General features: G+C 46.3%; 4 protein-coding genes across 7 annotated transcripts in view; 1 reads left to right on the forward strand and 3 right to left on the reverse strand.

The window, feature by feature from the left end:
* Positions 1–20,158: 20,158 nt before the first annotated feature.
* Positions 20,159–30,990, reverse strand: cnot6a (CCR4-NOT transcription complex, subunit 6a). The gene is made up of 12 exons (XM_029164702.3): positions 30,831–30,990; positions 29,655–29,776; positions 29,304–29,490; positions 28,931–29,016; positions 28,723–28,827; positions 28,479–28,547; positions 27,892–28,049; positions 27,242–27,396; positions 25,857–26,011; positions 25,302–25,535; positions 24,790–24,992; positions 20,159–24,685 (listed from the first exon to the last, which is right to left on the reverse strand). Exons 2-12 carry the CDS (start codon positions 29,764–29,766, stop codon positions 24,470–24,472), a joined length of 1,680 nt encoding a protein of 559 aa, XP_029020535.1. The 5' UTR covers positions 29,767–29,776; positions 30,831–30,990; the 3' UTR covers positions 20,159–24,469.
* Positions 30,991–31,212: 222 nt separating this feature from the next.
* Positions 31,213–39,316, reverse strand: simc1 (SUMO interacting motifs containing 1). 4 transcript variants are annotated; one of them, XM_029164698.3, is made up of 11 exons: positions 36,733–39,316; positions 36,430–36,642; positions 34,337–35,557; positions 33,983–34,230; positions 33,791–33,860; positions 33,397–33,557; positions 33,083–33,169; positions 32,811–32,942; positions 32,496–32,652; positions 32,225–32,309; positions 31,213–31,528 (listed from the first exon to the last, which is right to left on the reverse strand). In XM_029164698.3, the coding sequence occupies exons 2-11, from the start codon at positions 36,589–36,591 to the stop codon at positions 31,317–31,319; spliced, it is 2,535 nt and encodes an 844-aa protein (XP_029020531.1). In that variant the 5' UTR covers positions 36,592–36,642; positions 36,733–39,316; the 3' UTR covers positions 31,213–31,316. The 4 variants fall into 4 exon arrangements, with proteins under 4 accessions (XP_029020531.1, XP_029020532.1, XP_029020533.1 ...); XM_029164699.3 differs by lacking the exons at positions 36,430–36,642; positions 36,733–39,316 and adding an exon at positions 35,912–36,175; XM_029164700.3 differs by lacking the exons at positions 36,430–36,642; positions 36,733–39,316 and adding an exon at positions 35,844–35,993.
* Positions 39,317–43,985: 4,669 nt separating this feature from the next.
* Positions 43,986–45,828, forward strand: adra2db (adrenergic, alpha-2D-, receptor b). Its single transcript, XM_029164703.3, has one exon. The coding sequence runs from the start codon at positions 44,399–44,401 to the stop codon at positions 45,659–45,661; it is 1,263 nt and encodes a 420-aa protein (XP_029020536.1). The 5' UTR covers positions 43,986–44,398; the 3' UTR covers positions 45,662–45,828.
* A 19,109-nt stretch (positions 45,829–64,937) lies between these two features.
* Positions 64,938–70,000, reverse strand: part of slc34a1b (solute carrier family 34 member 1b) — a 7,435-nt gene continuing 2,372 nt past the window's right edge. Inside the window, exons 5-13 of the mRNA XM_055512547.1 lie at positions 69,664–69,807; positions 68,450–68,561; positions 67,813–68,008; positions 67,310–67,405; positions 67,055–67,109; positions 66,801–66,968; positions 66,561–66,677; positions 65,912–66,036; positions 64,938–65,729 (exon numbers count right to left, since the gene is read on the reverse strand). Of these exons, the coding sequence (XP_055368522.1) occupies positions 65,151–65,729; positions 65,912–66,036; positions 66,561–66,677; positions 66,801–66,968; positions 67,055–67,109; positions 67,310–67,405; positions 67,813–68,008; positions 68,450–68,561; positions 69,664–69,807 (1,592 nt within the window). The 3' untranslated portion in view covers positions 64,938–65,150. The remainder of the gene's footprint in view (positions 65,730–65,911; positions 66,037–66,560; positions 66,678–66,800; positions 66,969–67,054; positions 67,110–67,309; positions 67,406–67,812; positions 68,009–68,449; positions 68,562–69,663; positions 69,808–70,000) is intronic.

Genomic DNA, 70,000 nt, shown 5'->3' on the forward strand with positions numbered 1-70,000 from the left:
CACATGCTGAAAATGATAGGGAATCCACAAACACACTGTAGCTGAAGCATCTGCCCACACGCTAGACAGCTGCGGTCTGTCTGAGGTCGAGCCTTCGGCAGCTTCCTCCTCTTCCTCACGCTTGTTTAGACCATTCCTTCAGCTTATCGTTTAATCTGTGCAACACGTGCCAGTACATTATCACACACTCCTTATTTGGTGCCTATCGTATAAATAAGAAAGCTGCACGGTAACATTATTAAAGATAATCAATATATAATGTGATTATTTATCATTTTCTTGTTTAAAAACTATTTTTAGGATCAATGATGGGAATTACAGTGGTAGAATTTATGAATACACTGCTGTTAAAAGGTATAAAGATTCTGAAAGTTATATTTTGCAACTGTTGACGTCTAGTGTAGGAGCAACGCGTAAATCGTGTGACCAGTTTAGGGCTGAGGCACGAGAGAACGTGGAGTTTTAGAAAACAGCTTGGAACAGACGTAAACAGACAAAGGAGAACCGGCTCGAGTTGGTCAGAGGTTTTGACAAAATAAAAATTTAAAAAAGAACAAGGGAAGAAAGCGAAGTCCAACCACAAAAAAACAAGGGTCATAAAATGAACAGGGAGCAAAAGAACAACCGAAAAAGAAAACACTGCAGACTTTTGGCATGAAGCGTGGAATACAGAACAGCAACCAAACAAACACACAAACCTCAGTCTGGGAAGCAACTTACGGGAAAAAAAGAGCTATTAAATTTACATGATACACTTCCGATTTTTATGTTTGTCTGTACTTTTGTTGACAGTGATTTAGGCGGATACAGCTGATAACAAGGAGGATTCAGGGAAACAAAAGTGATCAGTCACTGATCCCAGTCAGCACTTTGCTGTCAGCTGCAGCTTTCTGCAGGCGACGAGCACTAGACGTTCACATCTAAATGCTGCTGGTGTGAAGAATGCAGATGAAAAGTAAGTCAAAGTGCTTACCATGAAGCCCACGATGTCTTCCAGTTTACAGTTTAGGCCGGTGACAACATCAGTTCAACAGATGAACCATCTGTTACTGATGGTTTAACAATGCGTCCACTTTATGACGGTAGGCGTGTAATACCGCGTTTCACCGCGCATCAACAGGGGGCGCTGTTTCGCTCACTCAGCCACCAACAGCACGGATCTGATGAGCCTGAAGGGGCTGTCACGTTTTACATTTACATACAGAAATTGTTAAGCACCTGACTAACAAACTTTCTTTAAAAAAAAACAGCAAAGTGAAGCAGGTAACGAACCGTGTTGTGTGTGTTGATTTTATGCTGTGGGATTTAATCAGCGCATTCGCTGTCTGATTTCAAATGAAAAACAGGTAATAAAAGGTATCAGAGCAGAGCTGGTGATGTTGTGTCAGTTGCTGTAATAGGCTCGGAGTGCAGGGATAAATATCACATTATTATTATTATGTATGCCAAGAACATGCTTCTCTAGTAAACACGCGACACACCTGTACATGTGCAAACTGCAGTGTTTTATCTCAGCGAACGGACCGGAATCGGCGCCATCTATTTGTACGGTGAACCCGAGCTCGGGTTGAACGTTTTTTTCAACGCTCCTCGTTGCTAGATGTAATGCTCTCCATCTGTAAAAACACTGGATCGATTGTGCTCCTCGTTCATCATGGCCCGGCTTTTGCCAAAACACACAGGAAAGAGACCAGAAACACATGCAACAACAGCCAGAGACGTTCACAGTCTACGGAGGATTGGGCTGAAACCACCGTCCTCTCACAGAAGTTCCAAAGGGTCTGATGACATCATCGCATGAACTCAGAGTAAACCTTACCCCGAAGGCTGTCAACACTGTTACCTTAGTGCATGTTAGTAGTCCAGACAGCTGATTGGTTGCACGGTCAGTTACATATTTTAGTTCATTTCAAATAGTTTTGATCATTAATCTTACAGATAAATAAATTCAATCAGAGTCGATAAATGATGGCTTCGTCCTTCAGCTAATACAGCTCACATGATGTCAAGCAGCACTAATTGATTGCTAAAACGCTGATCAAGTGACGTACACACAACGCGGACGGGGTCCACTTTAAATGATGTGTTTACAAGCCTTTAACTCCAGTACCCAGGGTTTAGTGTTCCTCTAGTGTGACTCTGCCTATTAAAGCAGCTTCCATCAAATATGGGAGTCATAGAGGTTCTTAATCTCCTGTTTTGACATTCAGTACCTCTAAATAGAAAACAGGGAACATTAAAGGGGTTGTGACTCTCTCTGGAGAAATATATTTCACATCTACAGGCGGCGTTCAATTAAAATCCTTAAAGCTCTTTTTCTGCAGGTGACAAATACATTTACGCACACACACACACACACACACACACACACACACACACACACACACACACACACACACACACACACACACACACACACACGCCTGGATTCCATATAGCAGGTAATTCCAGAGTCTGACATCAACTTGAACTCCGTACATTCCATCAGGAGGTGATTCCTTCAAACACTGCAGAGAGAACATCTTTATTGATCATTATACAACCGTGTACACAAATCAAGGCTGCATTAGCTGGACTCACACACTACATGTTATGTACACATGCTCATCTTCCCTCTCTGTGCCTCCGTCTCTGTTTTTCTCTTTCTGTCCCTTGCAGACTTTCACACAGACGCACACACACACACACACACACACACACACACACACACACACACACACACACACACACACACACACACACACACACACACACACACGCACACACACAGCAAATGAAATCCCCGCCATCCCGGCCTGTCTGTGTTGGCTGTCTAGTAATGTATTCGGCTGCACACCCCCAGTATTTACCAAGCTCACTACGTCTGGCATCTTCTTAAAGGTGAAAACACCTCAAAGTGTCCCAGGAGACGACCAGCTGGCCCAGTGGAGCGCTCGCCATCATGACTGGCTCATAGACTCAGAATGAACACTCAAATATTAGGAAAATTATGAAATCATTTATTGAAGAAGACATCAAACTGTCAATACAGGAGATGCACATGCTGCGTCAGATAGTCACTTTTTAACATAGAAATCAATTCACAAGGTGGAAACTCCACCTGAGCATGGAGCCACTTCACTGAAATCAAGCGAATCACTGTGTGGTTACAATCTGATTGTCACCTACTCTCTCCTCTAACAGCAATGGAACGACAAGGCCAGCGACACCGGGGCGACTCAGTTCTCCTGAGGTCACGCCGCACGTGACCTGGATTAAGGTCTATAACGAAACCCGGTGCTGTAGACATTTTCACGGGGCTCCACTTCCCAGCTTTGCTCATCTTCCAGATCAAACAAAACCCAAGCATCTTTCCAATTACGCATCTGGTGATTTATATATGTAACTAGAATCTCAACTCAGACTCACAGTTCTTCAGGTTGGACGGTCTCTGCTGACAAATCGCTCACGTGGATGTCAAACGTTCACATCTGCTGCTGATAAACGCTCTCACACAGAAGTGAGAGGAACAGTGCAAAGGGCCTGACATCTCTCCACTCAGTAGATGAATGTGCATTGCTTACATGGAGCAGTGATGGCACCAGGATGCAGTCTATGGATGAGAGTCTCATCCATAGACGCCAGGAACCAGGATTCGAGTCCATGCCTGGATGGTCAGAGTTGTGTTGGCCGGTTTATTTAAATGAGTGGGAGGTTGGAATGCGCCGGATAAAGTGAAGCGAAGGAGGGCCAGCGATTCACGCTCAGAGCGCTCCGGCGCCGGAGACGTTCCTCCAGGATGAGGCCGCTGCCGCCCTGGGGTCATGGAGAGAACGAGGGGACGGGAGGCGAGCTCCCGAAGTTCCAGACCGGAAGTTATGCAACGCTTATCCACTGAGAAATGTAAACATACAGCAGAAACCACTTACGCTGCCTGCAGTCTGTGTTCCACCGGCGTGCTGCCCTTGTCTGGGGACCCCCCCCCACCCATACTGATTCAGAGTAAATGATCCACGGTGGAGTGGATTTGTGTAGTGGAGCTCAGTTCATGCACAATAGATACAGGGAAGCTAGTATCTCATTAACTCCCTCTAATGTGCGTTCCGGGAGGTCCCATCACATAAAGCAGTCACACACTGACACGTCTACAGATGTGAACACACCAGGTCTGCCTTCAGCTGACTGTGCTGGGCCTAATCTTCTAATCTGCCAGCACTGTGGAGCGAAACCAGGCAAAGATGTTACTGATTATTTAAACCAGGTCCGATCGACAGTTAAACACTAAGTAGCATTTAAAGGAGCCATAAAATAGTGTTTGACTCAAGGAGCACAGGGAAAACTGTTGCTGGCTTCACCGCTCTGGAAATTTGGACGGACGCACAGACGCCGGCTGACGGCCAGAAACCTGACCCAGTCTGGGAGGAATGATGATTACATCCCAACACAGAAACGCTGAGATTATGCAATGTTAAGTCAGCGGCGAGAAAATCCCGAAGCAGGAGATGTTTGAATTGTTTGAATTACACTTTGTTCTCTTTCCTCTTGAATATTTCTGCTGTCGGTGGCTGAGACGCGTCGCACAACAAGGTTTGTGGGAGTAAAAATGCTAATTAGATTCTTCTCTTGGATGCACCCACTGAGGTGATGGGGAATCCACCCCCCCCCCCCCCACACACACACACACACATGAGCTCACATATTAAAAAAATCCTCCTCCCAGCATAAAAGAGACGCCTACACAAACGTATAACTTCCCAGAATCTCCAGAGTCTCAGCCAGCTGGACGTGACATGCTCAAGTCAGCACACACACACACACACAAACACACACAAGCACACACACACACACACACACACACACACACACACACACACACACACACACACACACACACACACACACACAGCTGTTTCACCTCCTGCTGTTTTACATCCTCTTTCTTACGTTGTCTAAATCTGTGCATTTGAATGTGTGTGGCTCAGCTCTGACGCTGGTGCGGCGATGACCCGCTGACACACGCTTCATCTACATATTCAAATGCATCATGAATGTACATGTTCACCATAAATGCAATGCAAACACAAACCTGTGCTCCGGGGCCTGGGGCCCTTCTTCGAGGACGGTGCATGCGAGGTCTCTGGATTATTGGAATGTCGTTTCTCTGTCTTTGGAGGGCGATCACATTTCCAATTTCTCTTGGCTCCGCCCCTCCGCGCTTCCCTGCAGGCACCGGGGCCGCCGCGCTGGACCCGGCCCCACCGAGAGCGCCGCTCTGCTGCGGGCGAGCCGAGTGGATCCAGTCCAAAGGTGCAATAAACAGCACATCATCCCCCTGATTAGTTTCATCTCTGTCACCGAACAATAACAGCGCGCGTCCGCGTCCACGCGCTGGAGCGTCTCCAGCAGCAGCTGCAGGGCCGTGCTTGGATGAGAGGAAGTGAGAGCTGAGTTGGTGGTAAATGGCGAGTCTCTCACCTTCGTGTTTGGTGTGAAACAGTCTCTGTTTTTTAGCAGCCTCTCATCGCACCGCCGTTCACACGTTGACCCCCTCTTTCAAACCACTGTTGACCCGGTAATGGAGGGTGTCGGGAGCAATCTGTAGATATTGCTCTCTGGGAGATGTCCTACACTGGAGAACACGCGTCTCCCTTTGCCTGTTGTTCTTGTTTTAAGATTATTTTCTTTAGTCACAGTTACTGTTAGCAGAGCTTGGCTTCTGGTGCAGTCAGTGTCCTTGGCTGGTTGTGCCCCTGAGCTTAGAATGGTGATGGATGGACGTACAGAGGGACTGAATGACAGAACAGACTGAGCAGGTTCGACAGGTTCAAAGCCCCGAAGGCGCTTCAGTGGCCACGTCCATGGGAAACCTTCTGCCTGCTTTCTATTGGCTTTCAAGTGAGTATAGGCAATCTGAAGGACAAATCTGAAGGAACCAGAAACAGAATGAACTGATTCATTATCCTGATCTCTTTAAATTAATTGTTATTCATTCATAAATAACTTTAGTAAATCAGTCTTAAAGATATTTAGAAAGTAATTTGCTAAAATATTAAAAGTGAAATTTTGTCACGGCAGCAAACTACAGCAAGTCTTTGGATAGAAATCAGTCACATTCAACACATAGGTGGAGTCTACAAAGGGGGAGGCAGCAAAGTAATGCCTGAGTGGAGCAGGTCAACAATACTAAGGTACTTCAGCTTGTGTAAAGCTGCTGGAATACACACACGTATGTACTGTATGTGTGGTGTGTGGATGGATGGATGGATGGATGGATGGATGGATGGATGGATGGATGGATGGATGGATGGATGGATGAACTCCCTCCACAGCTCCTGTGTTTCAGCTATGGCAGCTGGACTGCACGTGTGCTCCTTTTCGCTTCCTCGCCTATTTGAACTCTGTTCAATTCACTCAAAATTTATCAGCACGCCGTTCTGATAAAAATATCCCATCATATGGGTTTAAATAAGGAGGGCTGTGGTACATGTCAGCCTGTGGTAACGTGACCAGCGCTCTTGTGGAGAAAACAGCAGCAGCTGTGAGCCAGGCCTGATCCCCCGACATCACATCCTAACTCACTCACCCTCTCAGTGGACGCATCCAGGTCCTGCAACCAGAAGTGTGTAGGTTCAGCATAGGAACAAACCTCCAGAAATCACATTGAAATGTAAAACAATGCTGCAGTAAATTCGATTTTAATAGCTGTGTTTGTTGGTGTACAGCGTTTTCTCGGGTCCAGGTCTGCTGCCAGCTGTGTGCCGTCGACTTTATGTTTCCCCACAGCACACATCAGACCTCAGCGCATACCTCGCTGAGTGACATATGGCCTCACATTCCTTTAATCACTATTCCCAAACCTGAAAGATCCTGGGCTTGGACTTGCCAAAATTCCTCCTGCTGCTCTTTGTAGGTGGAGCATGTCCTCTGGCTAGTAACAAGTGCATTAGCGAACACACCAAGGCCCACTTCAGCCTCCTTGTTTCCCAGCAGGAGTGTTTAAAAAGTGTAATAAAACTAAGGCCTGATCCAACTTCCAGGACTTAAAGGATTTTGTGCTGACGTCTGGATTAAACCTCCTGAGGTCTCGTGGACTCGGAGCTTGTGCAGGTGCAGTATCCCAGGCCTGAGCCGCTGCAGACACCCACCCATGTGCAATGAAGAGACATTCAGACCCACGCGACTCCGTTCCCCCCCCCCCCGCATCTGAGCCCCGCGTGGCCCCGAGGTGAATTAAAGAGGGCCGCGGCGAGACAGCTTCGCCCTCTAATTAATAACGGCCTCTGTTATTGTCAGAAGCCACACTCATCTTTAGCGATCATGAGAGAGGAAGCTCTCCTTGTAAAACCCATTGAAAATACAGAGAGAGGAGTTTTACGTTCGTGGCTGACGCGTAAAGAACAGGACCAGGCCTGTAATACTGGGGGGGGGTCGCCAGCAGGCTGCCTTTTGCTGCCTGTGTGATGAGGGGGTGCACGCATCTGTTGCCGGCTGCTTCATGGTAATAAAAAAACTTTTCACCTGTGATGAATATTTTCTAGCATGTGTTCACACGTGTGCATCATATCAAGTGGACGTGTGTGTGTGTGTGTGTGTGTGTGTGTGTGTGTGTGTGTGTGTGTGTGTGTGTGTGTGTGTGTGTGTGTGTGTGTGTGTGTGTGTGTGTGTGTGTGTCGCTGGGTTCATCAGGACTCGGGTCTAAGCACCACCCTGATACTGTTCTCACCGAGGGCTCTGAAGTCCACTCCATCAAGTCAGTGTGTGGTTGCCCGGCAACCAGTGGTCCGGCGTTCCCAAGTGGCGCTGTTTGTTCCCGGCGAACGATCCGCCAGAGAGAGGGAAGATGGGCGGAGGTGGGGATGAGGGAAGGAAAGACACAAATTGGTAAATGGAAGCCGCAGCCTCGAGGGGCCCTGAATCAATGCCTGAGCAAACACGCTCCGCTTCCCCCCGCCGCCATCTTCCTCCTGCTCCTCCGTCTCCCCTCGCTCCCCCTGACCCTCTCTCTGTCCTTCAGCCGCTGCTGTTTTACATGCACAACTAGTTAACCGCAGTCTTTACTTTAACGCCTTCCTAATTTCCTTTTAAATTATTCAGCTTTTGGTCTCACCCCACAGGCTGTTGTCTTTCTAATTCAATTTCTCCTTTCTTCCTCACTTCTCTCCGCAGTTTTTTGTTCCTGCACTATTAATAAAGACTGTGTCTCACAAAATGAAAAGCTAATTCCTATTTTGTAACTGACTCATGGGAGCAGGTTATGAATTCCTAGTTATGTGTTGCCTTTGTGCCTTGTGATGGTGGATCACCAGCGTATAGATAAAGAGAGGGAGAGGATGAGGGCTATATACTGTATCGTAAAGCAGCGGTGATGATGCTTTCCAAGCTTCGTGCAGCTGTTTCCAACGCGGCGGCTGCGCTGCATCCTTCATGTGACCCGACCAGCACCGGACCTGCCGTCAACGCGGCTTAAGCTGTTGTGGAATTTCATTTTCCTCCCCGCGCGTTGCCAAGAGAAAAGTGGACGCAGCTCCGACGGAAGTGGCTGAAGCTCAAGTGGAGTAAGTTGTGTTTTGGTTACATTGAACCCACCTGCAGTGACTTTATTTCCTGACAGGCTGCTATCGCCTAATCTTATTTCGCAGAGCTCTAAATTCCTCCAAATTGCTTGGTTTGCATTTAAAAGATCACCTCGCAGGGATGATCTGCTCTCGCTTTTCCTTTATGATCAAATAAAAGCTTTAGAGTTTCCTATGAATCCAGGAAGAGTGTTTTTTCAGAGTGAAGTACAGCAGTACGTTAAAAATGTGCGTCTCGAGCCTCGCGCCTCATTTTGACACCAGCTTACGTCTTTTCCGAGCCACCAGGGCCCCTGTCGAACAAGCTGTCCCCTGAGTAAATGTTATGAAAGTATCGCATTAAGCGAAAGCACTCGCTTTCTTCAGAGCGGCGAGTGAACGAGTGGTGACAGATCTTGTTACGCAAAGGCTCCGACAAAATCAATTTGCTAAAGTTGGTCCCAGTCGCCTCAGGTTCAAAGCCGGCGCTGAATGCACACTGAAGCATGAACGTGTACCTGGTCTCACTGCCAAGTTCAGCCTGCATCATCGTGGAGACCTGAACACACACACACACACACACACACACACACACACACACACACGGCCGCTGAGCTCCACAGAGGACACAATGTGCTCAGCACCATCTCTTGTTCTTTTTCTCCCTTTTCACCCTTTCCCCCTTCCTTAACCTAATTATATCCGTCCTCACCCTTCCTTCTCCTCCCTTGCTCTGCAGTGCTGGCATTCTCACCACCACTAATGACACGGTGTGATCTCCACAGAGTCCCCAGCCAGCGAGCTGGGGTCACATATGTCCTATATCATCTCTTGAACACTTCCATATGGAAACATGCCACCCATGCCAAGATCTGACACAAACAGAGGAGGAACGAGCAGGAAGAAGGAGAGAGAAGCTCAGATGGACGCAGACAGAAATAGCTGGATGAGACACACGCGAATAAACAAGAAGAAAAACAGAGGCCGAGATGGACGGATAGAAAAGGGGAAGAATTAAGATGTAAACAGAGGAATGCAGAGAGAGAGAGAGAGAGAGAGAGAGAGAGGAACGGCCAATTAAACCAAAACACAGAGCGTGAGTATGATGGAAAAGAACACATAGCAGGTCTACTTTCTCTGCCTGCCTGTTATGTGGAGCCACTGCTCTGCTACTGCACAGCTCCCCTCCCGTCTCCCCTTCAGACTTCAGCCAGTGATTTCACCTAAACAGGCTTTAAATATTTGTTTCCATCCATTACTGAGGAATCTTTCTGTTGAAAATTATTCTCTTAAATCCAGATGGACGCACGTCCGGACCAAAGTGTGAAATGTGTTTACATGAAGCGTGCGCAATGTGAGATTGTATTATTCTGATCCACATAACGGTCAAAAGCGGAAGGGAATCTGAAAAGCATCCTCTGTAATAAAACACTAGGCTTTCAAATGAATTAAAATAACAGACAGCAAATAGGGTCTTGTTTTTGTCGTTTCCTGCCACTTGGGGGCAGCACAACAGTTTTATAATATGATGACATAATAAATAAAAATGAAAATAACACTTCAGACATTTTAGTGAAAACCAGTCTATTTGCCGTCCTTGTTTTCATTCAATTTGTTTATGTTGAGTCAGTATAGCTGCTACGTAGCATCACTTTTATTAAGAGTGTGTGAATCAGAATCAGAATTAGAGAAAGAAACTGTGTGTTGAAGAAAATCATTTATATTAGATAAGATCAGATTATAATAAATTTACTTTTTTACTAAGTGTGTCTGCATCACCTCAGTATGACGTTAAGTCCAAATAAGAGTATTTCTATGTGTGCTTGCAGTGATTTGGACTTAAAGGCAAGCGAGGAAGAGTCGAGAGCCAGGAGGAGACAAACAAGCTGGTTGCCATGCAGATGTGCGCAGAGGTTGTGAGAACCCTGCTCCACCACTAATCAGCCCATCACCCAGACAACATCTAACCACTTAACACTACAACTTCCACCGACGACGGGGGAACGGAGGCAAGCGCAGCACACACACGTTAAATAACAAGGGCGGCAGGTTTGAGTTATGAGAGAATAATAGCACGTGAAGCGTGAGCAGATGCAGAATAACAGACGCGTAAATACAGGTCAAGGAAGCGTGTGAGTGTGTTTCTAAAGGCGTCAGGAAACACAACAAGAGCGTAGGCTAGCGACTCTCCGGGGCCGACATATGGTATGAGGAGCTATAGGGGGGAGCGAACCTGATGCCATGTCCAACATAAGGAACATATCAGATACAATATGTCTCATACAGATAAACACGTGACACAGGCTATAATACAAAACACTGCTATGACTTCACCATATGCAGTGCTGCAGAAACGCGGAGCTTCGCTTTGATCTTCGCAGCAGGCCCTGAGAGGAAGGCGTCTAGTTAAACGCCGGACTCCGTCCTCCGGCGAGTCATTAGCCGCGACGCTGATCATCTTGGTGGAAACAGGGTCCACGAGGGCCAACGGCGCGGTCGCGGGTCATGCAATCAAAATCAACAGCTAAGAGCAACCGCGGCGCCTGATGATTATTTTCTGGGTTTTCACTGAGCAACACTTCACCGCTTCACACATGATCGTCACTAATACGAGAACATTCAGTAGCTTTAAAGAAAGAGCAATCCGAACTAGAAGCGATCCCTCACGGCTTCGTGGGCGGTGCCTTCGCTCACACTAGTCATTTGTCTTTTGATGCACTAACAGGTTCTAATGGGATTTTAAACTTAACCCACCAAACTGTGACGCCCACGCGGCGCCAAGGGACCGGTGGCTGCAGAGAACGATCCTCCCTGTGCTCCACAAGATGAGGACAGCGAAGCAGGAGGACCCTCAAAGTTTACCCGCCGACAAACCGTGTCCTTCATTTGCCCCCTTTAATTCTTCTTCTGTGTGATTTTTCACGAGCTGAAAGCCTCGTTTATGTTGGACTCGCTGTCTTAGAGGCAGTTGTTCGTACTTTGTGGTGAGAGTGAAGTCGGGACAATCTGGTCTCCTAATCAGAGAGCATATTGAAGTATGTCTGTGTTTGTCTGTTTTTGAGGCAGCCAACACACACACACACACACACACACACACACACACACACACACACACACACACACACACACACACACACACACACACACACACACACACACACACACACACACACACACACACACAAACACAAACATGGTGTGCAGATGTACTAAAGTTACAGCCGGCATAAAGCACAAATAACATTTGGGTGCCATGTTTTTTTTGTTTTTTTTAATGTGTCCTGAATAAAAAGCACATGGTGACGTGGCATCAAGCTGGTGTCAGGGTGGGAGAGTTTGCGCTGGGGGACGACGACAGCGGCTCAGTGGACATATGATCCGAGGAACTCTCATTTGCAAACATACCTGTCCTTGAATTCTCTGTTCCTTCACCACAGGTTGCCATGGAAACGAGGGAAAGCAAGGAGGTTTTGTGTGTGTGTGTGTGTGTGTGTGTGTGTGTGTGTGTGTGTGTGTGTGTGTGTGTGTGTGTGTGTGTGTGTGTGTGAGGGAGAAGATGAGAGAGTTGGCAGGTCAGAAAGTGCTTGAACCGTACAGGGCTCACTATTTTTTAACATCTGCCTGTTCCCATTAAAAAAATCGGAGCACAGAGGGATGTTTAAATATAAACACACGTACAACAACATAATGTTTGAAACTAAATGAATACAGAAACATACAGTGGTATGTGTTAGTATTAGTCCGGAGGCTAAACATGTCCCCTTGCACACAGCTAACACCTCGGGGGAAGCCCTTACGACTTTGCCCTTGCCACCAAAGTCAAAGATCAAGCACATAAGCACTGGGCTCACACTGAGGCAGACCTCATCAGCCACAGCAAGGCCAGTGATGTATGTACAAGCGACAGAAGGAGAGGTCCCGGTGAATTTTTAATGAAAACTCTGTTTGAAATTTTGAACAAGCTCAAATTGATTCATGATTTTTTAATGGGACCTGCAGAAGCTTCCAGAATTGCTGATTGTTTCTCCCACGATGAACAAACACCCGCAGCAGGGGCGCGGGAGGAAAGGAGGACGCGAGTCAGAGACATTTCTCTCATTATCTCCCCAACACAAATGTAAAGAAACCAATATCCGCTCCGGTCACATCTGAGGCTAGTGCACATTACTTGAAAACACTCTGAAGACTTATGTCAGGGAGCTTCTCTGTGCTTCAACTGGTGTCAACGTGGCAGAAACCAGGAAAAGACACTCCAAGGGTCAAAGGTCATTCGCTCTGGACTTAACAGTACAAATGTTATTCATACTGTAAGTGCGCCAAGAAGAAATATCACAATATGCATGACTGAAATTCACCAGCTGCAAGTGCAATTGAGCTTCTAATCTACCGCAGTCTCTCGATCAGGAGAAAGACTATAGTTCTAATAAACACGCTGAAGTGACAGATGCTACGTATTTAGCGCTTCATTCACGTGTGCTTTGAAGCTAGCGGGGAGTTTTCTTTGCCAGCGAAAAAAAAGCAAACATGCTTTCGAGCAGAAGGAAACTTTCACAACAATCCCACTTGGTCCGCGTCCCATCGTGGAGAATTCCTGCTGTTGTCCAAGAGTTGTGCTTAGATGGAGCCGATATGCAGGCGAAATCAGCAACAGCCGCGCGCCAGCGAGCCGCGGTTATTAGAACCAGGAAACTTTAAGCCCGCGCTCGCTCTCTGTCAACACAAGATGATAAAGACATATTCAGTCGAAATGAAAATTTAAATTGCGTCCTTCGGCGACCTCATCACCCTGTTTCAATATTTGAGCGTCTCGGTGGAAAGCGGCGCTCGAGCGGCGACGGGTGATTATTCGCGGCCGTCGTCGGGTACGAGTCCTCGGAGCTTCGCCGCCGCGGAGGCCGACGACTTGCTTGTTTTAAAATGGCCGCTCCGGGTCGCCGGAGGAAGATTTTAGGATTCGAAACTTAAGCCCGCGCCACACGGCGCTAATAAATCATGATGTGGGGAATTCAGGCTGCAGCTACTGCTTCACATGAGAGGAGTGCGTCCTCCCATCCCCTACCTGCACTTAATTTATATTACAGGTGTAAAGCAGCTCTCGGCTCGGCTATAGGAGGCCGGCGGAGCCCTCAGGGCCTCCGCTCGCCCCGACGCCTAATAATTTATGAACAAAGTTGCCAGGCTTTACGAGACCCGAGTACCAAGTTCGGGATCCTCCCATCTATTCTGTTCACGAGCTCCAAGTGTCTAAAATATAGATCAAAGCGTGTGGTCCGGGCGCAGGCTACGGGAATGTGGCGCATTCATTTACAGGAGCCGCGAGACAACAGTGCATCGATCGAGCGCGTGCGGAGAACCAGCGGCGGGAGGGCGCCATGACAGTCTGGAGACATTACCCGCCTCCACGGGCCTGAATAAAATAGGAATCGAGCCTGCGGGCGATCATTAGAATAAGGAATCTGCTTGAGACGAGCGCGCTGACAGAGCTCAGATCTCTCAATGTCACGCGAACCCTCCTCCGTCCCCGGCGCCTTTCATTTCATCCTCCCGCCGCCTCGAAGCCGCCCCATCGCTCTGGACTGTACGCGCTATTTGTCCACGCGGCTCGGTTTTATCGTTGCACCTACAGCACAAGGGAAGAGGAGGACCTGGCACGGTGCATGATGGGAGCAGAGGCCACGCACATCATTCAGCCCGGGCAGATATTTGTTCTCCGTCCACAGACGAGGGCGACGCTATTAGCCGCCCCGGAGCCGTCCGTCACCGCCGGCGTCTCGCTTTCAAACTTTCCGGAGGTCGCGGGACCAGCGCGAGCCGTCCGCCGCCGCCACTGACATTTGTGCCGCGCGCCGGCGAGGCCGAGCGACGGCAGGGAGGAGGCGGCCGGCATTTCTGAGGGAACTAATAGACGCTCAGGTGTCACCGAGGAGCGGGGTGAAGAGGCGGTGGGTTGTGTAACGGGAGGAGGTTCAAAAGGCCCCCGCCGCTTACGCAACAGACATTTACCAGCCGTCCTGGAAGCCGCCGCCTGGTGGAGGAGCCTCGCCATTGGTGCATTTTAGCCTTGAGAGGCATCCGTTCCGAACTGCTCATTAGCAGCTGAGGCAACATCTGACAAATTAGGAGCCGGCCGAGTGTCCACCTACGTCTCACAGGTGCTCCAGCAAACAGCTGCCCTGCACTTTATTGTGAAGGTACCCGCCAGAGGAGCAGGTCGTCAGGAAGTAAGCGAAGGGGCGTCCGAGGCCGTCGGCTGGTTCCCGTGACGACGGATCCTGGTCCTGTTATAGAGGACCTGAGCCGACACGTGTGTTCGGGCCATTTTCCTCCATCAGGCCTCTCTCGCTGACCCCGGCAGCTCGTGAAAACATGTCAGCTGCTCTTCCAGGCTGCGCCGAAAGCATCCGCTCTGCACATGTGAGTGCGTCGGGCCGGATCTGGGCCCAGTTATTTTCCAGGCAGGCGCTGAGCGATCCTCAGAAGCCGTCGGCGTTTACGGGCCGACTGAAGGGAACGCGCCCGTCGCCGCCTGCGTTTTGCTGACTCAGCGTTGGAGCCATGACAGCAAACCAACTGAATACTAAGAAGCGATATCAACATAGGTGACATTTCACATTCAAAGGCTGCATCATTAACATTAGCCCAGCGCTGCTACGCGGGTGCTGCCATGAATGTAAGTCGCGCTGGCATTTACGGCGGCGAGTCTTAGTCAGGAGGCGTTCAGGGACCCTCAGCGTCTCAACAAACGACACTCTGAACTTCTGAACCAGGAGCCTGGATTAACAACTGACCTGGGACCAGCACAGTCTGGGAAACTATAATTAAGGCTGATTAAAGAACATTCCTGGGCTCTGCATCTGCATGTTAAGAGAGCGGTGGAGGGGCGATACCATGGATGACAAACTAAACACCGCGGGTTCCCTCGTCATGGAAACGGCCGACGTGTATATTCGTGTGCACGGTCGCAGACACAACACAACCCTGATTGTGTCCCGTGGCAAAAAAGGAACAGAGAGGAAAAACGGTCTCTGCTTTCGAAAGCCAACCAGTCATTACTGCAGCCATCCCCACGGCGTCCACGGTGTAATTAGCAGAAGCAGGCAGCGCTGTACCTATAAATACCAGAGACTAAACAACAGTAAACAAAGGGACGACCGCAGCCAGCAGCCGCTCACACTGGACTCACAGACGTGTGACAGCAGCAGCAGCGGTGGCGGCGGCGGCATAGCTCAGCAATTAAGCCTCATTCGCTCTAGTTATAGATTACGTTACGTTATTAGCAAGCTAGCATAGCAGCCAGAGCCACTGGAGACAAGAGGTCTGAGACACACAGCCACCTTTAGCTTTCAGTTGGTCATAATGTGATTTATCAGCCTCATTTATAGTGTTAGGAGCATAATGTGTAGCTGATATCTGCCATTTTGTTTTGATTTCTACGTCGTCACCGTCTCCCGCCTCGCGCTCATTAGGCTTCAGGCGCACGCGCGCAGGCGGCGGCGTCCGGCCGCTCCAGCCTCCCGGAACCTCCGACCCGCGGATGTCTGCGCACGGGCCGCGAGTGACAGACGAACGCTCCCCGGCCCCGAGGACAATTAGCGGCGCTCGTCTCCCGCGGGCGGCTCGCTGGAGAGAGACGCGAGGTTGCGGCCCCGCTCCGCCGCGCCGCGTCCGCTTGTCAGATGCTCGGCGGCACGAGGCTCGCGGAGACGAACACGCGTCCATTTGTCGGGGCCTGTGGAGGAAACGCGGGCCTCGGTTGAAGACGGGGTTAGCGCTAATGCTGCCTGTGCGGCTTGTGTGAAACTACATCGTTAGCCTCTCGCCAGGCCGCTCACCGGGTCCTCATTGTACGTCGGTGTAAACACATTTAAAGCAGTGCCGCTTTAAAGCACTCGCCAAAGTACAGTAAAACATTCCTCCATGACTAATTGCGACATTACCAAAATACACAGTGCGTGAAAGCCCTCATATGCCAGACGCACACGTCAAACACTAATCAAGGCAGGAGACACGCCACACTTGTTGTTTGGAGGAAAAATGGGGGCACGTTTTTTTTTCTCTCTCCAAAATTGTGCTGCAAATTGCTGGCATGACTTCACAGGCACACGGCCTTGTTTTTCTGTGATTCGTGGATAACGCATTTCTCTGCTGGCGTAGCGATTGTTCGCGTGTGGGTGCAGCAGGTGTGTCTGTGGGCCGATGCGGCCGGTCCGTCGCTTCCTTCTGTCACCTGTCCTACATGTTTGGTTCCTACCATGCAACCAGTGCTTAGAATTCAAGGCTGCACCACCTCCACTGCTCGTTAGAGCCCACGCTTTAAATACACGGCGTTGTTTTTATTTGGTTGAATGTTTATCTTATAGAATAAGGGTTTCCAGTCATAAGTCATATTTCACTCAAAAGCAGACGAGCTGCGGGGAAAATACTTTCCAGTCATTTTACGATGTTTTCGATGACACATGACATCCTAAAATGTGTTGAAGGAGCTCATCTGAGAAAGCTGCTGGGAAATGGGAAACAGCCCTTGGATGAAATTAAATAAAGCATGTGGCCAATGGAAAGTGAGAGAACATTAAATAAGAAATGAATTGAATCTCAGTTATTTTACAGGATGCGAATGAAGCGAATGCTTGAGAGAGCGGCTCTTTAAAGCAGCGGGTCCAGCTTCTCTCCGGCTGCTCCTCAGTTGTGTGACTGCGCTGCACACTGACCACAGGTGACTCCAGCTGATGTGTTTCACATCTGGCGCGTTTGCCACCTGGCACCCGTGCCCTTGGAAATAATGCAGACACACATGCAGTTGTTTTTCCATCATGTCAGAGGTCATTACGCGGACTTTACTGGGGACTTGGCTAAACCATTACCGCTGAGGACCACAGGCCTTGCAGCAGAGGGTTTGACTAATAAAGCTTTACATCACCACAGCTTCCTTGGCCACTAACCTTAACTTCAACCTATAACTTTAATCCAAGTTGTCATGATATCATTTATTTTGTCAGTGGTTAAGTCGATTCCAACAACACGAGCAATACAAACAAAAAGAGCAGAGAGAGATATGAATGCAGTTTTACAAATTCAGTGTATTGGACCTGAACTGATGAGTTGACAGGGTAACTGGGAGTTTGCTGAATTATGAAACATAACGAGTGTCTACCCATAATGCACTGCACACCAGGAAGCTGACGTTACAAGCTCCTAGAGCTGGGTTCACTGTCTGCGTTAACAGGACAGAGCCACACTGCCTCCATTTAACAAGAGTCGTAAACCACACACACACACACACACACACACACACACACACACACACGTGTGTGAGCAGTTTTACAGAGCAGCAACTGCTCAGGTGTCTTCCTCCTCCACATGAAAGCGTTTGTCCAGTCATCACCCCCACGGCCACGTTCGCCACAGCTTGTTCCGCTGTTTTCGGGCCTCACGCAGCCAAGGTCAGGCTGGAGGTGAGTTCCAAGGAATGAGGCAGGAATCCAGCCCAGCCTGCTGTTGCTGGCAGCGTATCAGTGAGAGACACGCAGCAATATTTCATGCGCTCACTTTTGGAGCTTTACAAGTTGAATCTTAAAGCGCGGAGCCCGGAGAAGAACTCTGGGAGCGTGTTAGGAGGACTTGGCTGAACATCACACAGGCAACTGGCCTAGTAGCATAGTCACACGGGCTCCTGGTGCGAGTTTTTAGGGGAAAGGGATTTTTTTTAAGTATGGCTGAGAGGGGGAGGAGGACTCGGGCAGGAACAAGAAAAGAGAGATAGAGTCTGCGTCTGCAAAGGGCTTTACAGGCTTTGTAATTACGCTGCCACGTCAACGAGGCAGGAAGTCGGCCAGCGCGCGCTGAGGTGCAGGATCCGCCTCCTCCCTGAGGACAACAGCCCTGCTTGTTCACGCTGTTTAGGAACAGTCCGGCGGAACCAAGGAACGGTTCGTGGCCTCCGGAGGAACGGCCGCCTCTTGGACGACTTTCCGCGTTCTCCTCGCGCACATTTCACACACGTTAACGGCGCTAATCGAAGGCAGCGCGTTTTTTAAGCACCTGGGCTCCACATGAGCGCGGGTCTATTTACTGTCACAGTCCATTTCAGGGTAATGGCAGGACGCCTCGTGGTTCTTGGCTGCTTCGACAGGCGTCAGGGACTTTGGGCACAGACTATCCTGCGCTGCGCGTTCAGTCGTTACTTCGCGCCGCTGTCTCTCCGCCGGACATGTGTTGAGATCTGGGTTCCAATCGTGCTCGAGCCTCAGGTTCCTGCTGCACCCGCTTCATGTGTGGCACCGTTAGAGGAGAAGGTGGCTCACATCCCTGCAGGTCTGTTAACGGCCACTAATTTCACGGGCACAGCTGCCATTTTGCGGGGAGTGCACTTTCCCAGCACACTTTTAATCAGCGCCGTCCACAAAGCCAACAAACAGACTTGGGTGAACACCACCATGTGTTGTTTCATGGCAGGGTGGGCATGATAAGGAGCATGCAAGTGTCAGGCAAATGTTCTAATTGGACTCAAATCTGGGGCTGCGAGTGAGGAGGACTTTCATTATTGATTAACCCTGCTGTTGTCGGAAAAATGGCCCGTTTTTTGGGTTGCACAACCAAGAAACATGTCGACAGCTCAAACTTTAAAACAGACCTGGAAGACGGATCAAACTCGCCATGTTTTACATCTGGTCACCAGCAGCTGCAAAGTGCAGCAGTTAACGCACAGCGGATGGACTATGATATCTAATGTAAAACACAGAGAGACCAGGAGCGTATTAACATTTCACAGATTTGTGGTTTCACACATTAAACAAATACATTTAAATAAAGTTCAAAGTGTCAGTAGTTGTAGTAGGAAATATGACATAATGATTTAAATTGTATAAAGTACTTAATTCAGAAAATAATTAAACCTCATCGCATTTGCTTCTGAAAGTAATGATTATTTATTTTCATTAATTGTCTAATTGTGAAAGCGCTACTTAGCTCCAGTCAGTTCAGCTTCCTGTGTTAATACATGCAAAAACTGATATTCTCCTCATTTCTGAGGATTAGAGCCTTGAACTGTGAATACTGGTCCAAACTAACATTTGCTCCATGTGATGTTCTGTTCAGACCTGTGATCTGAAGCACTACATTGTTCACTTCTTGTTCAAAAGCAGTCCTTTGGCTCCACCATGTGCCCATAAAAGACAGCACACACACAGCTCTGTCCAACGCGTTTTAAGTATTAAATGTTATTAAACTTTATTGATCCCTAATGGAAAATTCAAAGGGCAGGAACAGCTTCAAGACAGCACCCGCGGTGCTAGTAATGGTTTAGTGCTTTGTAAAGAACGCATCAGGGGGCGAGTGCACTTTGAGCAAACAGAGGGTTCAGTGTGGGGTCTGTGTATTTCACTGATCTGCGAGTAGCTGTAGATTTTATATCAACTAAACAATTGCTAATATTCACATTTCATGAATTTTTTTCTGCTACATTCCAAACAGCTGCTAAGGTCACTGGACTCAAAAACATAAACCACTTTTGTTTTGTTTCAGACTCCAGAAGCCTGGACAGACTGAAAGAAGCAAAAAGAGGCAAACAAGGAGAACAGATATAGAATTTATTTTCAATATCCTTTGCAAAGAATAAGAGGTGACACAGCTTGAAACAGATAATATAGAATTTATTTTCAACCAGGAGTAGGAAAATACATAGGTAAGTGTAAAGGAAACAAGCGGAACCTGTAGTCAAACGGAGAAAATAAAAAGAACAAAACTACTTGAGAGAATCGAGAGGACGGCTAAGGGGTACAACAGAAAGCATTGTTTACCATTCAGATTCATTTTAAACTGTATGTGTTGATTTGAAAACAGCTGCCTTGATTTCTCATCTGGGTTAATGGACATTCTACAACATTGTGCAAGTGTTTTGTCGTTATTCTTTTTTTGCTGGTATTACATGAATGGTAAACAATAGTTGGTCCAGTGCATAAACACAGTGACACAGATCAATATATGTACTCAGCTGACTACAGATAGACAATCCTGATCATTGAACAACTACCACTAGATCGGCAGGGAGGAGATGAGCAAATATACAAGATGGATAATAAAAACACATGAAAAGAATAAGGTCAAAGATATTTAGATAACAAAATGGCCTGGAAGGGTGAAGACGGAGAAAAAGAAAAGTGACCACAGTTTAAGGATGAACAAAAGCTACATTTTTGAATGTGTCTGTGAATGTTTAAGTATTATTGCCAAGTTTTGGGGGAAAAAGTTGATTTGATGGACTGAAAGGAAACTCGAAGACGGATGTGCATGTGATTCAAGGAAAAGGACAAAGTACCTTGCCTCCCTTACAGCCCTACATTTTATGAAGACTGGATGGTGGATAAGTGACCTACAAGCAGCTTTGGTGTGCACCATTACAAAGAGATGCAGCCTGGGGAATCGCTCTACACCTAATAAGCCAACTATGAAACAATGGAATGGAACAAAACAATGATCACTTTCTAAACTGACAACGTAACTGTCAGATTTCCAGTCAGAAGCCATCGTCTGCGTCTGAAGGCGATGGGGAGTGTTAGTTAGTGGCCGAGGAGTCCACAACAAAGATTTAAAAATCAGTGACTATCAATATCAGGTGATGTGCACAAAAACAGAGTGAAATGGAATCGTAGTACTGAAAGACTTGTAATCAGAGAAGAACGACCAGCAGCACATCATTAGCTTAGTCTATACAGGTTCTCTAGTACTGAACTGCAGTCATCAGTGGGACAGCTCTGCTGCCTCACCTACAGGCGCCAGCACTCTCCAGCAACATCCCAAATAAAGCTCAATTTATTAAAAAGGGGGGAGGGGGGTCCCTGTGCTGATCGTTACAAAGATGCAGCTTCTTCAATAAGCACTAGATCCTTCCACGAGGCCTCATCAGGAACATTCAACTTCTCTACACCAACGCGTCAATCGTCATGATTCTTTCTACAGAGGATTTGGTTTGTGACGAGAGGAAATGGGGGGGGGGGGGGAATATATATATATATTCAGTAAAAACCATGTAGCAAACAGAACACCGTCATAGAATTCATGATTTACACAACAACACAATTCAATATCGTTTTAGAAAGGAAACATGAGATACATCTTTTATTCACACTTTACAAAAAGCTAGCCTTTAGATCTACTACAATACTAATGCCATTCAGGAAAAAGAAATTCAAACTGGACACATTGGATTTCATTGGAAAAAAACAAAGATAAAAACCAAATGTAGGGCGCAAACAAAATGGACCAAAAAATCTTGGGGCTAAATTTATGCTTCCTGTTTACTTGCTTCCCTCTTGCTTTAAAATGTTCATTTCAACATTTACATTAAATAATGAAATCTTTATATAGTAATATGAAGGGACAGGGAATGAGGGGAGCTGCATCTGTATCTACTAAGTGCTACTCATCCGTTTAATTTTTATAAAAGCATGGCTGTTGACAGATTCCTCTTGTCAGTCTAAGTTGCATCTAACCAGAGTTATTCATTGCAATGTTTTTGCCTTTGTGAGGCCTTCAGAGTGAAACAGCTGAGCTCAGTGCCCCTCATCCCTTGTTCGTCCAAAAGCAGCGCAAAGTGGGCCTTTCACCCTTCCCAAAACAGGTAGGGGGCCACCAATGGCACTATAGCTGCAGTAGTGAAGGTAAGAACTATACAAAGTGGTCGAGCAAAACGGTTTAAAAACACAGCTTGTGTAAGAGAGGGGTCGGTAAAGTCTGGATTCAGTGGTTGAGGCTTGGTGGGGGTCTTAAAATTCATGGCCGAGAACAAACCAAGGTCTAGTAATTTGGTGGGTGTGGGCGTGGAGCTGTGCTAAGATACACGAAGGGAGCTAAACAACAGGACAGCGGGTTTAGTAAAGGTGAGACGTCCTAGTCAGACGGGGGGGGTGCAGAAAGCAGATCTGATTACTAGAGAGCTCAATGAATAGGGAGGATATACACATTATCTGAACATTGTCACAGCTCATAAAAAAAAGGAACTCAACATTAACAAAACAAAAAAAGGACATAAAATCTTCACAAATGTCTCAACAGTATTTAAAAATAAAATGAGAAGAGGTTGTTCAGGCGTTCGTCAAATGTAAATAGTGCAAGACAACGACAACTGCTACAGTGAGGCACGATGTTTACTTGGACATGTGGGATTGATATACTTGAATTTGTCACACATCACCAGCGTGTGTGAAATTTAAAAACAGAGCAGATGGAGTCATTGGTGGGTTGCGACTCATTCTTGTGTGTCCTTTTGTATGAACTGATGGCAGCAGTGTGGATCAATGGCTTTGTTAATGGGCGAGAAGCAACAGGCAGAGTCGACTCGGTGTCTATTTACAATCGCAGCAATATGCCAGCAAATCAAATCTACGGCAGAGACACGGGGAAGAGGAGAAAGGAAATACTGATACATTACAGTTAATCTCTCGGGAGTGCAAAAAAGTGACGGGGAACGCCCTGAACAACCTCTTCTTACGTCTTTTGTACAAGCTGGTAATATCAATTCTTAACATTAACTGGATAAAAATTTAGCCATAGTTTACAATACAATCTTTTCAAATCTGATCATAATTTACTCTTAGTACAAAAAACGCCAGAAAACAGGTCTTTTGTGGTTCATATACAATCATGTAAAGACTGAGTCTAGATTTCTATTCTGTACAAACACTTGTGAAAAAAACCTCTGCTTTGTATGGAATTTATGGCTGGGGAAAGTCACTACTGGCCTCAGACAGTGCTACAAGATCTGCGTTCAATTACCTGTGTATATATATATGTGTTTGTTTATGTGTGTGTACATGTATGTGTGTGAGTGAGAGCTTGCATGTGTGGAGTTGGATGGCAACTCCACACAATGAGAGGAATGCTGGTTTTGCTCCCGTGTATGAGCCATTACACGCTCTCTGCCAAAAAGCGATCAAGACGAGGACTTGTGAAAACCCCTTCTTAATCGCTTTGCCCAACAATCGAAAACTGCTCGACACAAAAAAGGTGATACATAAGCCACACAAGCTCCTAAGCACAAGACTACCCTAACGACGACACAAGCTGGGGTGAACTGGTCTGCAAACAGGATGGTAGCTGCTCAGTTTCTCACGACCTTTAATTTGACAAATGAACACTACATACTGCCCATGTGGAATCAGGCGAATGCAGTTCTCAGACGTCTGGGTCTTGAGGCATCTGCGGCTTTGGTAGCTAATGCATCAGGGCCAGGGGTGTAGACTATCCTGTAGCACCACGGGAGGCCGTGACCACAAAGCCGGCCTCAGCACCACTGAATGACAGCAGGAGATTTCACCTCAAACAGAGCTACATCCATTATCAAGGAGCAACCAGCTAAAAGCTGACTGAACCACATCTGACTCAAAAGTGTCTCCTAATGACCGAAAAGCACTGGCTGCGCAGAGCGAAGGGGGAAACACAAGCACAACCCAACGATGAAGATCTGAGACTGACAAGTCTGCCGTCGTTGCTGGTTTCAAATTTATACAGGACAGACAGACAAGCAGACCATCAGCTATGGAGCTTTTCAGGTAGATGTTATTTCCTCAGTCTCCCCATTCATCGATACCAAAACAATGCCTCATGTGACAAACCTGAATGAGCTACCATCCCCTCTCATCTAAAAGACAAAAGCAGAGTGGATGAGGGTGTAGAGGTAAGGGACTCAAAACACAATGAGATACATGGACAGGACTGAATTGAGCAGTTAAAAAAAGAACAAAAAAGAAAAACGAAAGAAAAATATAGAATATCTATAACATTATACGAAATCCCTGTCGGCCAGACCTCACAAATATTTTACAGGTTGTGTTTTTGTCTTCCTCCTCTGGTGTGGTGGAGGGAAGAGCTGGTTGTGGGAGGGAAGAGGGTTGAAAGGGAGAGCCTGTGGTTGCAGCGCCCTCTGATAGTGTGGCAGCAACTCACTACCTGCGTGCAGGCAGATGGAGCCCATTGACCTGTGGGGGCACGTTGGGCAGGAGCAGCTCCAGCTGAGCGAAGAGGGAGAAGTGGTCGGAGGGGATGTGTGGATGTGGGCAGCCCTTGACATCGTTCTCTAAAAGCCAGTGTTGGTCCAGAGCTCCCAAGATACCCAGCACGTTCAGGTGAGGCTTGGAGTAGAAAATATAGTCGATGACACCCTGAGGAGGAGAAGGAGGGTTTAGACCAGACCATCACTAATATGTCAAAACAGACACACAAAACTAATTACAACCAAAAATAAGAGTTGTAGGAGTGCAATTACTTTGAAGTCCTGGGTGTAGTTGGTGTAAGGCATCAGGCCATTCTCGTAGGCGCTCTTCAGCTTGAAGCCGTGGGTAATCCTGCCATTGGACGTGCTGTTCTTGCCATTGCAGTTGAATTTGGTCAGACTGTCACTGTAACGAAGCTCTTTAAAATCCTTGTGGGTGCAGTCCACTCCGCCAGTACTCAGGTACTCCACTACACCTGAACAGAGGAGAGGGGAAACTCATTAAAATGGGGAAAAAAAAAAAAAAAAAAAAAAGTCTCACTCCGAGTTATGAGTATCAGCAGTATTGCAAGTAGAACCCCTATAGCTGTGGCTTTAATTTGTTTGAAATTCTAAGTGCTGCAGATTTATACAATAAAGATAGAAACTAGCCCATTTTGATTGTAGGCTTTTTTTATTTTATTTATTAAACATTGCTATTAATGCTGCTAGGAGAAGTTTAAAGCAAACCACCTACACTACAATTATCTACGACGCACGCGATGAAGGCTTCTACTCTTACTCACCAGAGTCAGGCAATGAGTTGAGGTCAGCACACAGCACCAGTGGAATGGCATTGGTCTCACCAGAGACAGAGGACAGCTTGAGGCTCCGAGTGGCCTTGTCCACTATGTTCTTCACCTCTGACAGAAACATCATGGTCTGGACCAGTTTGACATCAGAATACTCTGGGTCCCAGTGCATGTGAGCATTGGCTACCAAGAGCAACTGCTTTTCCATACCATGGAGTGACTTTCCAGCTGAAAAGGTGGGAAAAGTATGAAGAGCAACAGTGGATAAATTATTCATGAGCATCTGCAACAAAACCTATAATCCTGTAAACCTAGCCCCCCCCCCTCTGGTAATCCTGTGTTACATAAACCAAAATTAAAAATCGGACTCTGGAATCGTTACACATTACTGTTCTTATGAACTATGAAGTTTTACTTATGACACTATCAGAACCTATTCGAAGCAGATGAGATTTTGCACACAAACCGTTTTTATAGGGGTGCATTAGATTTTGCACATAACTACAATTTACAACCGAATCAGACAATGGTTAACTCAGAATAACTTACAGGAGATCTCCATCATCTCTTTGCGAACTTCCAGCAGTACAGCTACACCAATGTTGTCCTTTGTCATCACTCTGTTCAACATGGCCTCGGAGCCCTCTGAGTTGGCCATGGCCAGCTGGTTGAACTCCACCGTGTGCTTCTGGACTGCACTGAACCTGCACATAAACAGTGGAAGACAAAAGGAGGGACCTTAACAAACCTGTAACTAGACCTGGGAAGAAAAATAAATAAATAAATAAAGTGTATATATGTAATTACAGAATAAAATCCACTGTCTGTGCAAAATTTGGATTTTGAAATTACCGTGTTTTGCATTTACTTATGGAGTGAAACATTAAAAAGACGTAATCCGGTTTAAAAAAAAACATGTCTGTTTTACAATCATTTTTGGTAACGTTGTGATACCTTTTATTTTACCTACCCTAGAATTGAACTTTAATTCCTACAATGTGGGATCAATAACCTCTTAATTTTAACAGTGGGCAGCCACAATGCAGCACCCGGGGAGGTAGCGTGAGGTGTTTTGCTCAAGGACACATCTGGTGCCAGAAGGGGAGCTTGACCCTGCAACATTCTGCTTCCCAGGCCAACGCTCAACCTACTGAACTCCAGGCCACTAATACTTTGCAACAACCGACCTGTTTTTCCTCCCAATTTGCAGTAATATTGTAAGATTAAAAAGGACCAAGGATTATATAGAGTAAGTTTACAAGGATTAAAAAATTGCTGTGAGGAAATGTCTCACTTATTGTTCTTTTTTTGCAAACATATTCAGTGTGGAGAAGAATGGCTTAACGTCATTTACCATAATGTCTGTAACCCGAATCCTAACACCAGACATTACAATTTAGAACTACTGTACTGGGTAATGGAGTTTATGCATAAGCCAACCCTAGAAATATTAACAGCTATATTCATGGAGGCAATAACTGATGAAGATCCAAAATTGTGTGACCACACACACTCAAACTCCAAGTACATGTGTCTCTTCTTAGATCTCCCAATCCACATAAGTACTTCACCTAGATGACTCCAATCAAGGTTAAGACAGTCTTTAAGCTACAGTACAAAGATTCAAGACTTAATCAGCAATCAGACCAGTTAGGTAGGTCAGCAGCCAGTTCCACCCAAGCTAATGCAACCAACAACATGCAGGAAACTAAAACAACAGACCAGGTTGGAGTTTTGAACTTGACAGGTGTGACCTGGAGTGTATGGTTTCATTATACTTTGCTTTGTTGAGCAGCTGTTGTTGTTGTTGTTCACTATTTCTTTTAGATTTAAGTACCTTTACCAAGCACGCAGGCAATAAAAATCAGCTGTTACCTTATAGCAAACATGCTGCAGAAACATCAGCCTCATGGCAAAAATACAAAATTACTTACTTATCTGTTTTGTAGAAGACTGCACATCCATCCACATGTTTACGATCTGATTCAGACATCGTTCTAGCTCGTGACTTCGGGCTGAAGAACCCATCGTATCCCTGCTCCTTAAGCTCAGGCAAGAAGAAATAGTAGTACTGCTCCGTCTCAACTTCCTGTATTGGCCAAAGAGAATAGGTCAGAGTGGGCAACCAGTCTAAATTAAACATATTTAAATCCAAGGCTAGGAACAAGCACATGCTTAACAAGCAAAACAATTCACTCCTTGTTTGGTATGCTCCAAAATGTTTTCCTTTCAATGACAGCTTTTCTAACACAAAAGCTCATTAAAACAAAAAGTGAAAAAGTCCCCAAAACAATCCCACCTATTAACAGGCAATAAAATAATGGACATCAATTCCAGTTTGTGATCTCTGCATAGGATATTATATGACTGCCCCACAGAAGAATAAGAAGAAAGCCTTTATACAATGTAACAACAAAATTGGCCTTCTGCAATGTGCAAGATCTGACTAAAAATAACAATTCATGCAGAGAATAATACAAGAAATTGCTGTTAATGGTGCAGATTTCATGCTTGGCCATAATATTCTATTAACACTAGGAAATCACAATTCCAAAGCTAAATATGACTGAAACCCATCTCTCACCTGCAAACTAATGATGTCTGCATTCCAGCCCATTATCTCCTGCATGATGGACTTCTTCCTGTACTCCCAGTTTAGAGCCCAAGAAGGACAGTAGCCGTATAGTTGCCGTGTAGCGTATTTATCACACAGCACGTTGTAGCACATCACAGAGAACGGTGCTGAGGAAAGAAATAAAATGGATGTTCTTTGTGTTTTCTTATATTTTGAATTGCTGTGTATCATCACACCCCCCACCACTTTTTTACTCAATGAAACAACTAAATGCAGCTCTGTGCATTATGTATATCACACACCAACACAGGGAAATCCTATCATTGCCCTATATACTGCCGATTACCTTGATGGTGAGTTAGTTGGCTTTTCCAGCTGCTGATTAACTGAACACACCAATTAAAGTAATCGGCAGTAGTTAGAGTAAGAACAGTTGAAACACCAGCAGGACAGTGGACTGCACATTAAGACAGAGCACACACACCTAACCAAAATCTGGCAACCAACATTACCGACTCTGAATAGCGGTGAATAGTTTAAATTTTAATGTGTGCTTGGCTATTTCAGGGTGTTGCATGTGACCGTGTTGTCCTTACCTGAGGGTCTTGTTCGGTCTGGTTCCTGGAGCGAGATCCAGGACCGTTGTGGCGGCTGCTCTGTTGGTACTAAGAGGAGAACTTGTTCAATAGAAGGGACAACATTTTTGTAGGACAATGACTTCGACAAAATAAGTGCTGGGCTCCAAGCTAACTACACACACTTTAATTGTGTACTTTAAAGCAAGTACAAACAAATGGTATCCTGATTTTTTTTTAAATTGCCGGAGACATTGGAACTCACTGCGTTTAATAGCCCCTGCCAGATTGTCTAACAAGTAGTTAAGCAGTCTCCGCGTGCCATCAGGTTCCTGGTAAAGGCTCATAATATCTTGTGCAAGTGGGTTTCCTGGTAAATGAAAAGGTAAATTAAGATGAATCAGCACAAGTGTGAAAATACAACTTTAGGGCTAAAAATGGCTGATAAAAAGAAACAAAAAAAAACTACTCACCTTTCAACCCCAGTGTTTGTAACTGAAACAGTTTCCCCAATTCAAACGGCAGAACCCGCAACTGGTTGTTATTTAAAAGCAGTTCCCTGTTGAGGACAGAGGGGAATCTGAATACACCCAAGCTCTTGACTGAAACAACCATGTATTAACCTTTAAAAAGACTATTTACCATATCTAGACATTGGTACACAATAACCAAAATCTAAATTGGCATGTTTAATTAGACAGACTTCACGACAGAAAAAGCTAGGTATGCAATAAACTAAAATATCCTAAGCTGTGTTAACAAGTGAAATATCTACCACGGGTTGGAGTTTTGCATCATTTACATGGTGTCCAAATTAAGTTTAATTAAAAAGCTTAACAGGCTCACCTGAGAGATACCATGTTGCCGAGCTCTGCCGGCAAACTCCTGATCTTATTGGATGAGAGATCCAGGTACACCAGGTTCTGTAGTTTGGCAATGTCTGGCGGGATGCGTGACAATGAGTTGTCACTGAGGTGCAGGGCAGTGAGGTGGGTTAGAGTCCAGAGAGCTGGACTAAGACTCTTTACTCGGCCTACGGTGAAAGAAACACAAACTCTCAGTTTCCGGGCAAGCACGTGTTAGCGATTTCAAAATGAAAACAATGGAGTCTGAGATTAGTAGACGTTAACAAAAGGAGGCTCGGACAAACTAGTACCTACAGGACTAGCAGCTGATAAATAAAAACTAAAGACTGACCGCTGATTTCCAGCTCAGCCCAGTACGACTTCTTCCCGTTGGCTGCCTCCTCGCTGGACATGATTGTGTACATCCGCCTAGGATCCGGCGGGTCATATTTTTCCTTGGGCATTCCTACAACACTGCAAAGACGATGTTCACTTTAAACACCGTTCACTGACGGACTAAAAACTTACAAAAAAGTGAAATTGCGTTAAAAAAAAATAACCCAAACCAAGCAAAATATATATGCATAGCAATTTGTAATCCCCGACCACGTGTTAGCGGCGGCCAGAAATACTGGCAGGAAAAAAGTTAAAATCAATGTATATTTGAACCTTGATAGTCGTGTGTTGTTGTGGATCGGTTCAATGTCAATTATTTAGCTGGCATTAACGTGAACCTGTAAACAGCTCCCTATTAAGACTGTGATTTCACTGGCGTTACATAATGACATTAGGAACAACAAAGCGTTCTACTAAATTTGGAAAACTACAGCTTCTGCAACAGTGTGTAAATGTAGGCAGGCTAAAATAAATGCCATTTTAAAACAGCTAGTAATTTAGACCACTTATCTATGGTTAGTCTTTCCTCCTTTTATTGTTGCTAGCTGATTAGCCTAGCTTAACCTAAATGGGTAGCTATCAAACTATACATAACAAACGCTAAGTAGCTAACAGTAGCTCATTTGCTAACTAGGAACATTGAGAACAGACACCTTATGGTAATTAAACGCCCCCCCCAGACGCCCGATCTTGACGCCCTGCACAAGAGACTTACACAAAACGCTGCAAGTGACACTAAGAGATAACTGAGAATTAGCTATACAGTTGTTGTTTACATAATAGCTAAGCATTCACTTGCGCGTCGTCGCTAGGCCACGAAACAGCGCATTCGTTAGCTGGCGCTAGCTAGCGTCTGCTACCGAAAACAAACGCTATCGTCTTTTTAACTGTGAGCCAATTAGCCCAGAAAGCAGCTGGATAGTGAAATTGCAAACAATTGGGGTCTTTTTAGCTTAGCGCGAGTTAGCTGCTAAAAGCTAACAGATCCCAATTATTTGAAGCTGGATGACTTCCTACAAAATAAGTCCCAACGTTTGTTCGGAAATAAACTACGACGTTTTTATCATCTAAACACGGTCACAGGGAGATTAGTTAAAATGTTTGAAGTCTAGCAGAAATGGTCGTATATTACCTGCAAGAGCATACCAAACCGCGAGGACGACTGCGTGTTCTCTTTTGTTTTCTAGCTACTTCTCAGCCGTTTCCGCTGCTGTATCATGGCGACTGTAAGGACTTTTTTTCTCTCTGCCGATAACAGCGCTTGATGCTATTGGTCAGCGCGCACACGATCCAACCAGCTGTTGAACCAGAGTAAATACAATCTGAGAGATGACTGATGGGCCACGAAATGGATGGATGGATGGATGGAATAGTGAGGGTTATTTAATATAGCCTACATTATTGATCAGAAGAGTTGGCGATCAAAGAAGTGACCTGATAACATCAGATTATTATATTATTGTCTCTGTTAGCCAGAATACAAACACAAGTAAAAGAAGTCTTATATTAATATCTTGATTTTCTCAAAACCCATTATGCCACAGCCTTTATTTAAAATACAAAAATATAAATGTTCTTTCAACCTTTAAAGTACATAACCACAACAAGTATTTTTTTATTAACACTGGCAAACATCTAACAATTGGTCTTGCAGATAAGTGAGGGACTCTTCCACATGAAGCGGTAAGGCTTGGCCGAGATCCGCCTGGGATCTGGAAAGGAAGGCCTCTACAGCTTCACAAATGGCAGATCTGGACACCTTATCGTCAGCTCTATACACCAACATGCCAACTCTGCCACTTTGCTCGCTCACGGAGCTGCACAGATAGCCTGTAAAAAAACACAAATGCAAGAAATATGAGAAACAGGTTGGGAGGCTAAGTGGTTTTGTGAGCTTACGAGGCCTTGAACAGAAGGGCAGGCTGCTGGTTCAACATCTGACTCCTTTGATGAGATTATAAAGTGTCTTTGCTCAGTTGCACCTAAAATGGCAGCTACACCCTGATCTGTGTGTTGTGAATGTAAATAATTTAGGAAAGAGCACACTGGGTAATAGTGAGCTAATAAAACACGACTGTAGACATTCTCTACTACTAAAATCACTGTTTACATTTCAGATAATAAAACAACATATGATGACAATAGCATTATTCCAGCAAAGTTAAAAAAAACAAAAAAACAAAAAACATCTTTTAAATTGACCACTTGGATTAAATAGGATAAAGCAGCACAGTACAATCCCAAAATGCCATTGAACCACATATTGCATATTCACTGGAGTCTGAGGTTTCCTACAGGCTCCGAGCACAGTCTGCTTCCTAGCTGCAGGAAACTGGCAGGCTTGTCTAGTTTGTAGACATGTTGGGTTAGATTCTAATGAGGGTAAGTAAATTAAAAATGAGTTGAATCATGATATATGACAACAACATATTTCCAATCACACATCCACAGTGATCGTCCAAATGTTTATTGGTAGTTTTAGAAAAAGAAAGTTGTACACATCGATGTGGTTTACCAAATTCTCACCTTTCATTGCTTTGTTGTAACTGAACAACAACATCCAGAGAAGATGAACCAACTCTTCCCACCTTTGCCACCTTTCAGTACCATCCTGTGGAGTACAGTCATGGATCAGCTAAAATGATTGCTTTTTATAGCTGACCTCCAAATTTTCAGATAGAAAGACAAGTGTCTAGACAAGCATCCAAACTATTAGTATAATTTAATAGGAAATGTAAAAAGAGCTTGTTGAATTCATTATGATGTGAAAAGCCCTTTATGCAAACTCTTTTATTACCATAAGGTCTGGTGCCAGAGTGCAGTTCTTCAGAAAGTGAAGCAGGAGACTGAGGGACATGGGCAAAGGGATTTTTAGTGGGCATGCATAGTCCAGCAGATGTTCCAACAGCTTACATCTCAGCAGTTTGCTCTGCAGGCTCTCCAACAACATCATCCTGGGTGCCAGAAACAGACAAGTCAAAGACATCCTCAAAAACCAGTAAAACAGGCAGACTGCAGTACTGGGATGGTTCAAACTGTTCAATTCGGAACTATGCCTTTGAGTTATTTGAAACAATGTTCGCCTCAAGTAATCTACATATCGCCTCTTCACCTGTGTGCTCGTAAAGACACATTGCTGATGAGCATGTGAAAGAGCTCCTGGGACAGCTTGGCAGAGCTGAGAGTGGGAGAGCGGTCCACCTCCAGAGAAACAGACAGCATCCTCTGAAAGAGAGACACCATCCTGCAGGAGAGAAAGGGCTTATTAATGCACATCACTTTACAGTATATATAAATGTGACTATGGTTACACCCCAGCTGCTGGAAATCTGTTTTTGTTAAGGGAAATGCTAAAGAGATTCTAAACATTTATTTATATTTCACCTGATTTGTTCATCTTTCTCTTTGGCCATACTCTCTCCAGAAGCCGTTGATTTCACAATGGCTGCAAAAAGCCACTTTATGACGTCCCTGAAGACAGACAAACAAACAATTCCACCGTTACTGTGTCAAACTACACATACAAAAGCTTGTGTAATTGTTTTCCATAAAGTACAATGGTACCATCATCCTAGCACATGATGATGTGTTACTCATCATATGTACTCTATTGCAGAGCTGCATTCTTGGGAGGCCACAGATAAATGACTGCTGTAGGTACAGTGTGTTCAAATTTACTCTCTGTTTACTAAACTCACCTGACTTGATGGAACTTCTGATCACATGACAGCGTCGCTTTAGCAATGGATTGGTGGAGGGCATTGAGAGAACGCTTGGCCTCAAAGTCATCCCACAATGTCTGCACAACATACTCTAGAAACATGCACACAACTTCACCTCCATGTTTTTCCTCATGATCCTAGAAAAGTGAGAAATAACATAACACCAAGCTAATTATTGCTTAAATTTAGGGTTAAAAGCTGTGACCTCCTACTGATACCTACTCTCATACTGCATTTAACAATACAACCATGTATGGATTGCAACTAATCAGATTCAACTAACTAAAATAGGCAGTTCACGCAGTTTTGTTTGTCTTTGTGTACTTAATAAACTACAAACTTTATGGTACTTGGCTGCTTTGAGTCGTACCTGTTTAGCCATAAGAGAGGTCAACAACTCCCAGTTCCATGGAACTGTGGTTTTATCAGCTATGTGATGTCTGCAATCAGAGAAAACAATGCACATAAACATAACATAACAGATACTTTAAAAGACTAATTAAATATGTGACAAAAAAGGCTACAAATAGAACCTTCCTACTAACCCATGGCGTCCTCTTACCTCTGTGTCCTCATCAGCAGCTTAAAGGCCTGTTCACACAGGTGATAGGGACACTGTGGGTCGAGCAGAATGCCATGGAGTAAATGGGTAGTGATTTTTCTAGGGGGATAGTAACCAGGTTGTAGTAGGTCCGACAAGAGCTGCAAAGTGCCCTCTGTGTAGTTCTCATCAATAGTACTGTAAACCAGACTCAAGCTCTGATGGCACAGCACCTCTGGAGCTCCAAAACCTTCATATTCCACGTTAATCTTAAATACAAAAAAATAAGGCAAATGAAATGCTGCAAATACTGCAAACCTTGCATGTCATACTTTGTCATTAGTTCCTGAAAACACAAGTAAAAATAGTTCTAACCAAGGATGGAGCTGGTCTAGACATCAATTTCTGGAGGGTTACTGGGCACACAAAATGTCTGTCCTCAGTACTTGCTGCTCGCTTGTCTAATTGACTGTCTTCACTCATATCTTCTCTGTCACTCTCCTCTTGCCAGAAGAAAGACACTGGGCTGTCCATCCCGAGATCCCCTCCATACGCCTCGCTCCCACATCCTTCCCCTAAATCTCCACTTTTAGGCACAAACACAGCAGACTCACTGGGAGCTGTACCGTGCAAAGATTCAGGGCTGGTTGAAGCTCCATCTGCCGCCTTCAACTCATGTTCAGGGGTGAATATTGGGTCAGTTTGACTCTTATAACTAAGACATACATCCCTTGAAGGTGAAGGGGACCTGAGGTCACAAGGCTTCCAGTTAGAGTTAGGTTGTGTTGAATGAGAACTTGGGGATGAAATATCAGAGTAGCATTGTCTCATGTCTATTTTGTCCAGTTCCATTTGATGTGTGTTAGAGGTGACAACCTCTCCTCCGGCTTCACACTGAGGTAAAGGAGATGTCGGTAAAAGGGTAGAAATCGATGAACAAAAGTCAACTGTCTTGTCCTCACAGGTGCTGGGTTCTGAGGCAAAGTGGGGCGAGTCAGCTGGGCTCCAAATGGACTTCTTAATCAGTAGGTTAGCACTTGTAAACTCACTGATGTTCTGCTCTTCTACCTGTCCTGGTAATTCCGCCATCTTGGGATGGGACTCATTTATCTCCATGTGAGGACCATTTAATGCAGTCATCCCTGAATTATTAATGTGTTCTGCTTCTCTGCTGTTATTGTTTGCTTCTGTGAAACACAGCGACATTTGTGTACAGTCTTTGGTTAAAAGGACAGAACGCTGTGATGCTTCCAGGTCCTGGAACTGAGTGTGAAGAACAGGCGATATTCTACCGAGTCTATCATGAGCGTCATGTGCTTCATTGATCTTTTTTTGGTCTCCTGAATGAAAACCCAGGCCTCTCAGATGTGGCTTTGGGTTACCACAGTCCTGCTGTGGAGCTAAAACAACTATATCTACTGAGGAGCTTTTGTGTTTTGTATCTTCACAGGGTGGAAGGTTCTCGGTCTCCTGCTCTGGCCAATTTTTCAAGTGGTTCTCAGTCAAGTCTACCACTAGCAAAGCTGCCGAATGGCGCCTTTTACGCATCTTCAGCTCCGGAAGAGTCCATTTCGCATCTGTAAGGTCAATATAACGCTAGGAAGGAGGAACAGACAAAATATTAAAAAAGTGCTTAATAAAAGGAAGACAATCAATTTCAAAACACATTATCATATACACAATTATGTATACAGTACCAGAGGAAAAAAATATGAGCCTTTACAATGTGTCTATATTTTGATAAAAGTTATTATATATGTACATGTACTTGTACCGCTAATTAAAAGAAGCTAATGTCAGACTGTTAACCTAAGCTATCTCAGCTAGCATAATTGCGGACCTTAGTTAGATTAACAGTTAACTTTTGTCAATACTTACTTACTCTAAACTGAACTCTTAATTGATCATTTATTCTATGCCTTAAAATAGATACAGGCCAGTTTTAATTACTAGGAGTAGCGTAACAGGTCTGCGGTTCGTCATCCGCCGTGGTTAGTAGTTAGTCGGGCTGATCAAACCGCTGGTTTCTATGGTAACAGCCAGTAGTTTCTTACATAGAAGCAGTGTAGACGTTTTGTAATTCAAGTTATTGTTAGCTGCCCATCAGAAACACACTGTTTACACACATTCAATCAAAATCCAATTCACGTTCAAATTTGATGGGACCGTGACAAATCCGAGCAAAGTTAAGCTAACTTAATGATGGACAAGCTTCACTCTTAGGACTTTATACAAAACCAGAGTTTATGGATGAACACCTGAAATCTAAATCTATTCATATGTAGCACCAGAATGTCGACTAAATGCTCACTCACTCAATGAAGTCTGTTAGGATAGACTTCAGTGAGTGAGGTCTATAGTTACTGATCTAACTGAAAACAGTTGTTTGTTTACGGAGCGGTCTGTGTTTTCCAACATGGCGGCGACGTTGACGTTCCTCTACGCCGGTGATGTTTATGCGCTCTTACCGGTGGGACGTTGGCGTTCACCACGTTGATGTCAACCCGCACGGCGGTGAGGGGCAGCGGGTCATCTTTGGTCATCACATTGCTGTACGAACCAACGATTTCCACATCGGAGTCGGTCGAGCTGACGCTGATCACATCAGCCATTTCTGCCCCCTCGTCCATTCTCAGACGCCACAGAAAGCGCAGGCGTTAGCCGGGGCAAACGCCGGAGTCCTGACGAAAGAAGAGCAGATTTGGTGTGTTGTTCTCCAGTATATTTGATGCACAATGTAAACGACAACCTGGGACTAGCAACACTCCAACCTTAAGACTTGTAGCATTTCCGTGTTAAACACTGCCTGATGCTGCCGGTGGTTGCGGCTTTATGTTCCGCTCCATAATTCATTCGACTCCGACGTTACATCGACTTCACCGTTGACACCGTTTCATCTTACTGTTTCCCTAGAGTGATACACCGACAAACGTAAAATGTGACTCTTCCTGGTTCTGCTTGTCATTTTTCGTCTGTAGCGAGGCCGATCCGTCCGTATCGCCACCTGCTGTGCTGGAGTTTAAAGTTAGACCTCAACTTGATGGCTTTTTGACCCTGGATCACAACAAAACAGCCATAGCATTAAAAGTAAAATACGTGCCTTTACTGGAATTACTAGCAAAAAAGCTGTCAAACATAAGGAATGAGTTATATGATAGCAATTATACCGCACCAGTTGGGTTGAACTACTGTGTAGTCCCATTCACCGCCACTAGGGGGCACTCTGGATATACAATAGATTACAGTATGTGTAACAATCACACATCTGTGTAGTTTCTATAGCAGGAGTGAGCAAATCTGCTGCAGCCATAGTTCTGCTACTGATTACCTCGCTCCAGTGTGTTCAATCAGGAGCTGGGGGAGACAGCTAACTCTGGTCCCCCAGCAGCAGCGGTCGCTGAGGACCAGACCAGTCAACCTCTGCTTTATAGCAATCACCCAATGTGAGCTACAACCTGGAACAAAACATGAACCAGATTTCAGAGCTTTATTCACAAAACATACTCAGGGGGTCACGGTGCAGACATTGTGCCTTCCTTAAGAATTTACCTGAACTTCAGAGAAAGGTAAGAAGTGATTAAATAGTTAATAATGTCCAAGACACCAACACACACTCATTGTTGTGAGCCAGTCCGTGCTATTACATTCACTTCGTTAATTCTGAGAACAACTGCTGCAACGTGAAACCCAATTCAGCTGGAAAACTTCGTCCCGGTTCAATTAGACAGAGAGGGAGACAAAACTCTGTGCTGCCCATAATAGGCTCACACACACTGGCCACCTGTGCTGTTTTTAGGCTGCTTCATAAACAATGCTGGATTTGACAGTTTGACAATCAACAACATCCACCAGAGGCTAAAGTTTCTGTCTTCATCAGCTGCCTGACACAGCACATGGTCCCCAATTTAAGTCCATTCTATTCACATTACACTTGTAACACAACAGAAAGTAAATTATAATTTGGGGTTTTTACTTGATTTCTTGAAGGATATAAACGCTAACGAGGGCACTGACTTGAGGCAGGCAGCAAAGCATGCTGGGAGCACTTAATATCCATCAAAACACATCATAACACAACAAACTGTATTTCCAGGAGTTGTGAAAAGTGTCCTTATCTTAAAGCTCCAGGCAGACATAAATTGAGTTTACGCCTGAAATTATAAAAGTCAGCATGCACTTCACTCATGAAGAAAGCAAACAACGTCAAAAAATACCATTTAACAACATGCATGAGCAGGAAAATCTGATCTAATACATCAGCAAGTAGTTTGAATCCAAGACAGAAGATGAAGCCCTGAGAGAGGAGGACCCAGTACGACAGCTCGCTCCGTGAACCGAGAGAGTGACAGGAGTTACACACAACTGTGTTTATCTCCTCCCGTCCCAGGCAGGCTGTGCAGGCTTTCTGCACTGACACTGGCAGCGGAGGTAGCCAAAACTTTTCCCTGCGCCAGGTCAGAGGTCACATCTGTCGTCTTATCAGAGTAAGTGAAGAAAGAATATTTTTTTTAATTTAAAAAAAACGCTGACCAAATATCATCTGCGATAAGCTTAGCAGTCTTGACCAAAAAAAAAAAAAACAGTTCACATTGTGTTTACTCTGCAATTAACGTCATGAATTCCTTAAGACTTTTTTAAGTCTGGTATAAAGAGCTATAAATAAAAAGCAAATGCTAGTTCAGGACCTGTGCATTCTCAAGATGGAGAGAAAAGACTTTTAGAGCCAGGAATAACGTTTCAAATGGTCTGTCTATGTGACGCTTGTATTGATGCTAAAAACAACCAGATCAGCTATTATTATAAGTTTTCTTCATTGCTACAGTCCAGGGACATATTTACAAAGTTGCTTCTGTCTAAAAATAAGTGGGATTTATTTAGGCAGTGTCTTTGTGGTTTTGTCTGTACACTGTAAGAAATTAAAGATGTTGTTCTGGGCTTTGATCTGTCACTGACTTTTCACTCCATAAATAAAAATAAAACAGATTAATGCAGATGGTTGTTTTTGTCATCCTGTCACATGAAGCACAAATCCTAATTTAAATGACGCGGCCGGTCTATGCTTAGCATTTTGTCTTCCCAGAATTCAAACAGGTTTCTCTGGTGAGCAGTGCTTTTCTGTGGTCGCATGTGATTAGGGAGTAATTGACTTAAGGGTTAGAGCATCAGATTCACTGCCATAGAGGAGCATTAGACAGGAAAGAGCCCGGCATCTGGAGGTCCTGTCTCATGGAAACGTGAAGCCACAACAGGAGAGAGAGCGAGAGAGCGAGCGAGCTGCAGGCAAACAGCAGCTTACGGAGCCAACAGGTGTCATCCGTCTCCAGCGTGACATGAAAGAGACCCCCTGACGAGGTTAGACAGCGACGGACAACAGCGGGACGCCGTCTGAAAAGGGCCCGGCGGCCGCCTCCTCTGCTGTCCACATCCCTGCCACGCTCCTGAGCTGCTCAGGCCATGCCCGTCAGGCACGCTTCCTGGCGTCGCCATCACACCCAGCGGCCCGTCACTCACTCACCCGCTCCTCCCCCCGCGCCTGTAACGGGCCAGATCTGGACCAGAGCCCGGTGACTCACTGCAATCTGTGACCTCAGCGGCCGACGGCGGACGCCACAGGACAGCTACGCGTCTGCTGCGTCTGTGATCCCGGGCGCACGTGTTCTGGCCTCTGATGATCCCTAAAAGCCCAGAATCATAGTTCCAAACATGAATATAACCATAGAATCAAGTAGCACCTTATAAAAGGTGCCGCAATTGCAAGTGGAGGATTTTGTTATGCTACAAGTGTGATAGATGTAATATCACATCATTGGTGGAAACAGTAAATGAGTGTCCACTTATCTACCAGCTAAATATGATAATTCATCTCTATAGCATCCAGTTTTGGCGGCGTTGCACCGGCAACAATGTTCAAGGTTAATAAGCAGAGATGTTTTCTGTGATAGTGCGATGACACACTGGCTCTGACACGAAACAGGGAACGAGGCCAAAGTCAAAATCTAAATGAAGGCTCTAATGAGCCTGTGGCCTGGTGGCAGGATGCAGAGAGGCACCTGGAATACTAACAGTGCACTTTGAAGAGGCGCCATTTGTACACAGCAGAATTAGAGGGAGGACGATGGTGGCGATTAGGAAGGAGCCAGCCGGGATTGTTTGGAGGTAAAAGGCTGCAGAGGAAAAGCTCCGGGGTAAAAATAGGCTCCCAGGAAATGAAATATTCACTTCATTTCACTTGGCATGGGCGCGACTGAAGTATAGATGAGCCTTGTCTAACTTGTGCAGATCAAAGAGGAGAAGGAGCCTTATTTCTGAAATATGCACTTGAAAAATCATAAACTGCATATTGGCACAAAAGAATTGACTAATTCATGAGAAAACAAGGCCGTTGAGTTACTCCTGAGTCCAATGAGTCCGGTCCCTGAAGGAGGACGTCTGTCCACCTTGAGCCTGGTTCTGGTTCTGCTGGACGATTCTTCTGGTCTTTATATTCATATATTTACAACAGAAGAAGCAATGTCCTCTCTCTAACCTACATTGTCTCAACCTGTATTTAATAATTTATTACAGCAATCACTAATTGTAATCGGAGTCATCGCTGACTCATCGCTCCGCGTCCTCACGCTCGCCAAAATGAATTTTGTGGGCAAAAGATATTACAGCTCAGTCACAGGAGCCCGCATTTGAAGCAACAGTAATATGTGATTTGCTGAAGGCCCTTAAAGCCCTGCTGCCGCTTAGCCCTCATCCCCTTCAACTAATTGTCAGCCACAGCCGCCAGTGGCAGCACGGAGGCCGCGTCCAACCGCGCTCTCACCTCCAAAACGAGATGGATCATCACATTCACTCAAGTCTATTCTCTGAGGTCTTGAAAGTGAATTTTAAAATTGCCTTCTCCACTGAATGAGTAAACAACCTTTACAGCTCTTTTTCTCAGATGAAGCGATTTTTACCTCTCTCCAACGCGAAGAGCAGCTGGTGGAAGTGGATCAGCTCCCACTTTATACGTGTTCAACGTTATTTTAATTATCTGCAGTAATTATGAAACTAGAAATCATTCGAGTTTGGATTTGATTAAAAAGAGCAGACTGTTTTCAGATGTCCAATTTATATAATTGCTGATATGTTTATTTCCTCTCACGCGTCAACAGCATCCCTCATAAAACAACACAACGTCTGACTTGAGCCGACGTCGGTCTGAGAACCGGCCGACACGCGCGACCCGTCAGCATCTGTGACCTTCATTCACCCAGTCTCCCACTTTTAAATTCCAGTGCTGGTCGTCTGAAGCTGTGGAAAGAGAGATCACCGGACGATCCCGCTTGTTTGGGACACGACAAAGGTCAGCAGTCGTGTACGCATCTGGGGCCTCCAAGCCTCCGACAGAAGCAGCAGCAGCAGCAGCAGCAGCAGCTCTGGAGACGGGAGGTTTGGAAAGACGTGACATCGCAGATAAAAAAAAACACAAGTGAATCACAGTGTGGCTGTGACACACACACACACACACACACACACACACACACACACACACACACACACACACTGAGCGCTCTCCCACTCTCTTTTACATTATTTCACACAAACACACACATCAACAATAGCTGCCGATTGTGTAAGGCTGCGCGAGCGAAATACACAAGCGCATGCAAATAGATGCGCACACGGAGCGTTTAAGCAATCACGCAGGGTCACGGCTGGACGTGTGCGGGCTGGATCCTCCGAGGGGAATGTTTACGATGGCAGCTCACCTGCAACCTGCAGATTCTCACACACACACACACACACACCACCTCGAGCCATTTATTCCTGGAACGTTACATAAGGCGGCAGTGGGCTCTGCTCACATTCAGCCTAAACTGCCTCCTCAGAAGAAAACAGGAAGCTGCGAGGATGGAGGCAGAGAGGATCTTCTCTGTTTTGTCCGGGAGCCAGCAAACGGCGATGCCAGCGCGTCCTATGTGAACGTACAGCTCAACACACGGCTGCTAATCACAAGTGGCAGCCTCTTGTGGTATTTAGCACCACAGGCTTTTACAGTAGGTGGCGTTCAGTGTCTCCGTCCTCATCTGAGTCTGAAACAGCCCGCGCTTTTATTAAACGTAGATGATGTCTCATAAAATCTTTTCCAAACAGGCCCAGTAGTCAAATCCCAGTGAATATGTGACATTCATTTCTCATGATTCCATTACCGTTCATATCGCTCCCGGTGCTCCCGCGGTTCCAGAGAGACGCTAATATCTCAAAGTGTGCGAGTGAATGAATCCGGCATCTGCGTCACCACGGGGGCCAAACAGCTGATTGCTTTTTACCTCCTCGCCGATGACTTAAACTCTCGGTCGGAGCCCGAGATGTTCTGAATATTTGGCTGATGAGAGACGTCATTTGTGCAATTTCCTCATGTTGTGGTGAAAATATTTAGTCACGCAATTTTGCGCACGTGTGTAACCGCATTACATGTGCATCATAACAGGAAGCTGCATCCAGAGTGACAGGATGCTGGGTATTGTTGGAGAACTTGGAACAGAACTGTGGAGGCCTGGAAGGAAAACGGGGCTAATTATTTCCCTGAGAGCTCAAAAAAATGTATGCACGATAAGAATAAGTGTTTTCAACACCTTGTTATTGTACATAAAAGGGCCACTTTACCATTTATGATACTTTTACAGATTTATTTAATATTATGTAACGCTGCAGCTTGGTGAAGCTGTGTGAAATAGTTTCTTGCTTATATTCTTGAACAGATCTGACCTATTGCAGGAGTTCTGTTCCGCGGCGCTTCAAGCTGTGTGGTGAAAAACTATCATGACTTAAATGGCAGCCGAGAATCTTCGGATTTTGGCTCGTTTGCTTTGAAACGAATCCACAAATCTGTTAATGGCCCTTTAGTATTTAAAAAAGCACGCAGATAAGAAGCCACGGCAAAAGACGACGCTCGCATCTCACTTCAAAGCTTTGCTCATTGGTGATTATAATTGGGCTTTATCTTGCATTATACACAGCAAAGCTGCGTTGGTGCTGAAGGGGATGTTTGTGCTGGTGGACGCTGGATACTGTCGGTGGATTTGTTATTATGCAGCTGGTAGATCCTCAGGATAGGATGTCTACAAACCACTGATACGAGGTGACAGTCAGCCTTTATATGATCCTCTTTGTTTTCTATGTTCATCCAGGAGGAGAAGTGAGAAAGAGCGAGCAAGCGAGAGAGAGAGAGAGAGAGCGAGCGAGAGAAAGGAAACCAGGGAAGGCAGCCTGAATCCTCCTCCTACTCCAAACCTGTGTTACTCACTCCAGCCATGAGAGCATCTTCTAACCGAGCCTCCACACAACGCGCCGTCGTGTGCACAGATGTGCGCGCATGCACCGCGTTAACGCTGGCGTCCATCGGCCAGCTTTGGCCGGCCTGCAAATCCCGTGCTGTCGAGCCTCCAGCAGAAGCTTATTTACTTTATAAATAGACTTTTTTAAATCCAAAACGAGTGAAGCGTGTGTGTGTTTTGGCCCGAGCATCGGTCACCGCGTTCAGCAGCATGTGTTTGATACTCACCCCTGACTGGGCTGCGTGTTGCTCTGTGACGGGCTGCTTCGTGTGACCTGCAGCCCAACGCTGCGTTATATAAGCCTCTCATCAACAGGTGCTGCGGTCGCCGCCTGCAGCAGAACGATCCCAAACTGCACGGGAGTGAAAATGGAAGAAAATTGGTTACAATCAACCGAGTCCAATTAATTCAGAACGACGGGTCATGAAAGATTTACCTCAAAACTCCAAGAGCAGCTCAGTCACTGAGTAATGCATTAAAGACTCTTAATTGGTCGCCCTGCAGGGGCAATAATGTTGAGAGAGGCTTCCAGCTGAGCCGTTTTACTGTACCCCCACCAGTTTTGCTTTATTGTAGAGAAAAATTAAACAAAGAGAAATATACACAAGTCCATTTTCTCTCTCTCTCTCTCTCTCTCTCTCTCTCTCTCTCTCGCTCGCTCGCTCGCTCGCTCGCTCCTTCCTTTAAGTTTAGAGATGGGTTGGTCCTTGGAGTGATGTCACCTCATTTCCGTTCTTATATAGGCATTCATCTCTGGCAGCAGTGTGCATCTCCCAAGCGTCTAAAATGCGATACCTTTCGCCAAAACACAACAGGAGCATTGCGCGGTGTGAGACGCGGCTTAATTCGCCTTGGATAGCGAAGTTGGCTCTTTTCACTTTTTATGATGTGCTGCCGACCCACTGCGCGCGTGGGAACCCTTTGGAGGACCCTCGATGAAGGCTTTGCGCTGTGAAGACGTGCGTTCGTGCAGGTCCTTTTCCTCGTGCGGGCTACACTGTTCAGGACCGTTACGCACAGCGCATCTCCACGCACCGCGACGCTCCGCGCACCAATTCTTCCCTTTGCGGAGAGGACGATCGCGCGAAACAACAAACATGATGCGAACAGACAAACCGGTGCAAACATGAATTTCACCCAGTCCACCGTACTGGTGGGAAACGTTTCCAGTGATGAGAACGCCACGGACGCGCCGTTCGCCCTGCCACACACGGAGGTAACCACCGCGCTCATCATCCTACTGGTCGTGGTGGTCATTTCGGTGACCATTGTGGGAAACGTGCTGGTGATCGTGGCGGTGCTGACCAGCCGCGCGCTCCGTGCGCCTCAGAACCTCTTTTTGGTGTCTCTGGCCTCAGCGGACATCTTGGTGGCGACGCTGGTCATCCCGTTCTCCCTCGCCAACGAGGTCATGGGGTACTGGTACTTTGGAAGTACGTGGTGCGCGTTCTACCTGGCGCTGGACGTGCTCTTCTGCACCTCATCCATCGTGCACCTGTGCGCCATCAGCCTGGACCGCTACTGGTCCGTCACTAAAGCGGTGAGCTACAACCTGAAGCGGACTCCAAAGCGCATCAAGTCCATGATCGCTGTAGTGTGGGTCATTTCTGCCATCATCTCCTTCCCCCCTCTCCTCATGACCAAACACGACGAGAGGGAATGTCTGCTGAACGACGAGACCTGGTACATCCTCTCCTCCTGCGTGGTGTCCTTCTTCGCCCCGGGTCTCATCATGATTCTGGTCTACTGCAAGATTTATAAAGTGGCGAAGCAGCGCTCGTCCACCGTGTTCGTGGCCAAGAACGGCCTGGAGAGGGAGCCGTCTCAGTCCGAGACCTGTTTCGTCCGGAAGGACCGCTTCGAGCTGGAGAGCCCCAGCAGCCAGAGCTCGGGCAGCCAGCAGCAGCGGCAGGAGGAGCTGGACGACATCGACCTGGAGGAGAGCTGCTGCGCGTCGGACGCCAAACCGCGCGGCCACCGCTTCGCGAAGCGGAGGAAGGTGGAGGGCTCCGACTGCTGCCCGCCGCAGAACTGCCGCCTGTCCTGGGCGTCGGCGCGGCCGCCGCAGCTTTACCCGGAGCAGAGGAACCCGGCCGCGCGGCAGCAGCTGGCCAACAAGACCAAAGTGGCCCAGATGCGGGAGAAGCGCTTCACCTTCGTGCTGGCGGTGGTGATGGGGGTGTTCGTGCTCTGCTGGTTCCCCTTCTTCTTCACCTACAGCCTCCACGCCGTCTGCAGGGACCGCTGCTTCATCCCCGGTGCGCTTTTCAACCTCTTCTTCTGGATCGGCTACTGCAACAGTTCCGTAAACCCCATAATATACACTATTTTCAACCGAGACTTCAGGAAGGCCTTCAAGAAAATCGTATGCAGGACGTCTAAGCACTGAAAGGAGAACGAGGACGGTTTTGTTTGGCCTCTCGCTCATCAGTGCCAGGAAACAGTTACACTATCGTTCTTCCTCCTCCTTTAGTCATTTTAACTAATATAAAACCGACCCTATGTTGTGTACACATAAAATGTCTATGAATAAAATTTAAAGTGAAGCAAAACAAATATTCATATTTTAGTCCGTAGGCTTCACACGTGCTCATTATTTATTCATTAAATATTGTTATGCTACAGGAGACGTGCACGTTTTAATATATGGGCCACTGTATAACCAGTGCTGCAGATTCACCCATCCAGCGTGTTTATGGCGTCGTTGCCATCAGGGTCACAGTGGGACGTTTGCTTCAGGGAAAATAGAAGATTAACCTGTAGCATCTTTGAAATGAGCATGAGGATGAGTAGACTGTGAATAGAAAATGAATTGAAATCCTGTGTTTAATATATCATGTCCTTTAGATGTCATTGTTGGTTGCAGTTAAGATGCTCTCAGCTGTTTTCCATGAGTGAACCCCCAAACTTACGTAAGAGCCTAATCGCACACCCCCACTACGCGTCACACTACCTCACACCACAACCATGGCCAAGCTGAGGCCTGCTAGTGCAAACTGTGCCTGCTAAACCGCTTCCATTCCAACAGCACAATATTTATTTCAGTCAATATTTATCCCATGCGCGTGAGATTTAATGCTGCCGTACAACCTGATTTCAGAGTCACGAGACAAGAATCTGGATTGCGTTGTCTTTCGCCGTAGCGACAAATGTTGTCTTTATTCTCTGTGAAAAGAAAAGTTTGATGTGCTGATGAAACGAAACATGTCACAAACACATTAGAGGGAGGTGGAAAGCTCTCGGAATAAAAGAACAGTGCTCTCACTATTTTAAAAATAGCACCTCTGCACAGTTATTGCAGGTGAATCAAACCTCCTTGGTTCAATAAGAGAGAGTAATATTTACAAGTCCTGGTTGTGTTATCACAAGAAAAGGCTCAAAATTACTCATTTTAAATGTATAGAAATAACTCATGCATTTAAAATGTCACAAAAGGACAAGAGAATAAATATGCAAACAGTTTTGCCACGACAGCGCTGCTAAACGTACGTGAGGGGAGAATCCAAGGTTCTACGTGAGCGCAGCTCCCATTCAGCCTCCGCCTGTGGTGGGATCACGATGCATCTGGGGAGATCAAATGTATGTGAAATGTTGAATGGGCGACGGCTTGCATAAGAGGCCCAGCGCTTCCCTGGGAAAGCTCCAGTTAGCGAGAAGAAGGCCAAGCGGCTCCATGTCAGCCCATTGTCTGCATGAGGCCTAAATGCACTATTTATATCCTTCAGGAACATCTTCAAAGCAGTCCTACTGCTCAATGGCGCCTCGCCAAAGATAATCACCCTGTGAGCAGTGTCGTACCTAGAATGATTTTTGTGTTATAAGTTTAATGGAGTGGGGGGTTCTTTTTGTGAAGTGAGCTCATATCCAGGAGGGTGGTTGCGTATTTTTTATTCATGAACGCAGGTAGTCAAAGCAGAAGGAGAAGAAACGCCTCCTTGAAACGAATGAAATGCGGGCCGGACTCGGTCGGACTCACGAGAGGCCGCAAATGAGCTCAGTGTCGTTGCCTGGGTCTTTAGCCGGGCAGTTTGGGGTAAATGCAGCATGATGGAATGCTACTTTACATGCTACATGAGACCTAGCGTCTCCGGGGAGCGGCGGCAGCAGCAGCGTGCAGCGCTATCTCTCTATTAGCATGCACGTGTCGTTTTCCTAATGTTTTCTCTGCTGATTGCTATCTGATGAGGAATGCAACTCCCCTGTTAAATCTCACTTCGCAGTTCAATTATCTTTCTAATCAACTGCTCCGTTTCAGCGAGAACGGACCTCAGTGCTATTAATTAGCCGGCGTTTCTTGCTACTTCCAGACACATGTAAGCTCTCCAGGCTCGTCTGCTCACACACTCCACTTGTGTCACGCCTCGTGTTTCAGGGCCCAAATTGAGGGAACTAGAGCAACATGACATGTTATATTATCATAATTTTCACTTCACACGACACCAAGCAGCGATCTGTCACAATCCCTCTCTATTCATAGTATAAATGCTTTGCTAATTGCATTTTTATGCAGGACAAACTGAGCATTGTGTGAACTTCTGAATTGCAGGCCTCTCGAGCGCAGAGCCTTTCATTTATCCCAGACTGTAAACAAAGTTGGAGACTAGTTCACAAATAGAAGCGAAGCTTTGCTGACCCTAAACATCCCACAGCCTCGTCTAAAGGCTTAATGGGAGCAACGAACCAACTGGACGGAACCAGCGTTTCCTGGTTCTGCTGATTGAAGAGCTTTATTTGGGCCTGTTAAAGGGGAAGCAAGCGTCGGGGGTCGGCGCTCGCCGCCAGGAGGGGTCACAGGAAAAAAAAGAGACACCGGAGGAAACGGTTGCTCCTTGTCCTCGGCTGCATTTCTACGGCTGCAACGCAGCATCTGCAGGTAATTGCTTTTTTCATTTGTCTCTAACAAGATAAGGTTTGCAGCGAAGCTGGCTCGTCTCCAGCGCTGTCACCTTCAGGTGGAGAGCGACTGAGCTCAGCGTGCCATACTAATGTATTGTCCTGTTTAGAGCGTGTGTGGCCTGTGGTGTCAGAGGAAATCACACAAGTGCAGGAGTTACTTGAAGCTGGCACATTATTAACGACTCCTGTTGAGAGCTTCCAGGCCTCTCACTAAGAAAAACAGTGTGTCACATACTGTACTGTACACACACACACACACACACACACACACACACACACACACACAGCTTAGTGAGAATTTTAAAAAATATCTTGTTTTCCATTATCTTTGGTTCTCAAGCCTGTGATAAATTATTTAATTAATTTCATTTCTGTCTCTGTCCATCTGTCCTTTTTTGTTATCTTGCATTAGCTCTAAGGTGGTGACGTGTCATTTCCCGTTGTCCTTATAGTTTACAGCATAACGCTCACTGAAAGACATGTATCAAAACTCCATCTATTCACTTAATGTACTTACAATACTGAAACCATACATCCATGACCATCCCCATCAGAGGCCACAGTCTAGTAGCTCCAGTACCAATAAGGACGACGCTGCCTCTGTAATTCCCCAACACTTTATTGCTGGTGTTTGTCTTCATGCATCACTGAGGAGTGTTGTCCTCATCTGCACACACACACTGTTTCATAAAGCAAACACGCTGGCTCAGCAGTGTGTGCGCGAGATTAGATCGCCATTTGTTTCTAGCAGATATTCACAGCAGCTGATTCGTTTCCTTTGAATATTTTGTGCCCAGTATTTATCGAAAAAATCTCTGCTGCAAAGTGCCTCTCTTGGCGCGCGGTGCTGCCGCTCTCCTCCCGGTGCACAGGCAGATCATAAGGATGATACCAAGCCCTGCTGGACCAGATACGAACCTCGCTTCCCTTTTGTTTTATGTTGCCGTCATCATCTAAAAATGCTGCCACGCACCTCCTATGGCATTAAATGGACACCTCTGACCTAGAATCTATGGGAACTCTAAAAACAGGAAATGATGCGGCCTCACCATAATGTGAGGGCAGCAGATATAAAAACAACACATTAAAAACTATTAGCAGCAGCAATAACCCAGTAATGTCTGGAGCTGAGGGAGAATGTTAGAAATAACTGGAGCAAGGGGAACTAGCGGTATCAGTGTCTCCGCTGGTGTTATCAGTCTGGACAAATCAGCTCTAGTTTTACTCAGGGAACCCTTCGGTGCATCGTGTGCCCTGCTCCAGTTTTAAAAGGATGACTGTCTCGAGTCTGTGCAGCTCATTATAACATACAGCACTTCCAGGAATAGCAGCACCTCTTCATGGTTTTACCAGACTACAACCCCCTGCAGGCACAGACAAATGTCTGTAACTAATGAACTAATGTTCGCTGACTTGGACAAAACACATGGACATCCTCCATCAGAAACCTGTTACTGGTGTGATTGTAATAAAGCAAAGCAATGACTGAGAAACGTGAGTATACGATTATTTAAATATTATCTATTCCAGAGGTCTATAGGCTTATATTCTAATCTCGTCATGGAGGGAGCTTTGCTTACAAACAATACACAGACATCTTTTAATGTGATATATTTTCTCTACAAACTTCCGCTCATGATAAATCTGTGAAATCATATACTAACAATTTTTTTTCTAGCTTGACAGAGAACCAGCTGTGAGGACAGGAAGTGGTAGAAGATGTGGGAAGGGTGGAGGAGGGCTCCTCCTGACCTCGGTCTCACTGACCCTGAGCTGAACTCAGCCGTAATGAGGCCCAACACTCAGAGATTTGGCTCTTGTGCGTCTGCTTCAAACACAATGTGTGTGTATATAAATGTGCTGTTTTATCCATTATAATTAAAGTGCAGGTTTGTGGAATGGTCGGCCCCACCCTACTCTCCACGTCACAAACAGACAGTGTGAAGGTCGGCAACCAGCCAAACAGAGGAGCAGGAGTCTGGCGCCCCCATAAATAGACCAGTGATCCCAAGCATCAAGGAGCCCTCGTCTCAAACTGGAGCTACACAAAAAGCGAAATTCAGCAAACTCAACGACGGCAGGAAGTCATAAATCAAAGTGAAGGTCTAAATGAAAGTGATTGCTGGGGAGAAAACAGCTGTGTGATAGTGGCTGCCCATACGTAATGGAGATCACAATTCCACTGTGGCATCGAAATAAAACAAGAAAACATAGAAGTAATGAAAGATTAGCTGACGACGCCCTGAGGAAAAAGCCTAATGTCCCACAGAGAGAACAACACAAACTAGTCCAACCGAGAAGAATGTTTATTTTTATCCCCTTTGACCCCTTTATACTGCTGTATTCGCTCCCATCTGTCTTTGTTTATCCTTCTGCTTAACTATCCTCTTTACAAAATAAAGTTTGTGTCGAGTATTTTGCCAGATTTACATTCCAAGGACATTTAGCTATACTGTTCCCTTCAGGGACATGCAGAATTTATCTTATTTAGCGAGTGAGTTTGTGAGATCAGAGGAAAATAAAGCGAATTATTTCCGCACTTGAGCTTTTAACTTTATCTTATGAGTATCTATAAGTCTTAACATGATATTTGTTGGGTAAATGTTGACGGTAAATATGTTGTGTGATGTATCATTGCTACTTGTGACTCTCATATAGGTTTATGATTATCTGTTTGACAGCACATCAGTCTCTCCGATGTGAGAGCAGGTGTTTTGCATCCCACATCTTCCTTCTATTGATCATTATTTGTGCTCCTCTCCAGGTGGTGCATGAATGTGAAAGAAAAAAAATGAATAGATGGAAGAAAAAGGTTTTCATTTCAGCACAAAGTCACACCTCAACTCTTTTCATTACGCAGTTATCTTAGTTTTACAGTGTTCCGCTTGGTCTCCTTCGTTTTTCATCAAACCGAACCATCAACCTTATCGTTGAATATTACTGCTTTTAACAGAACCTCTGAAGGTTATTAAAAATGCAGCATCACCCTTCGTGAGTCATGTCCACTGTTTATGAGCAAGAGAAATAGGAACCAGCCACCCTCGTTTCTAGCTTTCGTTTGCTAACTGCATTATTCATGTGTCACGATGCGCCACGCAAGATGGAGGACCGAAGGCTTACATGTCTGTTGGAGCCAAGGAGAACCACAGAGTAGAGGGCGAACTGAAACATTAATGCAGACTACAACTGAAGATCCTTCTAAACACAGGAAAAAAGAGCAAAGTGCTACAACTCAAAAGTGCTACCAAACACGTGGGTAACACAAAACATGACTCACACAAACATGGCAACTCAAAGTACAAATATATACTGTGGGGAGAATGGCCTAAACATGGCTAATGTTGGCAAGACATTAAGACAATAAGATGACTAAACCTACAAGGGTTCACGTGACCTGAACTCGTAGCAGGAGATGGGGGGGGAAGACCAGGAAATGGGTGTGGCTAATGTGTGGTGGGCGTGGTCAATGGAGGGGGCGGGGCACCTGACATCATGTCTTCCTCATGTCTGATAGTCTGCAGGATGCAGCAATGGCTCTTACCTGCAGACTGTGAGAGTGGTCTACTGTGGTTTGTCATTGTTCTCGTTGATGTGTTCTTCTCTGCTCCAGATGACAGTAAAAGTGTGACTAAAGCGTCTTAACATGCATGTCATGTCGGAGGAGTCTGTCTGTGGGTCGTGACATGACCTGCGCCAAATTCGTGGTTCCGCCGAGGTCACCGTTTGTGCTGAACTCCAGAGATTGGATGTCAGCGCATTGTGTTTTCTCTGCTGCAGCGGTCAGACTTCCAGCTCAGTATAACACCAGTCTGTGGCCCAGGCAGACCACGTGAACCCTGAGGTCAAACGTGTCTGTGTCTATTTTTTCGTTAGTCAATCTTTGCAGACAAAGGTCATGTGTAGTGAAAGACGTCTAAACGGCAACAGAAGCTCACATCGCGGCTTAAGCTGCTGAACATTAGGCTGCTTAATGGGACCATTCTGGATTAACCACACTGACGGGAACGTTGCTAATGAGCAGCAGTGATGTAATGAACACTCTACAGGTCAATTAGGCTGTGTGTGTGTGTGTGTGTGTGTGTGTGTGTGTGTGTGTGTGTGTGTGTGTGTGTGTGTGTGTGTGTGTGTGTGTGTGTGTGTGTGTGTGTGTGTGTGGCCTGTATTACCATGAGATGAGACATGTGTGTTTGCTTCATTCATATCGTACATGGCCTCACGAGTTTCCCAGCGTCTCTGCTTGTTCGCGCGCGTGACAATTAACACTGAGGAGTGACACATCATTTGTTTGTTAAAGGTTACAATGAACAACGTGTAAGCGCAGTCCTGTGACTCACACGCGTGTAGGAGTCATCAGCCATGTTGCGTCCGCAGACGTACGGCACATGTGTGAGGATTAGGCCTCATGAAGCTGACGGATCTAATTTTGGTTATTACCATGTGGGTTGGTGTTAGTATTTTATCCTGCGGGAACATAAGCTGTCTCCCTCTGAGCTAATTAAGACAAACTACCTGTAAACACAGCCTCAGGACACTGACGGCCACCGTTTTATAATGTGAACCTAGGAAGCGCCCAAACCAATGCAAAGAGGCTGTGGAGTGATCACAGCGTGAAAGCTCCGAGCGAAGCTTTCAGACTGCGAGGATAAAAGACGGACTTTTAAAGACAACACTACACCGACTATCTGGGAGAGGACACAGTACATCCGTGGGCGACGGTAACCTTGTTATATTGTTGTAAAGTCACCAGCCAGCTAAATAAATGGGCAGGATCGGTGCCGCTAGCGGGAAGCAAACCTGGAGCCGGGGGAACAGGTGTGGGGAGGAGACGGACCTGCCCGCTCGGCTTCGCAGGCAGATGGTGGGATAGAGTTCCTGCTGGAGCGGAGACATGGAGGATGACGCCCTCGGACGCTCAGGCAGGCAAACGAGCAGTAACAGGGAGAAGCTGTGTGCTGGTGACATAATCTAAGTGTAGCGGCCACGTGCTGGATGGAACAGGAAGCGCTTTGATACACTGGAAGATGTTTGAAGATTAATATGATCAAGATTAGAACCCATCACATTGTAGCTCATGGAGGAGACAGTCAGGCCCAAATGCTGCTATTAGCATTAGCATCGCTGCGTTTAAAAGGTGTTCAGAAATATCAAGATGAATATATATAAAAGTATATATGAACCAAATAAAGCAGGAGCTAGAGTCAAGCACGGCCAAGGCTAAAAATGCCACAGAAGGATTTTAAGCTAAAACACTGTCACTGTTGGTTTTGGGAGGGTTCAAAGGTCATGTTTATGTTTCCACGTCCAGCTCGGTCGTAAACATAGAGTGGAGGAGAGAATGGAAGGAAGTAGCTGCCTCCTCCTGTCGAGAAGTCGCACGAATGTAAAGAAACCGTTAAGGAGCGCCCGTCTCGCGTCACTGCTGAAGAACCTGCCAGAGGATTCCTGGGATCGCGTCGAGTTTAAAAACGTGACCTTTCGTTAATGTGCCTTCATTAAGCGGGTGCATTTTAATTTGCGGAGAAGCCGAGCGTGCGCTTTTGAAGGCTGCCCGTGTGGCGGCGTGTTTCTGCCGAACATCACTTAGGAATTCTGACCTTTAATTATAAATCCCCCGATGGGACCAGTGAATCCCTGCTTTTGGTTTGTTGATTGCGCTGCACCTGATTCAGGACACGTTGAGGCATTTTAATACAAATCAAACCAAATCAAAAATTTTTACCGGTCACAGTGGAGGAAAAGCTGTGATTACCGGGAACTGTGTTAAATTTTATCGCGGCGACTTGAGGAGAGGTCGGCTGAACATCGACCACTTTAAAAACAGAGGGTGCCTCAGCGTCAACGCTGTTTGAAGGTTCTGTAGGTGAAATGAAATATTTATTTTGCGATTATAAGGATGTTCGCCTGTGTTTACGCCCATCACAGCCGCCTACAGCGAGACAATTTGCTTTTAAATATGGTCGTCTTTTGGCTGGCGGAGGTGAGCATTCGTGTCACGCTGACTTATTACAGTGACGGGTCCCCGCGCGCTCCCTATGAATTATGCAGCGCTCCACTAGTTTAGACTACATCGCCTGACAATGACAGCGGTTCTAGAAATTCTGAGTATTTTATCCCCGGTGCCCAGATCCAATTCGAAATCCTCCGAGTGCGGTGTCGTTGCAGCTTGAACAGCTCGTCCAGATTAAATATGGGTTTCTGGCAGATGTAGATGATGGAAATTGAGGTGGGGGAAGCTGACGCGTGGGCCGCCTCATTGTGTGACAGAAGCTTTTCCCCGGTGACTCGTGGCTCTCGTGGCCTCGACACCAGGAGCAGAGAGTTTCTCCAAAACTGTTGTTTTCCCTGCTATAAAAACTAAAGAATTTGAACGTGAGTGGATATAATTCATCTGCATCCAGAGGTTGGTTTATAACGAAGAACAGAACGCATTTGAGCAATGACATCATCGTATAATTTCATGTGATTTTGCCTTTTTCTACACACACGTCTGACAGCGAACACATCTGCATTCACTCAGCAGGTAAATCTGGAATCTGTCGCGGTTAATGAAAGAAATGAAGCTTATAAATATAATGTGTTCCTTTAAGTGGGCTTGAGCCAGAACATCATCATGTAGCTCCCTGAATATGTGAAGTCTCGCCTTCGGCCTCTCCTGAGCTCGCTGGTTCCGTGCTCATCGGGCCACTCCAGCAGAAATCCTCAGCAGCTCCAAAGCGTCCCCAGATGTTCTTGGATGCCAATTACCCAGCTCAGTGCTATATATGGGCTCGTCACAAAACCCGAGCCTTTGGCACTCGCTTATTGGTAACGTTGGCCGGGCTCAGCGCTCCAACCAAGCCTGCACCTGCTCCTTGACATGCACTTTAAACTCGAGCTCTAACAAAACTCTCATCCCTCTTATTTGCGAGGCAGTCTGAGAAGCTTGTCTTTGTGTGAGGGAGTGTGAGCCGGGTTCTGGAGGAAGGTCAGGAAAAGAGCCTTGTTACGATACGACTTTATTAATGCCACAAGGGGAAATTATTTTTTTTGCAGCAGCAGCAATGAAGCATTAAACAAAAACAACAGAACAAAAAGGTAGTTAAGTAATTTTAAATTTAGAAAGAGCAGATTGTGCATATTTAAAGCATTAATGGATGGTTGGAATCAAAGATCTTAGGATACACACTGTAAAATATGAGGTATTGCACATTGATATTGTGATGATATTGATATTTTAATAAAGGAGTACACTGTGTAGTACCCATTGTATGTCACTACAGTCATGTATTGTACAGTCTTATGCCTGTCTAAAGGGTGTTTTGCACGTTTAAACCTTTCTTACCTCAGTGTGTGTTCGTGTTTGTTGGTTCTCGACCGCTGGTGGAGGGAGCGGGAGGAGAGCGGAGACGCCGAGCAGCTGCTGGAGCGGAGCAGGGCTCAGATCAGGGCGCATCCTGACAGTGCTCCCACATGGACATGCTAATGCTGCTGCAGCCTCTGGGCTGCGGTCCAGCGTCTGCCGTGTGTATGGGGGGGGGTGTTGCGTGCTGTGTGTACGCATCGTGGGAAAAACTATAAATTAGAGCCTCTTGGTTTCCTCTGAGGTTAAAGGCAACGCTTCGTAGCCAGCAGGGCAAAGAGAGACACCACCCAGAGGCACCAGAGCCTCAGCCTGGGAGGATGAAGCCAAGGTGTCTGTTTAACCCACTGACGTGTTACTGCACGAGCAGTGGGGGGCTGCTGTATGTTACGTGTCTACTACTGTAGTATCCGAAAGGTGTGAAGTAATTATCATGACTTTATTGTCTTCATCCTCAAAGGCCTGGCTGCCAAAGCCGGGTCTCTGTCCTGTTCACATCCGGTTGAAGCGGAGGAATGGAGTCGGTCCACATCCTATAGAGACTGAAAACTGGAGGAGGTGGGAGAGAAGAGGTGAAGCAAACAAGCAGTGTGTGTGTGTGTGTGTGTGTGTGTGTGTGTGTGTGTGTGTGTGTGTGTGTGTGTGTGTGTGTGTGTGTGTGTGTGTGTGTGTGTCATTCCCAGTGACAGACTGGGTGTGAGGTGTTAAGCCTCTGCTGTTCCTTTCCCTAATGGGTTGTCATTTCTTTACATCACATGTGACACCCACTGTAAAGAGAGAAGCATTTAATTGTCTCCCTTGGCTTCATAAATGCATATACTGGTTTAGTGTGTGTGTGTGTGTGTGTGTGTGTGTGTGTGTGTGTGTGTGTGTGTGTGTGTGTGTGTGTGTGTGTGTGTGTGCGTGTGTGCGTGTGCGTGCGTGCGTGTGTGTGTGTGCGTGTGTTTGTGTGCGTGTGTGTGTGTGTGCGTGTGTGTGTGTGCGTGTGTGTGTGTGTGTGTGTGTGTGTGTGTGTGTGTGTGTGTGTGTGTGTGTGTGTGTGTGTGTGACAGAGATGCTCTGAATACATACTTATTACCGAAGAATAAATCCTAATATTGTCAAGAAGTAACGCTGTCGGCGGTTAGTCACTGTGAAAATGTTCTGATGACACGTCGCCATTGTGCTGGAGCTCAACATACCACTCCCCTGTGTTAATTCTCACAACAGGAACACAGGTCGCCCACTACCTGAGGCCTGCTCATTAACATAAGATTAGATTTCTGTCAGTCAGATGAGACAACGATTTAACATCTAAAAATCTGTCAAATGCACTGAAGACGGCAACAAGATGCACACGGACTCCTGGAAAACTGGACTTCGTGACCCGACACATGATGCTTTGTGTCTGATCGACTCATGTGCACCAGGGAAAAGCATTGTGTGTTGGCTAATATTCCCCAATGTGGGATCAATTATTATTATTATAATCAAGCATTTGCTACATGTAATACTTATGCAATCCTTGCATTACATTTTAAGCTAAACCTGATTGAGATGAGGATTTAATCTCTATCCCTTTACCAGATCAGACAGTTTTTAATATGCAGAGGCGTCTCCCAGTTCACTGCTGCCCATGTCTGTCACCTCTGTGGCTAAAGCGTGTGCTGCTGTAGCTACAGGTGAAGTTCAGACGGAGCGAAAAGCTCCCTCGCTGTGGATCTCTGTCAGTGTGTGAACGTGGGTAAAGTGAGAGATAAAATAATAAAAGTCCTCTGATGAAATCTCATCCACGTCGCATCTCCATCAGCCGCCTGCTGCTGCTGCTGCTTTTACAACCCACCTCGCTCTCTGTTGCCGTGACGCCGGTCTGCAGGTGAAGGGTTGCAGAGCGGAGCTCAAGTGCAGCTTGTGTGACTGGTGACACGCTGAAGTGTGTCCGTATTAAAACCTCCATCAGAAACGGCACAACGTGGCACAAAGAGGTGTTCTCCGTTCCAGGCGGACGCTTCTGGTTCTATCACAGCGATCTGGAACGCTCCACTTTATCTTTATGAAGTCATGAGGCCGTGATGAGATGCGTTGTACAGATTTAGTCTTTACATTCAAATATCATTTTAACATCATATATTGTTTTGTGTTAACTCCGCTCCGTCGCTTTTCATCCTGGTAGCGTTTCTTTTAATTCTCTGTTTCAGGTTTGTGATTTATCATCTGACGTCTGATGAAAGGCGTGTTTAAACAGCGCTTATCTGATGTGGGCTTTATTTTCCCGTGATTAATAGCTTGATGTGGAAAGCGGCCATTTCAAAGCATGCGCCTCCATTCGCCGCGCTGTTCACTGGGGCGCGTGATCAACGCGCTCATGAACGTTTGACTGCGCTCGCGCTCATCTGACGCGGGTTCGGGTGAAAACCTTTGTGTACGCGCTCACGCAGACGCACACAGGCGCTGTCGCATCGTTAGCACCCGGCTGTGTCAATCCTTATTGGGAAGCAAACCAGGTAGAGCCCTCATGCATTACTCATGCCACACAGCCAGGCCACAGTGCAACAGCAACCTGACAATTAAAATTGATTCATTGCTTATTGTGCACCTATTTCAGCCTAGGAGAGGAGTCAGTGAGGTGGTGGTGTTGGGGTGGGGGGGGTGGGGGGGTGGGGGGGGGGGGTGGGGTTAAGGAGAGCACAAGTGGACGGGCGGTGTTCTCATATAATATGACCATCAGTGTGTATCGACAAGCCTCCCACAGTTTATGTACGCTGTGTGGGCAAATGAGGTTTCACACATTCACAGTGAATATGTAGTTAGGACCGGACACTGGAAATGACTCCTCAGGGATCGTCATAGCAACCTTTGACCCCCCCAACCCCCCGCCGCCTCTCCTCCCCGGTTAATATGACTCCATTAATATCAATGACATGAGCCTCACCCACTGCAAACGCCGGCTTTATTCAGAGCTCACTGCCGGCGCTCGTGAATGAAACTAAAATAATATCCTGATTAGACTCATGGGGGCTTTTATATATAATTGGACATAATGGTTTAATTGGAGGAAATTTGAATAGTGGGGTTTTTTAGCGTCCGTCCTTCCCGGGGACTACACACACACACAAATAGAGCGTGAACACTTTTCTGGGAAATGACTGCGAATGGAAATGATAAAAAACACTGAGTGATGTGAATGAGGTTGGAGGATTTTAATGATCGTGCCCTTATGTGGCCCCAAGAATCATCTTTTACTTGATGTGAATAATAAACCATGTGCTTACGCTCTGACCAGCAGTTCTACCTGACTCCCCTCTGTTCATCTGCTGTGCTTTTTATTAACTATTATAATGATCTTGATTGATTTATTAGTTTTTATTCAAGCTTACTCATTTCTTTGACAGGTCAAATCCCTGCATTGTGTTTATTCAGACTAACTGGGGTGATGAAGTAGCACCGCGGTAGAGTTTGGCTTCAAGCTGTGCTGCCGTGCTGGCAACAATATAACGGTGGAGGCACAGATGATCAATAAGAGCCTGTCTTTGAACCGTCTTTTGCTCCCGGTGGCTTAATGTGTTTCTGTCAAAATGAGGCGTGTGACAGGCCTCACCAGGCTCCAGTTCACCACACAGGGCTGACACGAGGGTTGAAACAGGCGGCGGCACATTGCTGCGCTAGCAGGAAACGAGCGGGGGGGTTGTGAGAGAAAAACAAGCTTTCACATGCCTTAAAAAAGCATAGGCATGACACAAGCGATGCCGCTTTCCTCAGCGTTTGGGCAGAGAGACCACGGAGGAACGTGATGTTCTTGAGGTGGGAATAAAACGCGTTTGGCCTGAGTGCAGCGCTGGGAGGCGCAGCACACGGCTTCAGGATGCACAATTTGCATTGGTCCAGTCAATTATGGCATCCACACGCTAAAAAGTCCAGCTAAATAAAGAGTTTCTAAATTATATGCATGTGTATGTTTCTGTTGAGGTAATTCCTGACACAACTGGGTCCCGGTGACAAATCTTCCTTCCTGTGGCATCTAGGTCGCTGTTTTTTGGCTAAGTTAATTAAATTCCCTGTCCAACCAGAGCCGCCAAGAAACTGTCAACAACAGGGACCGAGGTACCAAAAAAGCAGCATGGCTAGACAGGAAGCTCATCTCTCCCTCGCTCGCTCTCTCTCTCTCTCTCGCTCCATCTGTCTGTTTGTATATCTACATTGGAAATAACAGTAGCACGGACCTGCCGGCAGTCTGTCTTCATTGGAATGAACCGGAGGCGGACACGCAACCCAGACTCGACTGCTTACTGTGGGTTTTCCCACGTGTGTGTGTGTGTGTGTGCGGCTGCTCCGCTTCAGTCGCCTCTCGCCATCGCATGCATTCTGCACGTGCATCGCGCGAACCCGCCGGTTTTCTTAGGCGCTGGATGAAGAGCGCGAGATGAGCACGCAGATCCACTTGACTTCTACAGATCAAAACCACGCGGTTTGACCCCTGATCCGTCTGGATGAAGAGCACTCTCCTCGCAGAGCTGCTGACAGACACTGGATGATGTAACAGCACTTCACATGCTGCGGGAAAAAAACAACACTTAAGCCAGTGGAAAGCCAGGAGTGTTAAGGCCAAAGAGCACTTAAACTGTCAATGGTTATTCCATTACAGCATTGGTCGTAAATGGAGCATGATTCTCCAAATACAGTGAGATTGGGGCACGTTAATGCAAAATAAAGTTTTTGGTGGCAGAAAAAAAATTCGGCTTTAGCTCAGCAGGCGAAAGAAGAGATGTCGTGGGAGCGTTAATCCAAGTTCTACTGGCAGTTCATCAGTGAAGGTAGGGAGAGATGGAGGTCGTCCATCACCACAGCATTTGCTTTATGTCGAGACTCTTCATTCACTGGCGGCACTAAACATGCAGCAAAAATTATTTATGGATCTCATTGAAACCTCTTGTGTGAGTTATTGTGATTTAGTGGCCGCGCAAACTGTTCCTTGTCTGTTTCAGCCGTTTGATGGATCATTTAGCCCGTGTTATGTGCTGCGTGTGTGTGTGTGTGTGTGTGTGTGTGTGTGTGTGTGTGTGTGTGTGTGTGTGTGTGTGTGTGTGTGTGTGTGTGTGTGTGTGTGTTCTTTTATGCATGTGCTTGTGATTAGAGCGCTATGAGCCCAAACGACCTCATCCATGACTCCTGGTCACGACATCCAACTTGTCCAGTTGAACCAACAGGCAGTTTACCTGTTTAACTTCACTGTGACTGAGTGTTAGGATTGGATCACTAATACTATTCCATTCCTCTGTGTGAGAAGGTCATGATTATGTGTGTTTACTATGGAGAAATACTCCGACTCAATATTTGTGTTTTGATAAAGAAGAGTCAACACAGCTTTATAAAAAGTGCAGACATTTCAACATTCCATTGGTTTTAAAAAGTACATCTCAAATATGTGTCACATTTTTGGGGCGATAAACAACCATTTTCAGTGACTCAGTATATTTGTAATTCTCTGTTGCTGTTAGTATTTTGTATTTATTTTTTTAATATTGACGCTGATGCACTGCTTTAAAAAACGGACCCAGCTCATCACGGCAAATTAAACCCGACCAAAACACACATCGCACACAAAAAGCCGCTGGAGCGCAGGTCTGTGGAATCAGGTTTATTTGCTTTGCACGCGCCGGCTCCCATAGCGAAGCTTCCTCCTACTGGCAGAGACAAAGCAATGAAAGAGAGCTGATGTTCACAACGGCTCTGCCCGCTGTGGCTGAACGACAACGGGGTCACGTTTCATCCGACGGGGGCTGTTTGCTGTTTGTCGGATGCCAGACGAGGATTTAGTTATTTACAGGGGTTTGTGAAGTCGTCAGTGTCGCCAGGATCCCACGGTGACGATGATGACAGACGTTTGTGACAGCGCTTCAAATGCTTTTCACTGTGTTATAAAACACACAAACCGACAACACGGCCATTACATCTCTATTAACCCCGAATCTCATCAGAGATCACTGCAGTTCGGCTTTTCCTTTCAAAGCAATGTGCCACACTCGCTTCTTTTATGACTGCACGGAAAGTGCAAATTGCCGAACACTGATACAATCTTAGTGGTTTAGATGTTTATTGTTGTGTTTTTTTGTTTTGTTGAGATGAAGGAAAATCTTTTCTAATAAAGCTGCCTCAACCTTCCACTTGAAGGGTTTATATGACTCATCGTCATTGTTATTTAGTGAAAAATCCAATTTGCAATTTGCATTTTGAATCAATTTATTTGGTCTCACTAACTTAATAAATCATTAACCCTGTCCAAATATCATTAAAACGTTAAGTCGCCTTTTAAAACATCCCTGATGATTTCATTCTAATCCATTAAACAATCCAGGTTTTGACAGGATGGCATTGCATGAATAATAGATCTCTAGTGAGATGAAATTAAGCTTTTTAAGGTTTTCAACAGACATCACCAATATTTCAGACTGGAAATATTTATTTTATTTTATTTATTTTCAGTCAAACGCTGGTGATGAATGTGTTTTAATACCCATGTCATGCTGTTTTAAATATCGCCTGTCCACAGAGAAATCCATGAGTTGCATCTTGGTTTTGTTGGGTTTAATTAAAGGTTTTATGGCCCATTGTGTTGCAGTCGATCTTGATCAGTGATCTTCAGCACTGAGCAAGTAATAAGTGTGTGGGACAGGAGGTTTAATGACTGAATGTTATGCAGCAGAAGTCTGGGCTCGGTTCACTTTTAATAGGCGGGTTAATAAATTTCAGCTGCCGAGCCGCCGTTCAACCGTGAGGACAGGGTCGATAAGTTAATGGTTGATCTGAATCTTAAACCAGCATCTCCACGTGTGAAAAGAACAATGAGCAACTTAACCTAAGCTTTTTTTTATTCTTTGAACAAAAGCTTATTGTTGCATTAACAAAAGGTTAAATGCCACATAGACATGAAGGTACTGCACCCACAGCAGTGATGACGATGACCTCTCCACCCCACATATAGTGTATAATAGCACAAACCTGTCTAGATTATTATATATTTCCAATGGTGGAGTTTGGTGTTTCATCATGGCAACAAAGCTATTTATCAAAACTATTCATCACAATATTTTGAAGCATCATATGCATTAATGCTGCTGCATAGTGTGAAGTAACAGTCCAAATGGGTCTAAATAGGGATAATAATGCTCTTCAAGCTCCTGTTTAAACAAGAATAAATTACAGGTTGTGTGGCGTAAGTAAGTGAAGGGAAACATGATTGCATTAGGCAGCATTCAGTAACATCCACCGTGCTGCAAAAACCAGCTGCTAAGCACAAACATTAGCGTGAATATTTCAAATCCACCACCCACCAGAGTTTTACGTGTTTTGCCCCAAAAAAATCAGTCTGCTCTGAATTTCTCTCTCTCTCTCTCTCTCTCTCTCTCTCTCTCTCTCTCTCCTCTCTCTCTCTCTCTCTCCTGACAGAAGAGGAGTTTCAGTTCCATTGAATACAAATGCGTTTGTGCTGCGAAGAATGTTATTACGTGAATGCGGCCCAAGATAAATAGAGCTGCTGAAAACTCCGCATTCCCTGGATAATTCATGCAGTTTCCCTGAAAAGTGCTCTGACACCGATCACTTTTTTTTTCATTCGTGACGCAGGCGTTTGAAAGTATCTAAATACCGCGAAACGATTTAAGTGAAACATTGGGATTTATTTTGGATATTACTCCATGATCTGAATGCAGAAACCTTCTCCTTACTTTCATCACTGTACTTTAGTACAAACCCTGCAGCCAGAACTAGTGATGAATAGTGATGATTAGACCTGCGTTTAGGACTTTGATGTAAGGTTTAAACATTTAAGAGTCTTCAGCTCAAACAGTGATTCTCCCGTCTCTGCCAGGCATCAGTCTTTACCTTCAGTCCTCAGCATCTGGAGCTGAACCATCCGTCCCAGTGCTCCCACTTCAAGAAAACGAGCTCCCAGATATTACACTCCATGTTCTGCAGACATTTATTGTCTTTTGAGGATACTGCACTCACAAAAGAAAATGCTTTCATTCAAATGTATCCTCCCTGTTCTATTTAACCTGCTAAAAAAAACACAGTATTGCTTCAATTTGTGGAACCTCCAGTTTAAGAGTGATAGTTTAAAGAAGTGGGCTACTATGGAATCCCTTCCCACAAAGACTCTGGCAACATTTAATACAGCAAAAGAGTATCTATTGATGGATTTTTGCTGCGTCAGCACATGGGTAGTGAAGCAAAATGCACAGGAGGCGAAATCTGAATGCTTGAAATTAGTTATGTGCTGAGACTGAGAGGGCTTCATACAACAGCCTGCACTGCAACAACACAACTCCACCGCTGCGAGAACAATGTGCATTTGTGTCATTTGGGAAGTAACAGATTTCACCTAATGATGTAACAATTGTCTCGCTGCAACCGTCGCAAGAAACCAAACACTTTTCGGTCTGGAGATAAGTGAAGAAAAAAGGGCATTTAGGAGTGTGTCAGTGTGAAGAACTGCAGCTAAAATGTGCTGAGAGCCTTGGCAGCTCCGGGTCCTCGCTGCGCGTCCCCATGTTTGAGGGCTTGGCAGAACCCGACCCTGTCGGATTCCAGCGCTGATCCAAACTGCGCCCACACACGTGGGCATCGGCACTCGGGCCGTTCGCCGGGCGCGTGGCCGTGACTCGGTTCGCGGCCTCTTCCCTCGAACGCCTCCGAGGTTCACGTTAGAGCCAGCCGCGTGACGCAGGCGGCCGCGTGCTGCATGTCGCTAAGAACAGCCCAACCTTAAAGGGATCAGCCTTGGTCCGGGCCAAAACGGCCTGAAATGGGACTTTAGCAGATTAATGAGAGACAAACAGGAGGTCCAACGCTCTTAACACCAAGCTGCCTCATTTATTACATGCGTGTTTGCAGCGCGACCCTCAGAGCGTCCGATTTCGTGCCGTCAATTAGCTCAACAGCCTCCGATGACAAACGCGTGATGAGTTGTTACAATGCGGCAGACAAAGCGGCACTTATTCACACGCTCAGCAACACCTCCGAGTCGCCCACACACCACCAGCACAGCGCACGCACGCACGCACGCCGATGATGTCATGTATAGTGGTCAACCTGTGAACGCGTCGTGTTTAATGTAACATCGCCCTTAACGGTGACTGACACTCGTCCCTGCACGGAATTCTGGGAAATGGAGCGCTAACGAAGACTAGACAGTGCTTCTGCAGGATGCTGGAGGCTAACTTTCACTCTGCGCCAGTGTTTACACTGGGATCATAATCTTTACTGCGTACGTACATAAGCTGCGTCACAGCTCTCTGCTGTCAGTCTCTGTTTTCTCTCTAAACCATAGAAGTGCTACTTTTAATGCGGCGTCGTTCACACGAAGGGCGGGTGAAACACTCCTGAATGTGGACTCTGAACTGGGTCAGTGCTCATTGTGCAAAGGGAAAATCAAAGCTGGGGTCATTTGAAATAATGGAGAGCTCTAGCAAAGTACAGAACTTAACGGAACCTGAGGGAAAGTTGTTTATTTGTCTTCATATGTGGACGGTTTGATCTGGGTTTAAACGGTCTTCCTTCAGCAAATATTAGTGGATCAGTTCTGAATAAACTGTTTTAGTTCAAAGCTTTATAAAATGGATTCTCAAACCTATTCAAACACGAATATGGAGGCTCCTCATCAGTCCCTCTACAGCGGCGTGCTGTTGCACCTCTCCAACCCCTTCAGTTTCAGAACCCGTACCCCCGCTCCGCTCTCATCCACGTATTCCAGGACCGGGTTGTCGTACGTCAGCTGCGACTCTGTCTTCGGATCGACAGAGGTCGTTGGTGTCGAGATGTGCTCCTCTTCCCCCCTGTCCTGCCCTTCCCGGCACGCCGCGCTGCAGCAGGCGGTTGCCTTGGTGATGAGGCGGTCGAGCGGCTTGAGGGAGCGCATCCACTGGGGCAGGAAGTCCCAGTTCTGGAGCCTGACGGGCAGATGACGGGGACTGCGGCTCTGCATCACGTTGACCATGACGACGAAGGCGGTGACGCCCAGAAACGGGGCCCCGACGCCCGCCAGCACCCGCCAGCCGGCCAGGGACAGGCCCAGCACCAGCGAGGGCAGCAGCAGGAAGCAGACGAGGAGGTAGAAGACGGCGAACCAGCGGTACTTGGCCGTGCGCTCGCCGAGGACGCGAGACATCCTGATCGGGAGACGCGTGAACGGGAGGGGGTACCACAGGAGAATGCCGAAGACGTTGAAGAAGAGGTGGCACAGGGCGATCTGCAAACAGGGAGCGGGTCACGCAACACAGGCAAGATGTAGCTGGAAACGCATCATCATCATCATCATCATCATCATCATCATCATCATCATCATCATCATCATCATCGTCTGGAGTCTGACGCACAGCAGGTCTCCTCTGAACAAACTACTTCCCCAGCGTCCTCTCTCATCGGTTCTACCTGTATAGCGGCAGCCAGCTTGTTCCCAGGACTGGCCAGAGCAGCCAGCAGGGCAGTGGCTGTGGTGCCAATGTTGGAACCCAGGGTGAGAGGATACGCTCGCTCCAGGCTGATCACACCGATACCTGAGAGAGACCACGGAGACACGCCGCGCTCAGTGGTGCAGCGTAGCATTTAGCTCCAGCCAGTAAACGGTTGACTCCAATCCGTTAATAGATAAAGAGGCGAAACATGAAGTAACTTAAAACAGATCAAAGCCAGAAATTAGTAAGGCTGAAACATGACTTTACCAGAGAAGACGACTAATGAGTCAATGAGTGGCTGCCTGACAGTAACTAGAAACCAAAGTAAGTCAGTCACAAGGAATCTTTAGTCAGTCATGAGCTCTGAGCTACGCACCTGTTCACCAGGTGAGCCTGGGACACTATCAAGCTATTTTTTTAGGTTTGGACTAAACATCATCTACCGAGCTGTTCCTGAGGGTGATTAACGTGATTAATATCATCGTCAGTTTTGGACAGAAACATACATTTTATGTGGAATAATATATATTTGTGTTCTCTCAGTGGTGCTTGATTTGAATATGTACACTGCGACCTACTTCTGTAAGGAGCGAGCCGCTGCTAATGATGCAGCGTGAATCACTCACCTACCAGGGGAGTCATGGCTGAAGTAAATACTGAGCTGCTCTGGACCAGGAAGGTCACCCCCGCACCCACCAGCATGGCCATGTAGCCCGCCAGCCACCCAAAGGGATACGGCAGGTCTGTCAGGAGCCAAGAGCAGAACCATCCTCACTCTCTCCAAGCTTGTCTGGGTTTGATTGCTCACGTCTGAACCCTCCGAACCCTGCATTCAACCGCTCCCTGCAGCTCCGGGCCACGCCCACCTGTGTTGATGACTTTATGGATGACCTTTGCTACTTGGCCTTTGAGGATGGAGTTGAGCAGCTTGACCAGCAGCAGCAGACAGGTGCAGAGCACGGCCAGGGAGGCCGCCAGGAGGATCAGGCCCACGGCGAGGTCTGAGAGCTGGGTCGACACGAACAAATGCCTACCTGCAGAGTGACAGGACATCGTTAGGGAGCAATTAGTGGAAAGATTGGCCAGAAAGGGTCCAGGCTCTGTGGGAGTGGGAGCTTACACTTCATGGACGGCTGGGACGAGACAGGGCCACAGCTTGATGTGCTCACGTTGGACTGTAGGAAGGAAGGAAGGAAGGAAGGAAGGAAGGAAGGAAGGAAGGAAGGAAGGAAGGAAGGAAGGAAGGAAGGAAGGAAGGAAGGAAGGAAGGAAGGAAGGAAAAAAGAACTGTGATGAGAACACAACAGGCCCTTTTTGGCGCCAGTGTGACACTGTGTCTGAATGTGCAGGAGACAACAACACAGACGAGCATTACCATAACAAGGTCAGTCTGGCACCATTCCTTCACCAGGCTCCGGTTCCTCATGGCCTCATTTCCCAGGGCAAGTCCAGTGATCACACACTTGTCCAGCTGAGGATGAAACACAGACTTATGAGACCACACATGCATTCTACCTGTATGGTGACTATGTGCTTCTACCTGTATGATGAGCTTGGTGAATGTCTGGTTCTACCTGTATGACGTGTTTGGTTCCTGTCGGGTTCTACCTGTATGATGAGCTCAGTGACTGTCGGGTTCTACCTGTATGGTTCCTGTGTGGTTCTACCTGTATGGTTCCTGTGTGGTTCTACCCGTATGACGTATTTGGTTCCTGTGTGGTTCTACCTGTATGATGAGCTCAGTGACTGTCGGGTTCTACCTGTATGGTTCCTGTGTGGTTCTACCCGTATGACGTATTTGGTTCCTGTGTGGTTCTACCTGTATGATGAGCTCAGTGACTGTCGGGTTCTACCTGTACGGTTCCTGTCGGGTTCTACCTGTATGATGCGCTTGGTGACCGGCTCGGTGATGACTTTGAGCATCTCGGGCGCCTCCTCCCCGGGCCGCAGGCTGAAGCAGGTGACGAGGCGGTGCGACAGCCCCGTCATCAGGCCGCTCACCACCTCCAGCGGCAGCAGAGCCAGGACGGAGAGCCAGTTGAAGCAGTCGTGGACGGTGGCGCCGGCGAAGGCGCTGCGGGAGAACGCGGTACCTTAGCGCGCGGTGAGGACGATCAGCGCGATCAACCACTCACAGTGATTGCTGCTAATCTGCTTTGTTTCAGCCTCTCTGGACGTGTGTGGTGTAAAGAGCATTGGAGGGTTTTTTTCGTGAGTATATTTTGTAAAGATTAATAAATTGTGTTTATTTCAGCAGACAGGGATTAAGTAAAACGCCATCTGCTGTGGGCCGTGGGGTTACTGGTGTGGGATCAGTGTGGATCGCTGCCATTATTGTCAGCGCTGCAGAAGCTGTGCTGGAGCGAAGGCTGAGGCAGAGGCGGCTGCAGCTGCTAATGCGTTCCCTGCACTTGCAGCACTCTTCCATCTCCCCCATCATGCTCTTCACTTTTCCATTTGGGGCGTCTCCGTCCCCGCTCTCCCTCTCAGGCCTCGGCCGCCCTTCTCCACTTACCGCTCAAACTCGCTCCTCTCCGCCGCCTGCATCATGGCGACGATGGTGTTCGTGACCGAGGTCCCGATGTTGGAGCCCATGATGACGGGGACGGCCGACCTCACCTCTAACACTGCGTGGACACGTCGAAGGGTTAAGGCCGCGCTCTCACACAGACGCGCATCACTACCTTTTCATCCGCGCTGTCTTTGCTAATTACCCATAATCCTCCTGCTCGCGCTCCTACGGGCTGTGGGAGCCGAGCGGCGGCTGAATACTGATGCCGCGGCTCGGAGGCTGCACAGACAGGTCGCGGCCTCGCGAGCCGAGCTCTACTTTCATAAACCACAGACCGAGCGAAATGACGGCAGCTTATGGGATGTGAAATAATTTATTTGATTATCCCTCTGATCCCGGTCTGACCCGCCAGTGGAATAGGTGTGTTTTTACAAATGGACACAACAGCACAGAGCTACTGTGTGGGAACATCTGAGGTCAGCCAGTAGTAAAGACCACGATTACATTATGCGCAGTTTAATCACTTTAATCACATATAAAGCATCCTGCTAATGATCTCATCCTGATCACGTCTGAGTCACAGATAGCTGTGTACTTCGCTTCAGTCCCACGAGCTGCGAGAAGCCCTTAAAAGTTAATGACTTACTTTGCTTGGTTTCTTGTAATGTTAGTCAGCTATGACGGGAACCTGATGCTCTGTATGCGTGAACCATTTGCTCCAAAAGAGGCAAAAAGGAAGGGATTCAAGTGGAAAAAGCATCATCGAACTTCTTCTGCTTGACCTAAATGTTTGTATATGAAAGATACTTGTTTGTCTCATAAAACGATGCTTTACTGCTGAAGTAGAACATTAATTATAAAACGTCTTTTATTCTAATACACGTCTGCAGTCTTTGCTGGTAGCAAACCGTGGCCTCTATAAGAAGGCATCACTCTGGGATCAGAACTATCAAACCACAGATTCATTAGCTTGCTTTGTTTGTATCACACATGCACCATGGGCGTTTTCTGCCTTTGTTTTTATTGCTATCGCTAGTTATTGCATTTTTTTGTGTTGTTTTGCTGCACTTTATTTACATTTCAAAGATTCGCCCGCAGAAACCGGTGCCTCTGCAGGCGATTCGTGTACAGAAGTGTGAATGGCATGCGTTTGAGGAAACTTTAAAAAGACCGCATGTTACAGAAGGACGATGCAGCTTTTTTATCTGTCTACTCACATCCAGAGGCCACCAGGCTGACTATGATGGAGGTGGAGGTAGATGAGCTCTGAACCAGCACGGTGACCAGGATTCCCACCACGAGCCCGGCCACGGGGTTAGACAGCACCGCATTGTCCTGGAAGATGTCCCCTGCCACTTTACCTGGGTAAATATGCACACAAACACGCACACACACACACGCGCGCACACACAAATACACACAGAATCATAAAAACATGGCTCTCACGCGTTACAGCGTTGCCAGGAACAATGTTAAACGAGACTCAAGCTGCTTGTTTCCCTGAGTCTAAAAAGGTCACAATGAGGGGGGGGGCATGAACACTAATTTGTCAAA

This window comes from Betta splendens, chromosome 10 (genome assembly GCF_900634795.4).
Source record: "Betta splendens chromosome 10, fBetSpl5.4, whole genome shotgun sequence".
NCBI lineage: Eukaryota > Metazoa > Chordata > Actinopteri > Anabantiformes > Osphronemidae > Betta > Betta splendens.

What these genes read in the sequence shown, in the direction of transcription:
- cnot6a (XM_029164702.3), bottom strand. Translation starts at nt 29,766, where the DNA reads ATGCCCAAGGAAAAATATGACCCGCCGGATCCTAGGCGGATGTACACA. An exon ending in GGCAACATGGTATCTCTCAG is followed by an intron (nt 29,017 to 29,303) that starts GTGAGCCTGTTA and finishes TGTCCTCAACAG; the next exon opens with GGAACTGCTTTTAAATAACA. An exon ending in ACTACACCCAGGACTTCAAA is followed by an intron (nt 24,686 to 24,789) that starts GTAATTGCACTC and finishes TCTCCTCCTCAG; the next exon opens with GGTGTCATCGACTATATTTT.
- simc1 (XM_029164698.3), bottom strand. Translation starts at nt 36,591, where the DNA reads ATGGACGAGGGGGCAGAAATGGCTGATGTGATCAGCGTCAGCTCGACC. An exon ending in CAGAAGTTCCATCAAGTCAG is followed by an intron (nt 33,170 to 33,396) that starts GTGAGTTTAGTA and finishes GTCTGTCTTCAG; the next exon opens with GGACGTCATAAAGTGGCTTT. An exon ending in TTACAACAAAGCAATGAAAG is followed by an intron (nt 31,529 to 32,224) that starts GTGAGAATTTGG and finishes GTTTTTTTACAG; the next exon opens with GCTATCTGTGCAGCTCCGTG.
- adra2db (XM_029164703.3), top strand. Translation starts at nt 44,399, where the DNA reads ATGAATTTCACCCAGTCCACCGTACTGGTGGGAAACGTTTCCAGTGAT.